Genomic DNA, 71,159 nt, shown 5'->3' with positions numbered 1-71,159 from the left:
CTATCTGCTGCAAGGACGTGGCGATGGGACGAACCCAAGTGCTGAACACGGGCGCGGAGGCCGGGCTGGGAGGCGTTACGGTTGTAGCGAGCGTGGAATTGGTGCCAAGGGAGTCTTTACGCAGAGTCCTGGTTTTAGTCGAGAATTCAGGAATGATGCTAGACTTCAAACTGATAGTCCTAAGAACCATGGAACCAGGTTACTCATACACGAGTCGACCAACGAACTGGCAGCTCCTTGTTGTGGTCACGGAGTTTTTATGCTGCATTTGCTGATGGAAAGCAGGTGTTTGTAGTTAGTGGAACCTGGGAATGATTGGAAACTAAACGAGGGGATTGAGGCCCAATTCCTGAGGTAAATAGCCAGGTGGGCGATTGCCAGAAGGGACCGTGTCACTATCCCACTAAAGGTCACGGTCTAAGTTACATTTCTGTGTGTATGAATGAGAAACTTATTTGCAGCAGTGCCACAGGTGCAGGGCATCAGATAAGCAACATTCACAAGATGGACAAGAATTAAACATAAATATACATGACTTTTACAAGACAACACAATTAGAACAAAAAAAAGAGGCCCCTTTAATGCAAAGTGGTCACAGTATTGTTGAACTGTAGTGATTAGAGCTTTGCTGTTCGGTTCAAGAACCGATTGGTTCTCCCAGTCTGTGGATTCCTGCATTATTACAGTGAGACCGGAGGGAGGCTGAGGGACTTCACCTCACTTTCAGTCAGAGAACGTGGCGGAATTCTGGACTCTGCACTGAGTCCACAACATCAGCTTAATTGATTTCTCAGTCCGTATTAGACACCTGCCTGTGACTTTGGATCACCTCGTTGCACACGTGGTCAATCTGGGTACACCCTATCTGAGACACCTCCCTGCCCCACCTTCCCTGCGGCTTAATGAATTTATTTTTGCCTCCTTCCCACTTCTGGCAAAGGGTCACGGAAGCACAAAATGGCACAGCATAGAAACAGGTCCTTGCTTCTCCTCACCCATGCCAGCCGCGATATTGACCAATGTAAAGTGAGCATGGCGTTCAGAGGTGAAGTTCACGAGAGTGAATCAGCAGTCACTGCAGCCGATTCATTGTCCAGTTCAGTGCAGGAACACTGGCCGCTGGCCCCGGCACCCTGGCCCAGCGCTCACATCGTCCAAACCTCGGCTCAGTCGGACCGGGACTCGGGCTCTGCTGCTCCACTACACTGTCAGGCCTGAGCCGCGCCACCTCGAGTCGGCCTGCGTCCTGACGAAGGGTCTCGGCCCGAAACGTCGACTGCTCGTTTCATGGGATGCTGCCCGACCTGCTGAGTTCCTCCAGCGTGTTGTACGTGTTGATTTGACCACAGCATCTGCAGCGTACTTTGTGTTCCCCATCTTTTCAATTCGGCTCGATGCTTGAATTGATCAAACCCCTGGTCTTCCCTCGCGTTCGGGTCCGGACTCCGCCTGGGCGCTGCCTCTTCAAATTGCCTCCAAGTCCGCTCCAGTAATACCCAGACATCGGCTTGTTCCCTGCTCTCCTGTCCGGACCCCGCCGCCTTCGAGACTCCCGCTCACACCGCAAAAGTACCGGGCCGTACACGCGGTTCAAAAGCTTGACTGCCACAGGGAAGTTACAGTCTGCGCTGTTTGCAGTGATCGTTTAGCAGAGAGAGTGTGATTAATAAAGTATTCAGTTTGCTCTGATTTATTGGCTACCAGCAAGTAGTTGGTGAGCTTCACAAGTGCCATGGTAAACCAGAAGATGAAATTTGCTGCTGACACAACAGTCACTTCAGGAACGATACGTGTTTCCAGAGGGCGGGGAACATCATAAAGGACTCCTCCCATCCTGCGCACGGACTGTTTGATCTGCTTCCGTCTGGTAGGCGCTTCAGATCCCTCCAGACTAAGACTAATAGGCACTGGAGAAGTTTTTTCCCTACTGCGGTCACTTTGCTGAACAGTTAACTGCCGGTTAACTGTCGGCTAACTATTACTTGGATTGCACTACCTGTATGTATAATCTATATTTTCATTTATATTTATCATTATTATTGTTATGAGCAGAGAGACAACATCTGCCGGAAGTAAATTCCTTGTATGTGCATAGGTACTTGGCGATTAAAGTCTGATTCTGATTCTGAGAGGAGGTGGAGAGGGTTGCCAAGTGGTGCTGGAACGACAACCTGGGCAAGACAAAAGAGATGATTGTGGACGCAAACACGAGGAAATCTGCAGATTCTGGAAATTCAAGCAAGACACACAAAATGCTGGTGGAACACAGCAGGCCAGGCAGCATCTATAGGGAGAAGCGCTGTCGACGTTTCGGGCTGAGACCCTTCGTCAGGACTGAGTGCACCGTGGAGAGAGTGAACAGCACCAAGTCCCTTAGTGTGCACATAACTGGACCCGCGTCACCTCCCCATTAGTCTGGAAGGCGCAGTGATGTCTACACTTTCTGAGGAGACTGAGATGAGCAACGTTCCCCGCCCCCTCCGTCAGGAGTGTCCTGTCTGGCTGCATCAGTAAGGAAGCTGCAAGGTATCAGTCTACAACCGTTCAGTGGATCGCCAGCGTCTCCACCCACCGCCGTATGCGATATTTACCGGGAGCATCGTATGAGGATCCCTACCACCCACCCCACAGTCTCTTCGACCCACTACCGTCAGGAAGGAGGTACGGGGCATCAGGACCAGGACTGCCAGACCGGAGAACATCTTCTTCCCTCAGCTGTGAGACGAATGACCACCGATGTCTCGTCACAAGGATAGAGAGCTGCCTGCGCTGCGCGTTGCTCACATTTTGAACGATATATTTTATTAATTTATTGATGGTAATATTTTGTTCTGTGTTTTGTGCGTGATATATGTTTAGTGGGTGCACCGTGCTCTGGAGGAACATTCGTTTTGTTTGGTTCTATTGATGACAATAACCTAGAACTTGCACCTTACCGCAGGTGCACCCTGACCCACTGTGTATTTCCAGTGTTTTTATTTCTCTTTCTTTGGTTTTATTTTGAAAATCCAGCGTCTGCAGTTTTCACATCATAAACCAGATCCAGCTTGTAGTGTGGGTGTTTACTGTAACCTCTCAGCCTTGTGATAGCATTTCAACAAGGAATGAGGAAGCTCGCTTTTGTCAGGAATGGAACAATACAAACCACAAAGTCAACAAGACAAAGGAAACACAATGGTTACAACCGTGCCGAGTGAGCCAGGCTCCACCCTGTGGCCATGTTGTGATTCTTCATGTTTGAAGAGATCTGGGGTTAACTGCCTCTTCCTCTCACCGCCCTGTAGTGTCAGAGAATTATACAGCAGGGGAACAGGCTCATTTTATCCATGCTGAGCAAGGTGCGTCCCTAAGCTAATCCCGTTGACTTTCATTTGGCCCATTTTCCCTTGTGCTGATGCGCTGAAATGATCTGTGAAGGCGATTTACGAAACAGAGATATATGCTGTACTTTAGTACCTGTGACAGTCATAAACTAATAAACAGAACACTGTAATTCTATTCAGCACTACCATTTCCTCTGGATGCTGGTTCGTAGCTGCCAACGCCCTCTGTGTCAAGTACTTACATACACCTTCATTCAGACTTGAAGATGAATCCCTGGATATTGTCCACAGCAGTCCTGTTAGCGCTCCTCTATCTCCCTTGACCATACCTTCTTGGTCCTTCCGGTAAGACATCGTGCTACTGATGTACTAGACGTGAGTGACACCCCCCCCCCCCACCCCTCCCCGGAATATTGCGTGTAGTTCTGGTCGGTGTGATGTGGGAGGGATGCGATGCAGTCGGTGAAGGCACAGGTACGGTTCACAAGGATGCTGCTGGGGCAGCAGGGTTTGAGTTATAAAATCTCCAAAGCCATTGATAAAGTTGATTGTCAGATAGAATGATTGTCAGTCTTTTTACAATGATAGGGCAGCCAAGTTAGAACCAGCTGTATCACATAGAAACATAGAAAATAGGTGCAGGAGTAGGCCATTCGGCCCTTCGAGCCTGCACCGCCATTCAGTATGATCATGGCTGATCATCCAACTCAGAACCCTGTACCTGCTTTCTCTCCATACCCCCTGATCCCTCTAGCCACAAGGGCCATATCTAACTTCCTCTTAAATATAGCCAATGAACCGGCCTCAACTGTTTCCTGTGGCAGAGAATTCCACAGATTCACCACTCTCTGTGTAAAGAAGTTTTTCCTCATTTCAGTCCTAAAAGGCTTCCCCTTTATCCTTAAACTGTGACCCCTCGTTCTGGACTTCCCCAACATCGGAAACAATCTTCCTGCATCTAGCCTGTCCAATCCCTTTAGAATTTTATACGTTTCAATAAGATCCCCCCTCAATCTTCTAAATTCCAGTGAGTATAAGCCTAGTCGATCCACTCTTTCTTCATATGAAAGTCCTGCCATCCCAGGAATCAATCTGGTGAACCTTCTCTGTACTCCCTCTATGGCAAGAATGTCTTTCCTCGGATTAGGGGACCAAAACTGCACACGATATTCTAGGTGCGGTCTCACCAAGGCCTTGTACAACTGCAGTAGAACCTCCCTGCTCCTGTACTCAAATCCTTTTGCTATGAATGCCAACATAGCATTTGCCTTTTTCACCTCCTGCTGTACCTGCATCACAAAACTTCCAAACAGGTCCACAGCAGATGCTATCTCATTGGCTCTTCAACCCTGGATCATCCAGACACCAAAGATGCAAACGTCAGGATGCTCTTTATCGATTACAGCTCGGCATTTAACACCATAATCCTCTCAAAATTAATCAGTAAACTCCAAGACCTGGGCCTCAATATCCCCTTGTGCATTTGGATCCTGGATTTCCTCCTATCACTGTTCAGAGATGGGCAAAAATATCTCCTCCACGATCTCCATCAGCACAGGAGCACCGTAGGGATGTGTGCTTAGCCCCCTGCTCCACATGCTTGACACTTATGACTGTGAGGCTAAGTACATCTCATAAACACTTGCTAATGATACCACTGTTGTGGGCTGCATCAAAGGGGGTGATGAATCAGCATACAGGAGGGAGATTGAAAACTCGGCTGTGTGGTGTAATAACAACAATCTCCCACTCAATGTCAGTTAGACCAAGGAACTGATTGTAGACTTCAGGAGAGGGAAACCAGAGGTCCATGAGCCAGTCCTCATCGGAGGATCAGAGGTGGAGAGGATCAATAACTTTAAATTCCTGGGTGTCACTATCACAGAGGACCTGTCCTGGACCCATCATATAAATATTATTGTGAAGGAAGCACCTCTACTTCCTCAGGAGTCTGCGGAGATTTGGCATGTCATCAAAAAACTGTGGCAAACTTCTATAGGTGTGTGGTGGGAAATGTGCTGACTGGGTGCATTATGGCCTGGTATGGGAACAGCACTGCCTTCGAGCAGAAAAACCTACAAAAGATGGTGGATTCAACCCAGTACCTCATGGGTAAAACCTTCCAACCATTGAGCACATCTACATGAAATGTTGCTGTAGAGAAGCAGCATTCATCACCAAAGATCTTCACCACCCAGACCGTGCTCTTTTCTCACTGTAGAGCCTCAGGGCTCGCACCACCAGGTTCAAGAAGAGTTACTACCCCTCAACCATCAGGCTCTTGAACAAAAGGGGATAGCTACACTCATTTAAGGACTCTGTAATATTACAATTTCATGCTCATTATTTATTGCTATTTATTTATATCAGCATTTACACAGTTTGTTTACAGTTTCTGATGTTTTCTGTTTACAGATCCTGTTTACGTGTAAACAGTGTGCCCGCGGGAAAAGAATCTCAGGGCTGTATGTGGTGACGTGTATATACTCTGATAATAAATTTTGCTTTGAACTTTGAACTTCAAATTGGTTAAATCAGCTTTTGAAGCAGATTGCATAAATTCATTACAAAGCCACTTTCTACAATAAAACTATCCAGTGACTTCTTTATCTTATGTATTTCATGATACTGGAACACCATGAAAAATCAAGACATTTATTTGAACATACAACTCAAGCTTGAGAAGTTAGAGCCAAGGTTATCACACAAAGTGGGATATTTTGCTGAGTACAGAGCGACGGTGGGAAACTTTGTCACATGGTGCGAGCAGAATCATCTGCAGCTTAATGTGAAAAAGACTAAGGAGCTGGTGGTGGACCTGAGGAGGGCTAAGGCACCGGTGACTCCTGTTTCCATCCAAGGGGTCAGTGTGGACAAGGTGGAGGATTACAAATACCTGGGGATACGAATTGACAATAAACTGGACTGGTCAAAGAACACTGAGGCTGTCTACAAGAAGGGTCAGAGCCATCTCTATTTCCTGAGGAGACTGAGGTCCTTTAACATCTGCCGGACGATGCTGAGGATGTTCTACGAGGCTGTGGTGGCCAGTGCTATCATGTTTGCTGTTGTGTGCTGGGGCAGCAGGCTGAGGGTAACAGACACCAACAGAATCAACAAACTCATTTGTAAGGCCAGTGATATTGTGGGGTTGGAACTGGACTCTCTGACGGTGGTGTCTGAAAAGAGGATGCTGTCCAAGTTGCATGCCATCTTGGACAATGACTCCCATCCTCTCCATAACGTACTGGTTAGGCACAGGAGTATATTCAGCCAGAGACTCATTCCATTGAGAAGTAACACTGAGCGTCATAGGAAGTCATTCCTACCTGTGGCCATCAAACTTTACAACTCCTCCCTAGGAGTGTCAGACACCCTGAGCCAATAGGCTGGTCCTGGCCTTATTTCCACTGGGCACGATTGACTTATTATTATTTAATTATTTATGGTTTTATATTTCTATATTTCTTCACTATTCTTGGTACGGCTCTAACGAAACCCAATTTCCCTTGGGATCAATAAAGTATGTCTGTCTGTCTGTTAAAAAGTGGTGCCTATTGGGACTTTCTCTTCAGTTCTCAGGTAGCAGGAGCCTGAAAGAGGCACCACCATGATTTGTTCACTGTGAATTGTTTGGATAATTTGGCAATTTGAAGTGCAAATAAAAATAAGTTGCTTTGAAGTGGATTGGCCTGAGAGGGAGCAGCCATAATTGGATTGGGCAGGGTTAGAGTAGGGATCCGAGGCTTTGGCAAGAAGAGGACAAAGCTAAGGTAACTTACCGGTTAAATTCTCCCTCTCTTAGAGCAGAGGGAATTGCAGTCAGGGCAGTCCTGTGCTCTTCTTACAGTCAGAGAAGACAGGGTGACCTCCAGTGTCCCTGATGACTACACCTATGCGAAGTGCATCTGGCTTCTTACAAACTACGTTAAGGAACTCGAGTGGGAGCTGGTCATTTGGGAGATGGAGGGTTTTACTGACAGGAGATGCGGGAAGGTTATTATTTTTAATGTTCAGGACGTAGGTTACTGGGTGAACATCAGGAGAGGGAAAGAGGATTGGTAGCCAGTGCGGGGTACCCCTCTATGATGTTCCCCTCAATAATGTGCATCATTCTGGGGGTTGGGGGATGACCTAGCAGAGAACGCCACAGCAGTCAGACCTCTGGCACTGAGTCTGGTTCTGTGGTTCAGAAGGGAAGTGGGGGAGAAGAGCAGAGCAGTAGTGATAGGGGATTCAATGGTAGCAATAGGGGGATGGAGAGGAGATTCTGTGGACGAGAACAAGACTCCCGGATGGCATGTTGCCTCGCAGGTCCCGGGGTCAGAGTCGTCTCTGATTGAGTCAATAGCATTCTTCAGGGTGGAAGGTGAATAGCCAGAGATCCTGGTCCACAGTGGTACCGATGACAGAGGCAGGGGGGCAGGCAAAATCCTGCAGAATGAGTTTGGGGAGGTAGGTGCAAAGTTAAAGGAGAGGACCTCCAACGTGATGAGCTACCGATATCTCAGATTAGTGAGGCCAGAAATCGAAAGATGATGGAATTTAACATGTGGCTAAGGAGATGGTGCGGGCGGGACTGCTTCAGACGTTTCCACCATTGGGCTCTCATCGAGAGAAGGCAGGAACTGTACAAACAGTTCAGGTTTGCACTTGAACTGGAAGAGGATCGACATCCTTGCAGGAAGATTTGCTAGTGCTGCTTGGGGTGTTTGAACTAGAGTGGCTGGTAGATGGGAACCAGGGTGGCAGGACTGCTTGTGGAGAAGGTAGACGTTAAGACTCTTGTAAAAGACCAGAATCAAAAGGTTGAGCATGGTGAGACTGATGACCCGAGTTGTACCTAATCCAATGATAAGTCAGGCAGATGAACTTAGAGCATGAACTTGTAGCCATTAGTGATATTTAGTTATGTGAGGGGCAGAACTGGCAGCTCAGTGTTTGAGGGTACTGTGTTATAGACATGATCTGGGGGTGACGTTTTAAAGGAGGAGGGGTGGCATTACTCATCATGGACATTGTCACTGCAGTGCTCAGAGAGGACACACTGGAGGGCTTGAGGAAGGAAGTGAGGAACAAGGAGAGGATGACTAGTTCATAAGTGAGTATCATAGACCTTCCAAAAGACAGCGGGATTTAGAGGAGCAGGTTATTGAGAGACAGCAGACAGTTGTAAAGGAAGTAAGGTTGTGATAATAGGTGATTTTAACTTTCCACATATTGACTAAAACTTCAGTATTGTAAAAGGCTGGATGGGACAGAGATTGCCAACTGTGTTCAGAAAAGTTTCCTCATAGAAATCCAAACCAGCAAGGGACTGTACCAGATCTCCTATAAGGGAAGGAGACAGGGCAGGTGACAGTGTGTGTGTGTAAGGGAGCACTTCGTATCTAGTGATCATAGTTCAGCGGAGTTTCAAAATCAGGAGAAGAATAGGACTGGTCCTTGGTTTGAGATTTTAAATTAGATATTTAAAATCTCTTATTAGATTCTTGATTAATCAGGGCATGAAGGGATACAGGGAGAAGGCCCGGAGATTGGGACTGAGAGGGAAAATGGATCAGTCATGATGAAATTGCGCAGCAGACTCGATGGGCCAAATGGCCTAATTCTTCTCCTATATCTTATGGTCTCATAATTTCTAATTTAATGGCACCAGGAGACTTCTGACAAGTGTAGACTGGGATAGGTTGTTTCCTGGCAAGTGGGAGGCCTTCAGAAGTGAAATATTGAGAACACAGAATTTGTAGTTGCTTTGAGAATAAAAGGCAAGGCCAACCGGTTTAGGGAAGATTGGTTTACGAGGGGTATTGAGGCCCTAACAGAAGAAGCAGGTGCATGGCAGGTTCAAGCGAGGTGCTTGAGAAGCAGAAGGAAAGCAAGAGAACGATTAAAAGAGAAATCAGGAGGGCTGAAAATGGACGTGAGGTTGCTCTGGCAAACAAGGTGAAAGAAAATCCAAAGGGCTTCTCAGATATATTAAGAGCACAAGATAACAAGAGACAGAATTAGTCGGTTTGAAGATCAGCGTGGACTACAGATGCATACTTAGTGGTCAGTACAGACATGGTGGGCTTGTCTCTGTGCTGTATGAAGATCTCTGGTGATCTGCGTAAGTATTCAAGGTGAGTGCGTCTGTGCTATAGGTGCGGGTGGGGGGGAAGAGGGCGCAAAACGCAAAACTAGTGCATGGAGTGGCAGAGTGCAGTGTAGGGAGAGGCCCTTTGGCCCATGATGTCTGTACTCTCCCATCTGTCTGCACAAAGTCAGAGTCAAACAACACAGACGCTCTTCCCACCTACCTGTGTTTGGCCTCTAAACCTCTCCTAACCAGGAATGTATCTGGATTTTAAACGTTGCTAATGTGTCCTGCTCAACCCCTATTTCTGGCAGATCATTCCACATACTCACCACCTTTTGCATGAAGAAACTGCCCAAAGTCCCTTTTAACTCTATGTCCTCTGATCTTAAACCTGCACCCTCTTGTTTTCAGTAACTCTCCCTGAGGAAAAGATGATGTGCTTTCACCTTATCTGTGCCCCTCATGATGTTATGCCAAAGTTTAAAGTAAATTTATTATCAAAGTAATGAGCATCACCATATTCAACCCTGAGATTCATTTCCTTGTGGGCATTCACAATAAGTACAAAAATCACAATAGAATCAATGAAATACTCAGCAGGACAAACGAACGACAGGAGTTAGCAAGATAAAAGTCCATGGTATTACAGGAAAGGTACTAGCATGGATAGAAGATTGACTGACCAGCAGGAGGCAAGGAGTGGGAATAAAGGGGGCCTTTTCTGGTTGGCTGCCAGACACTAATGGTGTGCCACAGGAGTCAATGTTAGGACTGCTGCCTATCGGGTTGTATGTCAGTGATTTGGATGAAGGAATTGATGGCTTTGTGGCCAAGTTTGCAGACGATATGGATAGGTGGAGGGGCAGGTAGTGTTGAGGAAGCAGGGAGTCTGCAGAAGGACTTAGATTGAGGGATTGGGCAAAGAAGTGGCATATGGAATATAATGTAGGGGAGTGCATGCACTTTGGCAGAAGGAATAAAGGCATAGACTACATTCTAAATGGAGCGAAAATTCAAAAATCGGAGATGGGAGGGGACTTGGGAGTCCTTGTGCAGGATCTCTTAAAGGTTAACTTGCAGGTTGAGCCTGTTCTCACTGGATTTTGGAAGAATTAGGGGAATCTCATTGCAACCTATCAAATATTGAAGGGTCTGGATAAAATGGATGTCAGATTATATTTCCTATAGTGAGGTCAGCAAAAACCAGAGGGCACAGCCTCAGAATAGAAGAACATTCATGCAGAGCAGAGATGGAGAAAAACGTCTTTAGCCAGAGGGTGGTGAATCTCTGGAATTCATTGCCACAGACGGCAGTGCAGACCAAGTCATTCTTTATGTTCAAGGTGGAGGTTGAAAGGTTCTTGATTAATCAGGGTGTCAAAGGTTGCAGGAAGAAGGCAGGAGAATGGGGTTGAGAGGGATAATGGATCAGCCAAGATGGAATGGTGGAGCAGACTTGACAGGCCGAATGGCCTAATTCTACTCCTATGTCTTATGATCTTTTTTGTAAGGTACACGACTGGAAGAAAATGTCTGTCTGGTTTGTGCTGACCAAGTCTTCTGTCTAATCCCACCTATCAGCACCTGGACCATAGCAGGACAAGTTATCCCATTAATTACCTTTTGTCTCACTGGATCCTCTCAGCTCCAGAGCTGAGCACAGCCTCAGTTGGAACATGGACTCAAGGGCTGAGGTGACAGTGACTGCCCTTGACATCAAGGATGGCATTAGGGAGTCCTGGTAAACCTGATGTCCGCGGGCATTGGGGGAGAGCCCTCCAGTTGATGGGAGTCACACTTCAGATATTGGGAGGTGGTCAGTCATCCAGTCCCAGGACATTACTGCAGGATGTCCTCAGGCCAGAGCCCTGGGCCCAACCACCTTTAGCCGCTTCATCAGTGACCCTCCTTTCACAGAATTTAGGGTTTCCACTAATGAACACACACTTCCTTGATGGTAGAAGCAGCCCATGTCTGTGCACAGCGAGACCCAGAACAACACTCAGACATGGGCTAGAAAGTGCAGACTGACTCTCAGGCACACAGGGCGGAGTCCAACCACCTGCACCATGTTCAAAAATTGGAAAAAAAAGACAGTAAAACAGAACTGAAAAAAAACAAGAGATTCTGGAAGCGATCGACGGTGTCCACAGAGAGAGAGAGAAGCAGGGTCAATGCCTGTGGTTGAAACCCTGTGGGAAGTGAATATAAATGTTAGTTTGAAGCTGCAGAGGAGGAGCGGAGGGATGGTGTGAACAGCAGGATTTCTCAGACTGGGTAATGCCAGGCTGCTGTGGCGGTACAAGGAAATCAGAACCTACAGATCTAGTTCCCCCCTCACAGATGCTGCCTGACCTGCTCTTTGTACTTACCTTTGACATTCAATGGCATTGTCATCATCTTGACCCTTGCCATCACCACTAAGCAGAAGCTCGTGGACCACCCTCATGGCTGCAAGGAAAGATGTTATTAAACTGCAGAGAGTGCAGAAAGGATTACCAGGAAGTTGCCTGGATGTGGGGACTGAGTTACGAGCCGAGGTCATTATTGCCTGTTATTTAGGAGAGTGAGAGATGACCTGAAAGTGGGAATAGAAAGAGTAAAAGTACACGATCTTTTCCCTTGGAATGGGGTGGGTGAAAGAAACAAGAGGGTACAGGCTTAAGATCAGAGGCAAGAGATTTACAATCAACATCAGGAGCATCATCTTCACACAAAGGGTAGCGTGTATTTGCAATGAGCTGCCAGAAATAGTGGCTGAGGGAGGCACATTAGTAACATTTAAAAGTCATCTAGGTACAGTGCCCATAAAAAGTATTCACCAACCCTTGGAAGTTTTCATGTTTTAATTTTTACAACATTGAATCACAGTGGATTTAATTTGGCACTGAAAATGTTCCCCTTTGTTCTTTACAAAACTGCTCAACCTCTGTCAGATTGCATGGGGATCATGAGTGAACAGCCCTTTTCAAGTCCAGCCACAAATTGTCAGTTGAATTGAGGTCTGGATTCTGACTTGGCCACTCCAGGACATCAGCTTTGTTGTTTTTAAGCCATTCCTGTGTAGTTTTAGCTTTATGTTTGGGGTCATTGTCTTGCTAGAAAACAAATCTCCCAAATTGCAGTTCTCTTGCAGACTGCATCAAAATTTCCATGTATTTTTGCTACATTCATTTTACCCTCTGCATTCACAAGCCTTCCAGGGCTGGCTACGGTGAAACATTCCCACAGCATGATGCAGCCACCACCGACCATGCTTCATGGTAGGAATAGTGTGTTTTTGATGACGAGTGGTGTTCGGCTTATGCCAAACAGCGTTCAGTTTGATGGCCCAAAAGCTCAATTTTGGTTTCATCAGACCCATAGAACCTTCTTCCAGCTGACTTCAGAGTCTCCCACATACCTGCTGACAAACTCCAGCCAAGATTCCATGGGAGTGTCTATCAACAGTGGCTTTTTCTCCTATAAAGTTGCAACTGTTGAAACACCCAGGCACAGTTGTTGTATATACAGTCTCTCCCAACTCAGCCACTGGAGCTTGTAACTCCTCCAGAGTTGTCATAGGTCTCTTGGTGTCCTCCCTCCATAGTCCCCTTCTTGTACGGTCATCCAGTTTTTTAGGACTGCCTGCTCTAGGGAGATTTACTACTGTGCCTTATTCTTTCTATTTCTTGATGATTGACTTAACTGTTCTCCGAGGGATATTCAGTGACTTGGACACTTCCTTACATCCATCTCCTGACTTGTACTTTTCAATAGTTTTTTTGCGGAGTCACTTGGAGTGCTATTTTGTCTTCATGGTGTAGTTCTTACCAGGATACTGACTCACCAGCAGTCAAACCTTCCAGATACAGGTGTATTTTTACTACAATCAACTGAAACACCAAGACTGCATACAGATCTCCATAAACAGATCTTTATTTAACTAATTATGTGACTTTTAAAACTAATTGGCTACACCAGTGATGATTTTATGTGTCATATGGGGTGAATACTTACGCAATCAATTATTTCATGTTTTATATTTGTAGTTAATTTAGATCACTTTGTAGAGATGTTTTCACTTTGACACAAAAGAGTCTTTTTCTGTTGATCAGTGTCAAAAAGAGCCAAATTAAATTCACTGTGATTCAATGCTGTAAAACAATAAAACATTAAAACTCCCGAGGGAGTGAATACGTTTAATAGGCACGATAAGTCCATGGGTGGGAGAGGTTTAGAAGGCTGTGGGCCAAGCATTGAGGAGATGGGAATAGCTTGCTGGGAAACACAATCTACACTTGCATGTTGGGCTGATGGACCTACTTCTTTGCTGTACGACAATGACTTAAAGTTCTGGGGATCCTGTGGTTGGTGACCCAACTCTTGACTCACCAAGGCCTTCCCATCCTCAGAAAGACGCCAGTCAAAGGTAATCTCTGCTTGCTTGGATGAATGTAGCTCCAACAGCTCTCTGAAACTTGGCATCATCCAGGACAAAGCAGCCCACCAGATAAATACCTCACCACCGACCTAAATTCCCATTCCCCTCACCCACTGGCGTACGTTGGCAAACTGTTAGATTGCCTGGCAGTTACTCGGCAAGAACACACCGTACAAACCACTGCCTCTACCACTGAGGAGAATAGAGGCAGCAGAGAACCACCATCCCCTGCAGCTTCCTCTCCAAGGACCATGACATCCTGACATCCATGGTCCTTCACAGTCACTGGTTCTTCACCGTCAAATCCCCAGCTCAACGGCGCTGTGCACAACAGGCACAGTTGGGATTCAGGGAGGAGGGCAGAGAGGGAACACAGAGACAAGGACAGCAGAGACATTTCAGTAATAAGACACTGTTAGCTTTTATTTTCTCCAGATCAACTGAGATGCAGTATCATCGCTTTTGCTTGTACACTGTCCAGTGAGACTCGAGCGATACCGGGGGCCCTCTGTCAATGCCAACTACTCACTGTCCAGCTTGCAAGGGGTGCATCATGGAGAAGGGTCACTTTCAGACAACAGGGAATTAAGTCAGACATCGGCTGGTCACGAGTTCAACGGAAGGGCCATGACATGGGTGGACCTTGCCAATCTAAACCCACTCCCAACAACACAGGATGGGGGGGAAAGCAGTCCAGGAATCCACAGAACAGCATAGGGAGCAGCAGTCAGAGCATGCCTGAGAGTGAGGCCGTATCTCCTGTGGAAACATTTGGCTGAGCCGTGGCCAGTGAGTCAGCCTCAGGGATTGTAGGAGGCACAAGGTATGGTGTGGAACCACAAGAGGGAGGGAGGAGCACAGGTCTAATAGAGGCCAGAGGACTCAAGATCAGGCACACAGCCCCTGGATCAGTCCCCACTGCCACCTACGATCATTATACAGAACAAAGGACCCTCCTACACCCGGGGTCAGTGTAGTGAGTACAGGGACCCTGGGGTCAAATCCACATGTATATCCAGGATCAGTAAATAAGGTCTCTGGCATTTTGGTCTCCAGCCACCACTCTCCTCTACACAGCCTTGCTCTGTAACTCCTTCCTGTGCACACCCTTCCTCTCCAATCCGCTGTGTTCCCTCCCCCTCCACCTCCCTCCTTTACACAGCCCTGCTCCTCTACACTCCCCTCTGACCCCTTCCATTGCTTTGCACCCCATGACTCCACTCCACCTTCCCCACACAGTGCTGTGCTCCCTCCCTTCCCGGCACACTGGCCCAAGCATGGCAGTGACATCTCAGCTGAACTCTGTCCCACCCAAGGGTGTCGGATTCTGCTGGCAAGATGCTTGGCGGCTCCCATACAGTGGTCTGGCTTCCAGCAGAGGTGCTGACCATCTCCTAACCTCTGGGACCTCGTACTGCCCCACGCCTGGGATTCTGCCGCACTGCCGCCAGTTGTCCATCCCATCCTCACTGCAGTGCAGTCTTGGCAAGCCTGTACAGCCCCCTGCCCTGCCCCACACATGCCCGCTACTCATTGCTGGCTCAGTAGAGTTTCATCCTGGGGTAGAGCCAGGGCTCTGGACTGCTGCTGCCCCAGTCATTCTTTGGGAGGACAGCGGGCAGTGGCAAATCACTCCATTCCAGGCAGTCAGACGGTGGGTAACACAAGGAGAGGGGCAGGGGCTCCACTCTGCACCTGAGTCCTTCTCCTGGAACCAGCTGGCATGCCTGTGCCCCATTCCAGTTCAGGTAAGCCCTGCCATGCGAGTCCATCGGTGGACCCTTGCTGGAGCCTTTCCCATCCCAGGAGCCAGTTCTGGGCGAGCCGTGGATTAGCCCGTAGCGGGTCTGAGCACTGTTCCCTGAGGCTGACGACTCCCAGACGCGGTGTGGACTTGCTTTGGCCGCTGCCCTGCCACACAGGAGTGAGGGTGGTGGCTCCAACACAGAGGCATGGAGCACTCCCTCTGGGCTTGGCTCTTGTGTGGTTTGCCAGGGGGGGACGCCAAGCCACTGGGGAGAGGAGGGCCGGTCTGCTCCAGCTTGAGGCCAAGCCCGACCCTTTGCCAGCGAGTGAGGCTGCAGTGGGAGGGGCGGCATCTCTCTTGTGCGCCTGCACTCTGGCAGAGGTCCTTTGTTTCTCACTGGGTGCCTCCCACCCGTGCTTCTGAAGATGGGGTCTTCATCCGCCTCCTTCCAGCTTCTGCCATGGCCAGTGGTCCCTAGCCCACACTCCAAGTGCCCCCAACTTCCCTGAGCCCTGGCCTTCTTCCCTGGATTTGGGCTCAGTGGGCTCCACCGACCCCTGCCTGGGGTATCCTGGTAAGCCTCCAGAATCCGTGCCAGCGAGCTGTTGGCTTTTGGCATCCGCTGGCGAGGGCTGCGGCTGGAGGATGGCAGTGCCCGTTTCTGAGCAGCCGATGTCTGGCCCAGGTCTGTTGTTTCCGGGCTGAGCTCCCATCTGGTGAAGGGGAAGTCCCTCCTCACAACAGGACTTCGGGGAATTCCTGGGGCAGCCTTGCTTCTCTGTAAACTGCCGGCGTTTCTCCATGGCCACAGCTGTTGGCGAGCAGAGGTGTTGAGGGCACGCTCCTCGTCTGCCTGGTTCCCTGCAAAGCTACCCACCTGCGGTCCAAGAAGAGAGGCAGTGGTGCAGATGACCTTCCGTGGGCTGAAGCCTGACTGCCCTGGAGTACCACTCAAAGATATCCCGAAGATCTTCCCTCCAGTAAAACAACTGCTGTCCAGCTTCGGGGACCAAAGGGGGCTCACCTGGTCAAAAACAACACTGCTCAGGCTGTGTACAGTTCAGAAAGGTGTGGTTAAGCTAATTTTAAACAGTAGAACCAGTCAGATCATTTGTCACTTTTGTGATTGGCAGGATGGCAAAGGATTGTTGAGTCATAGAGCTGTGGGGCATAGAGACAGGCCCTTTGGCCCACCACGTGTATGCCGACCATCATGCCTGCCTATACTAATCCCACTTGCCCACATTAACTCCACATCAATGTATACCCGGCTCATTCAGGTACCCGTCCAGCTGCCAATGAAATGCTGTCTGCACCACCTCCTTTGGAAGCCCATTCCAGATGCCAACCACTCTGTGAAAAATGTACCCAACAGATCCTTTAACACCAACTACAGTATTGTGACCGGAACTGCATATAATACTTCAGGAGAACTCTCACTGAAGCATTGTACAGCTGTAACAAGACTCCCAACTCTTGTCCTCATGGCCCTGCCCTATGTGCCAAATGTACTACCCTGTCTGCCTCTGTTACCACTTCAGGGAACTACATACTTGTACCTTGAGATCTCTTTATTCTAGAACACTCCCCACTGCCCTCTATTTACCATGCAAGTCCTGTCCTGGTTTATCTTTCCAACTGCATCACTTCACAAGTGACCAATTTAAATTTCACCAACTATTCCTTGACTCTTTTTCTCAGTTTAATCAAATCCTTTTATAGGCTTAGACAGCTTCTTCACTGCTCACCACACCACAAAATCTGGTGTCATCTATAGAATCATGTCACCCACATTCTCATCCAAATCACTAATATATACGACAAACAGTGGACCCAGTACAATCCCCTGTGGCACGTTACTGGTCACAGGCCTGTAGTCTGAAAATCAAGGCACTATCACCACAGACCTCCATCTCCTTTCACCAAGCCAATTAAGTATTCAACTGGATTCTACGTGATGTCACCTTTGAACCAGGCTACTATATGGGACTTTGTCAAAGGCCTTGTTAAAGTCTGTATAGGCGACAGCTACCATCCTTCCCTCTTCAATCCTCATCATCACCTTCAAAAAACCCAATCAGATCTGTGAGACTCAATTTCCCATGCACAAAGCCACGCTGACCGTCTCTAATGAGTCCTTGCTTTTACAAATGTTGGTAGATCTTGTCCCTCAGAACTCCCTCCTGAAACTTTCCCACCACTGATGTCTGGCTCACTGGCCCACAGTTCCCTGGCTTATCCTTGCAGCCTTTTTTCAATAAAGGCACAGTACCTCACCCATAGCTGAAAAAGATACATTTCTTCCAGGACCCCAGCAATTTCTTCCCTTTGTTCCCTCAACATCCATGGATACACTTGATCAGGCCCCAGGAATTTATCCACAAATATTTCAGGATATCACTGTTCTCTTTCCTGAATTCCCCAGCTCGCATGACCTTCTCCACAGTAAATAGAAACGTGAAGCATTCATCTCAAATCTTGCCCGTCTCCAATGGCTCCACACATAGACAATCACACTGATCCTTAATGGACAATAGACAATAGGTGCAGAAATAGACCATTCGGCCCTTCGAGCCTGCAACGCCATTCTGAGATCATGGCTGATCATCTACTATCAATACTTGGTTCCTGCCTTGTCCCCATATCCCTTGATTCCCCTATCCATAAGATACCTATCTAGCTCCTTCTTGAAAGCATCCAGAGAATTGGCCTCCACTACCTTCCGAGGCAGTGCATTCCACACCCCCACAACTCTCTGGGAGAAGAAGTTTTTCCTTAACTCTGTCCTAAATGACCTACCCCTTATTCTCAAACCACGCCCTCTGGTACTGGACTCTCCCAGCATCTGGAACATATTTCCTGCCTCTATCTTGTCCAATCCCTTAATAATCTTATATGTTGCAATCAGATCCCCTCTCAATCTCCTTAATTCCAGCGTGCACAAGCCCAGTCTCTTTAACCTCTCTGCGTAAGACAGTCCGGACATCCCAGGAATTAACCTCGTGAATCTATGTTGCACTTCCTCTATAGCCAGGATGTCCTTCCTTAACCCTGGAGACCAAATCTGTACACAATACTCCAGGTGTGGTTTCAGCAAGGCCCTGTACAAATGCAAAAGGATTTCCTTGCTCTTGTAATCAATTCCCTTTGTAATAAAGGCCAACATTCCATTAGCCTTCTTCACTGCCTGCTGCACTTGCTCATTCACCTTCAGTAACTGATGAACAAGGACTCCTAGATCTCTTTGTATTTCTCCCTTACCTAACTCTACACTGTTCAGATAATAATCTGCCTTCCTGTTCTTACTCCCAAAGTGGATAACCTCACACTTATTCACATTAAACGTCATCTGCCAATGGGACCCATTGTCTCCTTAGATACCCTTTAAAAAAAATATTTATTGACATACAGCATGGAATAGGCCTTTCTGGCCCTTTGAACCATGCTGCCCAATAACCCTCCTATTTTAAACCTAGTCTAATCCAGGACAATTTACAAGAACCAATTAACTGACCAACCAGTACGCCTTTAGACTGTGGGAGGAAAATGGAGCACCCAGAGGAAACCCACACGATCACAGAGAGAATGTACAAACTCCTTATAGGCAGCTATGGGAACTGAACCTGGGTTGCTGGAATGTAAAGCTTTGCACTCACCACTACCGTATGTAGTGGTTATATGTCACAGGATTCTCCTTTATCTGCGAAGGATACCTCATTTTCCCTTTTTGCCCTCCTTAATTTCCTTAAGTGTGCTCTTACATCCCTTAAACTCAAGGGACTTGCTTGATCCCAGCTACTGATAACTCCCATAAGCCTCCTTCTGATTTCCTGTCCAAAGCCTCAATATCCCTCAGCCAGGGTTCCTAATCCACCAGCCTTGCTCTTCACTCTAACAGGAACATGTTGGCTCTGAACTCTTCCTATCTTACTTGTAACATCCTCCAATAGTCAAGCAACCCTTTACCTGCTAATAGAGATTAGCATGCAGGTACAGTGAATAATCAGGAAGGGTTATGGCTTTTATTTTGTTTAGAGAGGCAGTGTGGAACAGGCCAATGAGCCACACCACCCAACAACCCACTATTAACCCTAGCCTCATCACAGGATAATTTATAATGACCAAACAACGTACTAACCAGGATGTCTTTGGAATGTGAGAGGAAACCAGAGCACCTGGAGGAAATCCACACACTCATGGGGACGACATACAAACTCTCATGGACAGTGGCGGAATTGAACTCTGAGCTCCGACACCGCGAGCTGTAATGGTGGCACGCTAACCACTGCATTACTGCAGTGCCCCATTATTGTAAGAGTTTTGGAGCATGGAACTTTGGATCAGCTTTTCAGGCATACAGTGTTGTTCTCTGTTTAAGGAGAAATATATTGGCATTGGAGGCAGTGCAGAGAAGTTTCACTGGGTCAATTCCTGGGTTGGAGGGGTTGACATACTAAGAAAGGTTGAGTGGCTTGGGACTATTATCAATGGAGTTTAGAAAGAGGAGGTGAACTGTGTACACTTTTAGTCACCCTGTTAGAGAAAAGACTTCATTGAGCTTGGAAGAATGCAAAGAAGGTTTACGAGAATGTTGCCAAGATTCGAGGGCCAGAGTTACAGGGAGAGCTTGGTCAGCTGAGGACTTTATTCCTTGGAATGCACAAGATAGAGGGGTGAGTTTACAGAGTTGTGTAAAATCATGAAGGTCAGAGATAGGGTAAATGCACACAGTTTTTTTCCCCCAAGGGGAATGAAGTCAATAACCAGAGGGTTCAGGTTTAAGGTGAGAGGGGAAAGATTTAACCTGGATCCGAGGAGCTACTTTTCATGAATTGGGTGGCAGGTGCCCTAGGAAATGGTTGAAGTGGGTAAAATAATAATATTTACAGGATATTTGAACAGGAACATGGAGAGGAATGATTCAGAGGCATATGGGCCAAATGTGGGCAAGTGTGATGAGTTTAGATGGGCATCTTGGTCGGTTGGATGAGTTAGGCCAAAGGGCTTGATTCTGCATTGTGCTACTCTATAACTATGGCCAATTTAAACTACGCTCCGGGGGGGGGGGGGGGGGCGTCAAGGGAGTGAAAGGGTTGTTGAGGCCATGGATGATGGAACAGACTCGAGGGGCTGTGGTTTCTTATGTTCTAATGTCTACTTGCTCTACAAGGAAGGATTAGTTTACCACAGTTGAATGTGTGCTGGAAAGAGGTCCACAAACCGAACCATCATTCTGAATCAAGAATGAATCTTCAATCCGTTGATCTTTTGGGGATAAGGATTTGTTCACAATGGTGCTTTCATCAAGTGGGCTGCAGCTGGATCTGGGTGGTCTGCTCGTCCCTGCATAAATTCAGAAGCTGTAGTCAGTCACCTAGCGACATTAAGAGCACAGCCTCAAGGGCACAAACCCTCAGGATGTCCTACAGTACAGATGAAAATCGTGTGGTGTTTGGCTCTTTGGCCAATTAGCTCTCCCCTCTTCCACCTACCTCACTGCTCGCATTTGCTTCAATTTAATAACTCATTAAGCACTCCTTTAGAAAGTTGTGGTTGCACTGACCTGAGGGGTAACATTTTCATGCAGAGGGCATGAATGAGGAAGTAGATAAGGCAGGTACATTTGCATTATTTAAGAAGCACCTGAATGGGCAGGGCTTGGAAGGATATCAGCCAAAACCTGGAAATTGGGTCTAGCTGGGTGGGCGTTGTGGTTAGCATGGACTGGTTGGGCTGAAGGACCTGTATTGCTTTATGACTCATTTCCATTAATCATTCTTTTCCAGATCATAACTAAAATATATTTTCAGTCAGAGTCATATGAGGCCAAGTCATTGGGTGTACTTAAGGTAGAGATAGATAGGTTCTTGATTAGCCGGGCCATCAAAGGGTATGGGGAGAAGGCAGGGGAGTTGGGATGAGTGGAAGAATTGGATCAGCTCATGATTGAATGGCAGAGCAGACTCAATGGGCTGAATGGCCTACTTCTGTTCCTATATCTTATGGTCTTTTATAACATGGAAACAGGCTCTTCAGCCCAATTTATCCATGCGCTCACTGGAAAGAGTCACATTTCCAGTACTTCATGTTCCAAATTTCCAGCATCTGCAATTATTTTGATCTTCAAGTTGTTGGAGAGCTTGGATGAAGTGAGAGGGCAATGGAAATAATACATTTGAAATATCAGGTATGTTTTGATTTTCAAACTAAATTTGTGCTCGATCTGCAATGTAATGTACTTCAGGCTAAGAGCACTATCATTAAGAGCTGAGGTAGACAGAAACCTCTTTATAAAAAGAGCTGCAGTTCCTCTCCCTCCATTCTCTGCACACTAATATACCTTTCTAAGAGCCTCCAAAATCCCTCTGTCATATCTGCCTCCACTACCACCCCTTGTAGTACATTCCAGGCACCCACTATTTTCTGTGTAAAAAAGACTTGCTCTGTACATCTCACCATCTTACCTTCAATATATACTCTAGTGTCAGACATTTTGACCCTGGGATAGAAAGATACCAACTGTCCACTCCAACTATGCCTGTCATAATCAGATCTCTCCCCTCAACTCCTGCCGTTCCAGAGAAAACAGCTCTTTAATCCAGGCAGCATCCTGGTAAACTGCTTCTGTACCCTCTCCAATGCCTCAACATCCTCTCATAAGCGAGTGACCAGGACTGAATGCAAAACTCCAGAGGGGGCTGAACCAGAGTTTTATAAAGCCTCAACATAACTTTCTGGTTCTTGAACTCAATGCCTTAGCTAATAAAGATAAGCATGTATACCGTCTTATCAGCCACTTTCAGGGAGCTGTGGACATGGGTCCCAAGATCCCTCTGTACACCAAAATTGTTTAGGCCTTGCCGTTAACAATGTACTGTTGATCTCCCACATTGCAATACCACACATTTGGCAGGTTAAACAACTTCTATTTTTTCTGCCCATATCTACTGTGTTCTATATCCCACTGTATCATTTAGCAATTTTATACATTATCCACAATGTCAGCAATCTTTGTATCATTTCCCCCATCCACACCATTTATATAAGTTGCAAAACAACAAGAGTCCCAATACGGCTCCCTATGTAACACCATTTGTCACAGAACTCCAGCCAGAATAAGTCCCATTGTCTTCTCTGGCAAGCCAATTCAGAATCCAAATTGCCATGTCACTCTGATTCACTTCAGTCTTAATCTCCTGGATTAAGGACTTTGTCAAATGCCTTACCAATTTCCATGCAGATAACATTCACATTCTACCCTCAACAATGACCTTTGTCACCTCACAATCAGCAACAGGTTTATTATATTTTGTAAAGTTTGTTGTTTTGTGGCAAGGCGTAACAATTACAAACTAATACACAGTGCAAAAGGGGAATAACGAGGTAGTATTCATGGGTTCATGGATCATTCAGCAATCTGTTCCTAAAACATTCAGTGTGGGACTTCAGGCTTCTGTATCTCCCCCCGATGGTAGTGATGAGAAGAGGGCATGTCTCAGATGGTGAAGGTCCTTAATGATGGACAATGGGGAGGGAGGGTTGTACCCACGATGGAGCTGGCTGAGCAATCTACTGTACAATCCTCTGCAGACTCGTGCGATCGTGGGCATCAGAATCCGGCAGTGATGCAACTAGTCAGTATATTCTCCACCACACATCTGTGCAAATTTGCTGGAGTCTTTGGTGACAAATCTCCCCAAACTCCTAATGAAGTGGAATTGAATCAATGTGCTGGGCTCAAGCTAGACCTGAGATGTCACCACCCAGGAATCTGAAGCTGTTTGCCCATTCCACTGCTGACCCTCAATGAGGACTTGTGTGTGTTCTCCTGACTTCCCCTTCTTGAAGTCCGTAATTAATTCCTTGCTCTTGTTGACAATGAGTGAAGGAATATGGACATTGTGTAGGCAGGAGAGATTAATTTAATTAGTTTGACACAACACTGTGGTCTGAAGGTCTTGTTCCTATGCTGTACGTTTCCATGTTCTTTCTGTTCTACCAGTTATACCCTCAAAAAAAAAACTGCTTTTACATCCTTCATCATGAAGCCTAGCATTTTCGTGGCTGTCCATGCCCTGAACTCAGTGGGACTGGGATATTTTTGTCGTAATAGGAACATGGCCAAAGGAGGGGAAGGACTGAATGCTAGAGAGTACAGGTACTATACACAGGACAGAGGGGAAGGAAAGAGGAGGGTGAGGTGCATTTTAGATTAAGGGGAACATCAGGATAGGAGTGAGAGATGAAATCACTGGAGGATAATCCAATGAGGCTTTATGGTTGAAGCTGAGAAATAAGGAGGGAATCATTGGGGTTATACTTTTGGCCTCCAAGTAGTCAACAGGAATTAGAGGAACACGTGTGCAGGGAGATTGTGATTTGTAAGAATAAGATGATTTTCATAATAAGGAAGTTTAACTTTCCTAACATAGCCCAGAACTGCCATATTGTTAGGGGCTTAGATGGGATGGAATTTGTCAAATGCATTCAGGACAGTTTCCTCAGGCAATACATAGAGCATACAGCACTTTTCAGGCCCTGACATTGTGCCAGCATTTTAATCTAACCATTCCTTTGGACACAGGCCTCTATTCCTCTTTCATCCATGTGCCTATCCAATGACCCTAATGTATCTGCCTTGACCACTACCTCTGGCACCACATTTTACACACCTCCACTCCCAAAAAAAATCTACTTCTGACTTCCCACCTATACTTTCCTCCAAACACCTTAAAATTATGCCCCCTTGTATTAGCAAATTCTGTGCTAGGAAAAGTCTCTATCTATGCCTCTTATCATCTTGTACACTTCTATCAAGGCACCTTTCATCCTCCTTCTCTCCAAATAGAAAAGTGAAAAGCCCCAGCTTGCTCAACCTATCCTCATAAGACATCCTGGTAAATCTCCTCTGCACCCTCTCGAAAGCTTCCACATCCATATTTTACTTCTGGGGCACCAATTAAGGTGACTTGAAGTGGCAGCTTGTTGGAATATCACATATTCCCCTTTCAGCCTGCTAAGGCTGAGAACCACAACTGCATCTGAGGTCTGTATAGTTGGTAATGATGCTTTAATGTGATTAAACAATTGATCGCTGTTTAAGACCAACTGAAAGAGATCTGACTGTGGTCAGTGAACTGATCCCTTAAAACGTTGGCGGAAATTAGGTCATTGCAGTGGGCTAATTGTTCATTTAAAAAACAAGATTTTTGACTCCCAATACGGACTAGCTTGCCAGCAAATGTAGAGTGTCTAGTAGATAAAACTGAAGATCTCAGAGCTAGGAAACTGTATCAGATGGAACTGAATCACTTGGACAATACAAATACCTATGTCAGGATGCTATTAATTGACTATAGCTCCGTGTTTAACACCATCATTCCCACAGTTCTGATAATAAAGATACAGAACCCGGGCCTCTATACCTTCCTCTGTAACTGGATCCATGACTTCTTAACCAGAAGACCACAGTCCGTACTGATTAGTAATAACATCTCCACCTCACTGACAGTTAACACTGGCACACCTCAAGGATGGAGGTCTCACTAAGAGGATGGTGATGAAACACATCAATTCCTGCCAGAGAAGTGATTTGGATTCCAATTTGCCTCCCATCACAACAGGTCAAAAGCAGATGCAGTTTCACTCAATCCTGGAACATCTGGAGAGCAAAGGTGCATACATCAGGATGCTCTTCATTGACTACAGCTCGGCATAATATTATCACTCCCCCGAAACTAATTAAAAGATTTAAGTCCTAGGCCTCAATACCTTCCTGTACAACTGGATCCTCGATTTCCTCACTTGCAGATCCTACAAAGTCCATCAGCACAGTGCACCACAAGGCTGTGTGCATGGCCCCCTGCCCTACATGACTGTGAGACTTAAGCACAGCTTCAATGCCATATTACTGATGACACCACTGTCATAGGTCAAATCAAAAGTGGTGACGAATTAGCATGTAGAAAGGGAGATTGAAATCTGGCAGAGTGTTACCACAACAACAACCTCTCACTCAATGTCAGCAAGACAAAGGAGCTGATTACTGACTTCAGGAGGAGGCAACTGGAGGATCATGAGCCAGTCTTCATCGGGGTATCAGAGGTGGAGCCGGTCAGCAACTTTAAATTCCTCGGTGTTATTATTTCAGAGGATCTGCCCTGAGTCCAGTACATAAGTGCAATTACGAAGAAAGCACTACAGCACCTCCTCTTTCTTAGAAGTTTGCAAAGATTCAGCATAACATCTAAAACCTTGACAAACTTCTATAGGTGTGTGGCGGAGAGTTGCATCATGGCCTGGTATGGGAACACCAATGCCCTTGAATGAGAAAGTCTACAAAAAGTAGTGGATACAGCCCAGTTCATCACAGGTAAAACCCTCCCCATCATTGAGCCCATCTACATGGAGCAAAGTTGCAGGAAAGCATCATCCATCATCAAGGTCTCTCACCATCCAGGCCATGCTCTTTTCTTACTGTTGCCATCAGCAATATGGTACAGGAGCCCCAGGACTCACACCACTAGGTTCAGGAACAGTTATTACCCCTCAACCATCAGGCTCTTGAACCAAAGAGGCAACTTCAGTCAGCTTCACCTGCCCCATCATTAAAATGTTCCCACACCTATAGACTCACATTTGAGGCCTCTTCATCTCATGTTCTCAATATTCATTGCTTATTTTTATTATTATTATTATTATTATCTTTTTTCTTTCTTTTGTATTTGCTCAGTCTGTTGTCTTTTGCACGTTCGTTGTTTGTCCTGTTGTGTGTTGTCTTTCATTGATTCTATTGCGTTTTTTGTACCTACTGTGAATGCCCACAAGAAAATGAATCTCCATGTTGTATAAGATGACACGTATATACTTAGATAATAAATCTCTGCCTGAAGTGTCCACTGTTGATTCACTTCCATTTCGATAGATGCTGCCTGACCTGCTGAGATTCTCCAGCATTTTGTATGTGTTGCTATTATGACTTTGAAGTAATTATCCCCAAATTACTTCACACTGTCTGTCAAATGCATTAAGTCCCATGCCAGGACATCAGGTCCATCAGTTCCCTCCCTGGTTAGAAGAACATTCTTTGCTCCCACATCCAAGTGGGACTGAAAAGACGTTGCTAGAACATGTGGACGCTCCAGGAACCTAGGATACATCCCATTCCCCCCCCTTGACCAATAGCAACTTATGCAATCATCCATACCATTACTTCCCCTCCTCCATGACATTAACTTACTCCTCTGCATTTACAAGACATCTACCACTAGACTCCTGGAGATTTTCTTATTCATCCCTCATTCCCATTCTTCCAGTTCCTGAGCCACATTTATGGGTCTGCCCCAGGTGTTCTCACTTTGGAAAGCCTCCACTGCTCTTTACTGTTTTCCCAGATACTTACTTATCCTCATTCTGTGCTTGGGAACTGCCACCAGGAAGACCGACTGAGGGACTGGGTAGTAAATGGAGTCACACATTTCCTTCTGCCATTTATCCATTTACCTTCCCCTCATCCACTCCTCTGCAGATTCTCTCACCTGTCGCAGGAGCAGCAGCTGATTCTTGCTTTGTCAAGAGCGCTGGGAGCCAGGGACCTATCTTCTTTCCATGCCGTTCTATCAGAATGTTCACGAGCTCTTGTTGCGTGCTGCGCACCAGGTTTTGTCCTGGAAACACCTGGTGGGTGTTTAAGGTTTTGATGAGTTTGTTAGCTAGTTCAGTGGTGGGGACTACCCACTCTTTGAGGCCACGGTGACATTGGGATTTGCTCTCCGTGGCCTGGGTGGGAGAAGCTAAAATGGTGTGAGCATCCTCCACGACAGGCTGTAGTTTGGGTGTTAAGGAGTGTGCCTGCTGGACAGGAACTACTGCCTCTTTTGGAGCTGGGGTACAGCTCGTGACCTCCATTGCCTCCTCTGCCAATTTAGTAGTGGTGGACTCCTTGGCGATGGCTGGACTACAGTCTTTTGTCTGCTCCCTGTCCAAAAGCCTCTCAATATTGATAGATTTGACCTCCTTATTGAATATCCCCAGGTGATGGGTGAGTCTGCTTTGTGTAATAATCCAGCTGGGGTTTGGAGATGGTTTAGGAATGGAGGTCTCAGCTGCCCAAGAGCTGATGACACATTGACAGTGACACTTCTCGGCTGGAGGCATGTCCTGAAATGGGCGGCTTGCTTTGCATTTAAACAGCTTTTCAACAACCGCTTTGCCGAATTTTGCACGATTCAGCTCCCTCCTGGTCTTTCTGCGCTTAATTTTAATAACTGTCTTATGAGCTTCAGCTGTCTTCAGGGTGTCCTTTGTGACTTGTGAGTTCATGGCTGTGGGGAGGGGACAATTCCTTTCCTTTGGTCCACCCTGTACAGTCTGGAAGTAGCTGAGAATCCTCGTTCTGCTCCTCTTCAACTTACACTGGTGACTCATGATCACCATCGCTGTCTCATCACCTGAAATAACATATTTATAGTAAGTAGCAGAGTATAATGACTTATAGGAACAGGCTATCAGACCCACCCTGACAACTTCATGAAGCTGTTCAGCTCATTAGAAGCACAGGAGTAGACCCTTCAGCCTACAATGTCTGTTAGACATCACAGTCAAGTTTATTGTCACGCACAAGGACAGGTGATGACAGTGCAATGAAAAACTTACCTGTTGCAGCATCGCAGACACATGGCACCCCAACATTCACACGGTGTCCAAACAGTCACGCGGTGTCCAAACAGTCATGCGGCGTCCAAACATTCACGCGGTGTCCAAACAGTCACGCGGCGTCCAAACAGTCACGCGGCGTCCAAACAGTCACGCGGCGTCCAAACAGTCACGCGGCGTCCATTCACGCGGTGTCCAAACAGTCACGCGGTGTCCAAACATTCACGCGGTGTCCAAACAGTCATGCGGCGTCCAAACATTCACACGGTGTCCAAACAGTCACGCGGTGTCCAAACAGTCATGCGGCGTCCAAACAGTCACGCGGTGTCCAAACAGTCACGCGGCATCCAAACATTCACGCGGTGTCCAAACAGTCACGCGGTGTCCAAACATTCACACGGTGTCCAAACAGTCATGCGGCGTCCAAACATTCACACGGTGTCCAAACAGTCACGCGGCGTCCAAACATTCACGCGGTGTCCAAACAGTCATGCGGCGTCCAAACATTCACACGGTGTCCAAACATTAACAAGAGAAACAAAGAAGTTAAATTTAAATCTTAACACAATTTTTTCAAGACAGAACATACTTTGTAATTAGCACAAAAAAGAGTTATTTTAGTGCAAGGTGATCAGTGTTGCTGAACTCTAGTGATTAGGGTTTTGCTGGTTGGTTCAAATACTGTACAGAACACAGAACAATACAGTACAGTACAGTACAGCACAGGAACAGCCACAATGTTCTGCCAAACCCAATAAATTAGTGATCAATGGCCAACTAAACTAATCCCTTGCACCTATGCATGTCCATCTCCATCCATTTTCCACACACGTATAGTTAAAGGTAGGTAGCTATTCCGCAACCTGATGGTGGGGACTTCAGTACATCCTGCCCGATGGGAGCTGAGGAAAGATGGTGGGAATCTTTGATAACGGAAATTGCCTTCTTGAGGTGGTGCAACCTGTAGATACTGCGGATGGTGGGGAGAGATGTGCCTGTCATGTGTAGTGCAGAGTCAAAAACTCTCTGCAGTTTCTGCTTGCACATTTGAATTGCCACTGCACGATGCACCCAGATATAACACTCGCAACAATACATCTGTGGAAGTTTGTCAGTGTTTGGTGACAAGTCAAACATTCTTAACCTGCAGAAAAAGTAAAGACACTGGTAAGCCTCCTTGTGGTTGCAGCTACAGTGCCTATAAAAAGTATTCACCCCTTTGAAGCTTTCATGTTTATAACATTGAATCACAGTGGATTTAATTTGGCTCTTTTGACACTGTTCAACAGAAAAAGACTCTCCATGTCAAAGTGAAAACAAATTTCTACAAATTGGTCAAAATTTATTACAATTATTAAACAGAAAATGATTGATTGCACAATCACTCACCCCCTTCAAGTCAGTATTTAGTAGATGCACCTTTGGCAGCAATTACAGTCTTGAGTCTGGGTAGATAGGTCTCTATCAGCTTTGCACATCTGGACACTGCAATTTTTCCCCATTCTTCTTTACAAAACCGCTCAAGCTCTGTCAGATTGACATAGGGATTGTGAGTGAACAGCCATTTTCAAATCCAGCCACAGATTGGATTGAAGTCTGGACTCTGACTTGGCCACTCCCAGACATTAACTTAGTTGCTTTTAAACCATTCCTGCCTAGCTTTGTCTTTATGCCTGCGGTCATTGACTTGCTGGAAAACAAGAATGGCTTGTTTTTCAAAACTGCAGTTCTCTTGCAGACTGCATCAGGATTCCCCAGTATTTTGCTACATTCATTTTACCCTCTACCTTCACAAGCCTTCCAGGGCCTGCTGCAATGAATCATCCCCACAGCATGATGCAGCCGCCACAATGGTAGGGATGGTGTGTTTTTCATGATGTGTTTGGCTTAGACCAAACATAGCGTTTAGTCTGATGGCCAAAAAGCTCAATTTTAGTTTCATATGACCGTAGAACCTTCTTCCAGCTGACTTCAGAGTCTCCCACATGCCTCTGGCAAACTCTAGTTGAGATTTCTGAGTGTTTTTCAAGTGGCTTTCTCTTTGCCACTCTCCCATAAAGCTGCGACTAGTGAAGCACCCGAGCAACAGTTGTATGCACAGTCTGTCCCATCTCAACCACTGAAGCTTGCAACTCCTCCAGAGATGTCATGGGTCTCTTGTGGCCTCCCTCACTAGTCCCCTTCTTGCACAGTCACTCAGTTTTTGAGGATGGCCTGCTCTAGGTAGATTTACAGCTGTGCCATATTCTTTCCATTTCTTGATGACTGATTTAACTGTACTCTAAGGGAATTTGGTGACTTGAAATATTTTTTCTTGTATCTATCTCGGGACTTGTGCTTTTCAACAAATTTTTTTTGCAGAGTTGCTTGGAGTGTTCTTTTGTCTTCATGGTGTAGTTTTTGCCAGGATACTGACTCACCAGTAGTTGGACCTTCCAGATACAGGTCTATTTTTACTACAACCCTAACTACACACTGGTGATCTCCATTTAACTAATTATGTGACTTCTAAAACCAATTGGCTGCACCAGTGATGATTTGGTGCGTCATATTAAAGGGGGTGAATACTTATGCAGTTAATGATTTTGTATTTTATTTTTGTAATTAATTTAGATCACTTTGCAGAGATGTTTTCACTTTGATAGAAATCAGTCTTTTTCTGTTGAGCAGTGTCAAAAAAGCCAAATTAAATCCAATGCGCTTCAATGTTGTAAAATAATAAAACCTGAAATCTTCCAAAGGGGGTGAATACTTTTTATAAGCACTGTATGTGTTGGGCCCAGGACAGGTTGTGTGATATGTTAGCACCCAGGAATTTAAAGCTGCTGACTTTCTAATATCATGTCATATTAAACAAAATATTCTCTGTCTCTACATGATCCATATCTAGCCATTCCCTGAACATACATGTGTCTATCTGAAAGCCTTTTGAAGTGTCTCTATTGTATCTGCTTCCACCATCACCTCTTTTGGCAGCTCATTCCAGGCACCCATCTCTCTGTGTAAAAAAAACCTGTTGCACACATCCCCTTTAAACCATAAACCATAGAACATTACAGCACAGAAACAGGCCTTTTGGCCCTTCTTGGCTGTGCCAAACCATTTTTCTGCCTAGTCCCGCTGACCTGCACCTGGGCCATATCCCTCCATACACCTCTCATCCATGTACCTGTCCAAGCTTTTCTTAAATGTCAAAAGTAAGCCCGCATTCACCACTTCATCTGGCAGCTCATTTCACACTCCCACCACTCTCTGTGTGAAGAAGCCCCCCCCCTAATGTTCCCTTTAAACTTTTCTCCCTTCACCCTTAACCCATGATCTCTGGTTTTTTTCTCCCCTGGCCTCAGTGGAAAAAGCCTGCTTGCATTCACTCTATCTATACCCATCATAATTTTATACACCTCTATCAAATCACCCCTCATTCTTTTACGCTCCAGGGAATAAAGTCCTAACCTATTCAACCTTTCTCTGTAACTCATTTTCTCAAGTTCCGGCAACATCCTTGTAAACCTTCTCTGCACTCTTTCAACCTTATTAATATTCTTCCTATAATTAGGTGACCAAAATTGCACACAATACTCCAAATTCGGTCCTACCAATGTCTTATACAACCTCACCATTACATTCCAACTCTTATACTCAATACTTTGATTTATAAAGGCCAATGTACCAAAAGCTCTCTTTACAACCCTATCTACTTGTGACGCCACTTTTAGGGGAATTATGTATCTGCATTCCTCGGTGTCCTACCATTTACCTTGTATGTTCTACCTTGGTTTGACTTTCCGTAGTGCAATACATCACACTTGTCTGCATTAAACTCCATCTGCCATTTTTCTGCTCATTCCTCCAACTGGTCCAAATCCCTCTGCAAGCTTTGAAAACCTTCCTCACTGTCCACTACACCTCCAATCTTTCTATCATCAGCAAATTTGCCACATTATCATCCAGATCATTGATATAGATGACAAATAACAATGGACCCAGCTCTGATCCCTGTGGCACACCACTAGTCACAGGCCTCCACTCAGAGTAGCAATCCTCCACTCCCACTCTCTGGCTTCTTCCATTGAGCCAATGCCTAATCCAATTTACTACCTCTCCTTGTGTACCTAGCGACTGAATCTTCCTAACTAACATCCCCAGCAGGACCTTGTCAAAGGCCTTACTGAAGTCTATGTATACAACATCCACTGCCTTCCCTTCATCCACTTTCCTGTTAACTTGCTCGAAAAACTCTAATAGATTGGTTAAACCTTCATCTTGAATGCACATTGTCTAGTATTTGAGATTTCAACCCTGGGGGAAAAAAACTCTGACCATGTACCCTATCTATGCCTCTCATAATTTTACATACATCTATTGGTTCTTCCCCCAGCCTCCACTGCTTGGGAGAAAACAACCCAAGTTTGTCTAACCTTGTAGCTCAAACTCTCTAATCCAGTGACATCCTGCTGGTGAACCTCCATTGTACCTTCTCTGAAGCCTCCATATCCTTCCTGTAAAGGGCTAACCTGAATTACCCACAGCTCTCGGGGGGGGGGGGGGGGGGCTCCTTAATTAACCTTAATTTATCAATGCAAGTCAGGCAGATTAAAGAACCAAGCTCCCTAGAGCATTTGGGGCAGAGGGGAGATCTGATGGGAGTTTTTTTTTAAATTACAGCGAAACATAGATAGGGTAGAAAGACAGACTCTTTTCCTCAGAGAAGAAATGTCAAACACTAGAGGACATGCTTTTAAGGTTAGAGGGGCAAACTTTTTAATGTAATGAGTGGTAGGTACTTGGAAAGGACTTTCAGGGGTAATAGTAAAGGCAGGCAGTTCCGTGGAGTTTAATAGAGATACTGTACAAGAGATTACATTTCAAAACCTCAGACTTTACTAGCCCTGATGAAGGGTCTCAGCCCAAAACATCAACTGTTTATTTGCCTCTACAGATACTGCTTGACTGGCTGAGCTCCTCCAGTAATTTGTGTGTGTTCTCAAGACATCAGGACTAGTAGAGTTTGGGGTTCTTCTTCTTCTTCTATTTCCGGCAGTTTAGACGCATCTAGGCACTAGTACTGCCCTCCAACTCAAATTCTCAAATATAAGCTAGTCGCATGTAGAAACAGAATAATAAACTTTTCAATCAGATAGTGGTTCTCATGGTGGCCAAACAAAGATTTAATAGAAAAACAAAATACATTTAAGTCAGACAGCCTCTTGAACAATATTCTTCTTTCAATTTTATATTGATTACAACTCAGCAAAACATGCTGAACTGTCTCTGGACTACCACAGTCACATAATCCAGTTGGGTGTTTTCCTATTATCTTTAAGTAATAGTTTAGCCCACAATGCCCCAACCTAAGTCTTGTTAATTTAACTGTATCTCTATGATTTAAAGAGTAACAGTCTGAGACCTTTTTAACTAGAGGGTGACTAGAAAAGAACTGCCCTCCCTTTTTCCAATCCTATTGCCAATTCTTCTCTATGCCATTTAAAAAAAATTCTCAATTCTGCTCTGCCTAGGGGTACTTTAATTCCTACTTGCCCACTCTGTACGAAAGACTTTGCAATGCCATTCACAATTTCATTTCCCTCCACCCCAGCATGCCCAGCTATCCATGTAAATCTGACTTCACAACCCATCTTTCCTACTCTAAACAAAACAAAGAGAATCTCAATAACTATGTCAGGATAAGCTTTTGATTTATTCCCTTTTATAGTCTCTACGGCAGCAGCAGAATCCGGACAGATGATAACCCTGCATGGTCAAGCGTCTTCTATCCACCATAAGGCCCAGAGGATTGCTAATAATTCTGCTGCAAAGACAGAAACACCATCTGAAACCCAGTGACCAATCTCAGCTCCAAGTTGAGACACATACACCCCAAATCCTGCCTTACTGCTGTCTGGGTCTACTGAGCGATCAGTAAAAATCTTCAGATAAGATCTCCATTTATTATTTAAATATTCATTTACAATCAATGCCGTTGAAATTACTCTGCTTCCTTGAAGTTAGAAAAGGAGAAATAGGTCTTCTTCTGGTTCTGGCAAAAGCCAAAAAGGAACAGGTGGCAAGCAAATTTGGTCAGCTATGTCTTCCTCAATCAGTTTCAATTTCACAGCCCAGATATTAACCAAATCTAAAAATGAATACCTTTTAATTTTACTTTGGCGCTCAGACATCTCCTGCAAAAGACATTTTGATGGACAGCTGTGATTGAAGCCATTTAGTTTTGCTCAAAACTGCAGCCCAACTCAACTCGTCTTAAATGTAGAGGCGTTGCTCCCATCTCTACACATAATGCAGGGACTGATGTTGTTCTGAAAGCTCCACAACAGAGTCTAAATGCTTTGGACTGCACAGTGTCTAATTTTTCAAGCACTGCCGTAGCAGCGGAACCATAAGCGGTACAACCATAATCAATTACTGATCTAATCATAGCTAGATATATTAAGTACATAGTTTCCCGTCCTGCTCCCCAGTCACATCCAGCAATACTTCTCATAACATTTAAAACTTTCTCACACTTTCCAATTGTTTTATCTATATGAACCCTCCAAGTAAATCTTTCATCAAACCAGACACCTAAAAACTTGAATACCTTGACTCTTTCTAATGGAGAATCATATAGACACAATTCACAATCAGAAATCCTTCTTCTAAAGCCAAAAATCATATATTTGGACTTAGAAGCAGAAATCCTGAAACCCCATTTGTTTGCCCAGTTTTCAACTGATCTTAAAGTCTTTTGTACCTGCTTTAATATATAGTTGATGTTTCTTCCTCTTTTCTAGATTGCACAATCATCTGCAAACAACGATTTGCCAAATCCTGTTCCTACCTGCTCAAAGATATCATTCATCATGACATTAAAAAGAACTGAACTAATGACGCTTCCTTGAGGGGTACTGATAAAGTTTTGAGGGAATTGGGGAGTCCCAGATTCCTGTAAATAATGGTTAAGGTTGAGCCTGTGTATTCTGGTTTGAGAATGGCTGCAGTTTGAGCAGCTGTTGTCTCCTGACTTTTCACACCTTTTGATTTTGTGTTTAGATTTCAACTTTGGGTTAAGTACCGACTATGTCTGTAACCGCAGTATGTTTGAATAATGTCTCACAACTGCTTCTTTGAGTGAAAATAAGGATTATAAATTTACAAAACCCACAAGAAGATGTCTCCTAACTTTTCATACCTTTTGGTTTCACAAAAAGTGGAGATAAGGCAGGACATTCTTTACATTCCTTTCTTAATTTTGGTGAAGTCTCTTATCTAAGGCTATGTCCACACCACACTGGATAAATCCGTAACTGAAGCTTTTTCTCTTCGTTTTTACCCTCCGTCCACACTAAAATGGCATTTTTGTCCCCCGAAACCAGAGATTTTCAGAAATGCTCTCCAGGGTGTGTAATTTTGAAAACACCGGATTGGCCAGAGCAGCGTGGACAGGGTAATCAGAGAAATCTGAAAACACTGTCATGACGTGCCGGAACAGATGGTGATGGCAACATACCATTTCATTGTTTTCTTGAATGCAGCCCAACAATTTCAGAACAGATGGCAATGAGACTGAAGTCAGAAGAGTTAGAAATGTACTCACCAAATACTTTGACCCATAACTTTTACAAAGCACTGTTGTTAAAGCTAATAGGCCGAAATGAACTAGGACCAGACACATCTTTGCCTGGCTTTAAACGGAACTACCACTGCATGCTTCCATTCTACTGGTAATTTCCCTTCTTTCCACACTGATTTAAATAAAGCTAGCATTTCTATTAATACAGAGTCATCTAAATGCTTAAGCAATTCATAACATAGTCCATCCCTACCAGGAGAAGTGTTTGAACCTGACTTGGCAGCTTCCTGCAATTCCTGAAGGGAGAAAAACAAATTCATGGAGCTGTTATCATCCAAGCTCTCGTCCAATTCCCAACTTTCCTTTAACATAATTTCCTTTCTCAAATCACCTGACTCTCCAGAACTGTGTAACACTTGGAACACCTCTACAACCATATCAGCCTTCTCCTTGTTGGTTACAGCTTCAATATCTCCTTCCAGCAAAGCTGGGATAGATGGTTTTCTATATATCCCTGACATTCTGTGAATGATCATCTGCTTTATAGATGTCTCAGGGCCCAGGGTTTCACAAAACTTCTCCAACTATCCCTCTTTGCATTTTTAATTACTCTCCTTGCTACTTCTCTTTCCTTTTTATACTCCACAGCATTATCTAACACTGGGTACTTTCTTTTTTTTTTGTAATTTATTTTTTTATTGAAGTTCATCAAACAAACATTTCCATAAGATGTATTTCAGACATTGTACATATATATCATATAATCATATATATCACAAATCTCCACAAAGTATTTATCTGGGGTATACACTTATAGAAAAGAGTGGAAAGAAAAAACAAGCAAAAGGAAAGAACTATGTACAAGTAGGGAGTGATTTTTTTTTAACAACATCTTCTTTGATTTGTGAGAATAAAATCAGGCCCATGAGGCATTATGTAGTTAAACCATTTTTTCCAGTATGAATCAAATTGTTCCAGCTTATGATTAACAGATGCTGTTATCTTCTCCATTTTGTAAATGTCCATTGTAATTTCCATCCATGTATTTAAGGTTGGGCTCTCCTGTGATAACCATTTCCTAGTAAGAGTCTTTTTACCAGCTACCAACAGGATATTCATTAAATATTTATCTCTTTTCAACCATTCTTGAGGTATATATCCAAAATATATGGTCTTATTCTCCAAGGGTATTTCACATTTAAAGATGTCTTGTAGGGCATTGCGTATCCCCCTCCAACAGTTTTTGATAACAGGGCAGTCCCAAAAAATATGATAATGATTTGCATTTTGATTTTCACAATTTCTCCAGCAAACAGGGAGGTTACTATCATGATGGGATTTCTGAGAGGGTGTAATAAAATATCTCATCAAGTTTTTCCATCCAAACTCCCTCCATTTCTGTGAACTGGTACACTTCCCTTGATACCTCCATATTGTTGTCCATTCTTCCTCAGATATAATTATCCCTCCTTCCTTCTCCCATTTTGTTTTAATGTATGAAGTCGAATGTGTTTTAAGATTTGACAGCCCCTTATACATGCTTGAAATGATTCTACTACCATTACCATTACATGCTTTTCTAAATAGCTCTATCAAGCATGAAAACTTGCCTTGGTTACATTCTTAAGCGTCTTAATAACATATTGTCGCATCTGTAAATACCGATAAAAATCTTGTTTTTCTAATAAGTGTTTCTCTTTAAGCATTTCAAAACTGAACAGTGTTCCTTCTTTCGTTATGTTGCAAAGAACTGTTATTCCTTTAGCTGTCCAGTCCTTAAATCTAGCATCCAATTTATTTGGTGTAAAATCCGTGTCATATGCACACTATTTAAGAATTGCAATATCTTCCTCTAGATTATATTCTTTTATAGTAGTTTTCCATATTTTAAGAGTCAATTTCACCCATGGGTTATCAGTAGTATTTATGTACCTTTGCAGGTTGTTATCAGCCAAGATTGCTTGTATGGGGATGGGAAGTACCCGCTCCTCAATGTTTTTCCATTGAGTGTCATATGATGGGTTGCACCAACATATCACAGCTTTCAACTGTGCTGCAAAATAATAATCTCTAAGAGAAGGCAAGCCCCATCCCCCCCTTTTCCTTTGCTAATTGTAAAGTTTTGAGACGAACTCTAGGCCTTTTACCCTGCCAACTATACCTTGATAGCATCTTGTTACATTCATTGAATTGATTTTGATTAATCTCTATTGGTAGGGTTTGAAAGAGATATAACAGTTTGGGCAGTATATTCATTTTAATAGACTCAATCCTTGAACTGAGACTGAAAAAAGGAAACAGGTTCCATCTTGCCACATCTTCCTTAATTTTTTTATATAAAAGATGATAATTACATTGTGATAATTTTGCCAAATTTTTTGGCATAATGATGCCCAAATATTTGAAAGACTCTGTGTGCCATGCCCAGGGGTATCGACTTTCAATTTCTCTTGGTGGGCTATAGTAATATGAAAGTAATTGGGTTTTATCTATGTTGATCTTGTATCCTGATAATTGACCATATTGTTCAAAGGATTTAGGCATCAATTTGGGCAAAGAGTATGTTGGTAGCCCTAGATAGATCAAAATGTCATCCACATAACAAGCCAATTTATGCTCTGTCCCTTTAATAGTGATTCCCCTGATATCTTCATTTTGTCTGATGTATTGAGCTAATGGTTCCAGATTTAATGCGAAGAGTAGTGGTGACCATGCACAACCCTGTCTCGTGCCCCTTTCTAGGGTAAGACTATTTGATAAATATCCATTGATTTTAATCCTAGCAGTAGGATTGTCTTATAGTGTCTGTATAGTTTTAATAATTGTGTCTTGGAAACCAAATCTATGTAAAACTTTGTAAAGAAAATTCCAATTAACCGAATCAAATGCTTTTTCAGCATCCACGCTTATCACTATTGCTTCGATTTTATTTTTTTGTATATGATCCATAATGTGAAGTGTCCTTCATATATTGTCTTGTGTCTGGCGTTGTCGTATAAACCCTGTCTGATCATTACGTATCAGTATGGGTAGAAACTCCTCTAATCGTTTGGCCATGATGGAGGTAAATAACCTATAATCTACATTAAGAACGGATATTGGTCTAAATGACCCGCATTCCATTTTACCCTTGCCTTTTTTTTGGTATAGCTGAGATTATTGCTTCCTTCCAACTGGGTGGCATTTGTGCCTTTTTTAGAGCCCAGTTTAGTGTTGGGGAGTAAAACAGGAATTAACTCACTTTTAAATTCTTTGTACCACTCTACCGTATACCCATCTGATCCTGGTGACTTGCTTAATTTAAGCCTACTAATTGCAGCTTTTAATTCAACTTCAGTTATGTCAGCAGTCATCGTTCTATTTTGTTCTTCGCTTAAAGTGGGTTACTCTAGAGAATTCAAGAAGGTGTCAATTTGGGTTATGCTCCCCCCTGGAACTTTGGAATATAGAGTTCTGTAAAACACTTCAAAAGCTTCTTGAATTTCACTTAGCTTATTATTTATGATTTTCATTCTTGGGTCCCTAATTCTATGAATTGTATTTTCTGCTATCTTTTTTTTCAGTTTCCACACCAGTATTTTCATTGATTTCGATCCACTTTCATCATGTCTCTGTTTCAGAAACATTAAGTTTTTCCTGATTTCTTGCGTAGCCAAATTATTTATTTCATTCCCAATTCTTTTAATTTCCCCTAATGTATCCTGTGCCAAATTCAATTGTGTTTTTTCTCTAGTTCCTTCAGCCTATTTTGTAATTCCTCTAATGTTTTATTCCTTACTTTTTTCTTATATGAAGATATCACTATAATTTTCCCTCTTAAGACTGCCTTCAGAGTATCCCATAAAATGGGAAGTGAAACCTCTCCATTATCATTAAATTCTAAGTAGAGACCAATTTCTTTTTTAATTTGTTCCTTAAAGTACAGATCATTGAGTAGACTTGAATTTAGTTTCCAAATAGTATTCTTTGGTTGTAGGTTAAAATCAACAGATAAATATATAGGTGCATGGTCACTTACATCTGTTGTCCCAATTCCACAGGTGTTTATTTTGTCTTTGTCTTTTCCAAATGTTATGAAATAGTCTATTCTTGTATATACAGAATGGGGAGCAGAATAATGAGTGTAATCCCTTCTGTCAGGGAAAAGGTCCCTCCATATATCAATTAAACCAACATCCTCAAAAAGTGTATTAACTTTCTTATGTAAAGATTTTGTTTCATAGGTTTTTCTATTGGAAGAGTCTAAGTTTGGTTGTAATTGTAAATTTAAGTCTCCCCCACATATCAGGAGACCTTCTGTTTCCGTTACCATAATATCAGTAATTTTCTGAAAGAAACCAATATCACTTCCCAGGGGTGCGTATATATTCAATAGAGTAACTGAATTGCCATCTATATTCCCCCTTACCAGAATATATCTGCCCTCTTTATCTCCCATTTTGAATACTTTTTCAAAATTTAGCTTACTTGAGATAAGAATAGCAATTCCTCTAGTTGGAAGAACATCACCTGCAAAAACCAGGACAGGAGAATCCCAATCACCTCCTTTTCTCAATTTCAATCACTTAGCTTCAATCACTCGACCACCTTTAATATTATCCAAAATTTCCTTTTCAGTTATGCCAGACCAAATACCATACACTACCCCCCTAACTCCCTTCCTTTCTTTCGGAGTAATACACTCCACTTTCACAACCAATTCTCTCACCGTTTTAGCACTGTTATGTTGATCAACATCTTTGCAACAAATTTTCAGCAATCCATTATACAAAATCTTGGCCCGGAATCCTTTACCTATTTGGTTCTCTAATGCTGCTGCCACTTTCAAAGGATTAAGGGCTCTAAATCCTCCTTCCCCTTCCTTCTGACCTTTAATTTTATACACAACTACAAATTCCTCCAAGACACCCATTTTCCTCAATTTGTTGTCCCCTTTTGCATCACGATGCACCTCTTTTTTGGCTACCCTTACTTCTAGAGTATTCTGCAGTCTCCCACCCTCCTCCTTCAATCTCAACCCTCCCTCCCCCCTTTGCAGCCATAGGCTACAAGCTAACCCTTTCAAACTACTAGGCTGAATAAAGGGGAAGAAAACAAATTAATAGATTACGTAAAATTAAACAAACTGGCCAACCAAAAGTAAGGGAAACCACCACTGATCAAACATAAAAAACCCCAGCCCTGAACCTCTCTCTCCTAAGTGGAGGTCTGTCGGAGACGGCTCCCTCAGTTTGGGGTTTTTAAATAGACACCTGCATATGAAGGGAATGGTGGGATATTGGTGATACACAGAAGGAGGCTATTTAGTATAATTGTCATTAAGATTGGTACAACATCAAGGACTGAATGGTCTCTCTAGTGCTGTACTGTTCTATGCATCTTGTTAGCTGTTTACTCACTCTGTCTCACTCATACCCCTTGGCTTCAGTGTTCCTGAGTATTTGTATTAGGAAGTCTGTCATTCAATGTGACTGTCATTCAATGAGAATCCTAGCAGCGGGAGACTGGAAAGAGTGAAAATCAAGAATGATTCTGGGAAAACCCAGAGAGCCAACATGAGTTGCCCAGGTGAAAAAAGGGAGGTGGGAACTTCATCTTTGCTTGAATAAGAAAGCTCGCAGAGTCGTAGAGTAAACAGGCCATTTGGCCCAATTCATCATGCCAACCCAAGGATCCACCTAAGCTAGTCCCACTTGGCCTCATTTGGCCTACATCTTTCTGAACCTTTCTTATTCAGGTACTTATCCCAATGTCCTAAATGTTGTAATGAAGTCAGAGGTGTTTATGGTGCTGGTCTGCACCTTAGGAACAAGCTTGTTGTCATCTACCAGAGTTTCCTATGGGAATCAGTACAGTGCAAAACAGAAGCAGGCAATCTAGCCTTTTGGTTCCACGTTTGTTCCCAGGGGAGCAACTTCATCAGTCCCATCACACTCTCCTATTATTCTGTAGCTCTACAACTTCATTCTCTCTCACAGCTCTACCTGGGACAAAAAAGTGGAGCATGTTCTCTCCATAAACTCTATCTGCACTTCTTGCTGCCTCAGTAAAGCAGCCAGCATAATCAAAGACCTCACCCACCCTGGACATTCTCTCTTCTCCTCTCTTTCATCTGGCAGGAGATTCCAAAACCTGAAAGAACATACCACCAGGCACAAAGGCAGATTCTATTCAACAGCTCCTGAGTATGATAAGACAGACTCTTGACCTCATGGTCTACTTTGTCATGGCAACACAGAAGCAGAATTAGGCCATTCAGCCCATCAAGTCTGCTCTGCCATTCCATCACGGCTGATCCTGGATTCCACTCAACCCCATACACCTGTCCTCTTGCCATATAATTTGATGCCCTGACCGATCAGGAAATGATCAAGTTCCACCTTATATATACCCACGGACTTGGCAGGGCATTCCACAGATTCAACTCTCTCTATCCAAAAAAAATTCGTCCTTACCTCTGTTCTAAAAGGTCGCCCCTCAATTTTGAGGCTGTGCCCTCGAGTGCTAGATCTTATTGTCCGCCCGTGCTGCACTTTCTCTGTAACTGTAACACTTTATTCTGCATCTGTTATTATTTTCTCTTGTACTTGCTTAATGCACTGACGTGCATTGCATGCAAAACAAAGTTTGTTCACTGGTAATGTTACAATGAAAAATCAATTTTCTATTGACGGTAGTTAGCCCTCCTTAGAGTAATTTGCCATTAGCCAACACCAGGTGGCAATCTAGAGCGGGTAAAACAACCTACCGGCACATTTCCAGGATCCGAGGAAGATCTCGAAGAATGTTCAAGCTTTGCACTGGCTTAGATCAGGTTTGAACAGAGTGATACGGATGGGGTAGATCAGGAGGAGAGAGAAAAAGGACCTAAAAATGTGCAGTTTAGCAGACGTTGGAGAAGTCCTTGTGTACGGCATTGGGTTGAACACTTTCTGGGTGAATGTGAGGTGCTATGGTATGTTATTTTCACAAAATGAACTCTTCCCTCACCGTTCCACACTCTCTCTAGTCTTTATTTCTACATGCTCTCCACCTCGCTCCATTTCTAACCGTCCCTTCGCATGTTCGTCACTCATTTCACTTATAACCCCTCTCACTCATCTGCAGAGAACTTTTAAAAATTATATTAATGCAGGAGTAGTGTAAGCGAGTGAAGGCGAAAAACTACTGGAGGAACTCGGCGAGTTGATAGAATCTGCGGGAGGAAGGGAATTGTCGACGTCTCAGATCTAAGCTCTGCATTGGCACTGGGGGTGGAAAGGTGAGCTGGCCAGCACAGAGAGGAGGAGGATGGATGTGGCAAGAAAGGATTCCGAGGTGATTGCTGGACCGAGGAGGGGGTGTAACGTGACAAGCAGGCAGTGCCAGGTAGGGGTAAGTGAGTCGCAGTAGAATTGAGAGAGTGGCAGATGGAGGCGGGCAAAAACCGAGGGGGGGGGGAATGATGGAGCAGGATGGGAGGAAGAGAGAGTAAAGACGAAACACGTTGGTTTCCACCCAAAACATCAAAAAATTATTTCCTTCCACAGATACTGCTCAATTTATGAGTTCCTCCAACAGGTTGGGTGTTGCTTCAGATTCCGGCTCCGTAGTCTCTCGTGTCTCGCTCCATGGTAAATGGGAGTTCGAAGGTTACCATGGACTCAATGGGCAGAAGGGCCTGTTCGTGTGCACCGTTACTCCACACCCCTTCATGACACTAGGACCAAACAGCATCCCTCTCTCTCCATCCCATTCCGTTCCAACTCTCCCACCTTTCATCCCTCCCTACCCTCACTCACTCTATTCCAACACTCTCTCTATCCTTCTAACCGTTGTCACTCACCACGCTAACGACGTCTCACCGGTAACCGTCGCGACTCGACCCCCAATTAACCCCCGCCCCCACCGCGACACTAGCCCCGCCCCTCACTACGGTCCCGCCCCTCTCTCCTGCTCCATTGGCCGAGCCGCCTGTCCACCAGGCAGCCTCCTTTGCCCCAAGCCACGCCCCCGCTGTCTGATCAACAGCGCACAGTTAGCCCCGCCCCCTCCCCGCGCTCTCTTCGGCTTCCTCTCCGTGATTGACAGCGGCGGTTTTTCTCTTCAGTTTACGCTCGCGATGTGCGCATGACCGGAAGTTCGTGGACGGTCCTGTTGAGAGGCTAGAGGAGGGACAGAGTGTAAGAGGGGAAGGGATGGAGGTGGGGAGAGGGAGATGGCTGGGGGGAGAGGGAAGGCGGTGGAGGGTGAGAGGAGAGGGATGAAGGTGTCGAGGGGAGAGAGACAGAGGGTGGCTCTGTGGGAGGCGTAGGTGCAACAGGTTGCTTGGCAACGGAAATAATTTCTGACCCCCCTCCCTGACCGTTCCATCTCTCTCTTTCCCCATATCCCCTCCTCTTAACCGCCTCTCCCTCTAAAACTCTTTCTCAAGCCTCCTCTCGCTCTAACCCTCTGTTCCTTTCTCCATTCCCCCTATCCCGCCCTCCATGCCTCCCACTCCGCCCATCCGACCCCGACTCTCCCCTTCCCACCGTCTCCCTGCTCTCTGACCCCCGTCCACACCTCTCCTCCCCTCCCTCTCATCTCCAACCCTTCCCGCTGGCTTCCTCCATTCCACTTAGCTTCCCTCTGTGCGGTCTCCTGAATATTTTCCATCTTGCATCCCTTTGACCATCAGTGGACGTGGTGTGACTCCAAGGATGTTTACAGTCTCCCCTTCCCCCTGCTCTGAATCAGGTCTGTGTTCTGCTGTAGCCGGATCTCCAGAGCTCAACTCCCATGAACGGAATGAGCGAGCGAGGCGATAACCCAGCTGCCATTCCTATTGTTCCCCAGGATGTCCAGGGCGACGGCCGATGGTTGTCACAGGTGAGAGAGGTTCCTTGCTCCAATCTCGTTCGATCACCACTGTTCTCAATGGTATTGAGAAGCTATCTCAGGAGTGCTATAAAATAGAACTGCCTCACCAATAACCTGTGACTGGTGTTCAGCCAGGGTCTTACTGGAACAACTCTGCCAACCAATTAAAAACTGCTGTAGTTAAACGACAAATTAAAGAAATTTGCAAAACTAATGGTGATAGGACAACTGATCACTCTGAAATAAATGATGCCTTTAGAGAATTCTATTCTTAACTTTATAGTTCTGATTCCCCTAAAGATAATACTGTAATGAATGATTTTCTAGATCAATTAAATATTCCTGAACTTTCTGCAGATAATTGTAGGCAGATGGATCAACCATTTCTTATAAGGACTTTTCCGAGGCTACGTTCAATACACAGGGAAGGCTCCGGGGTCTAGATGGATTTTCTGGAGAATTTTATAAGGCTTTTTCTTCATTAATTATACCGCAGTTACACTTAATCTTTTTGGATTCTTTCAAATTGGATAGCTTGCCTCAATCTTTCTATGAAGCCTCTATTTCACTCATCCTAAAGAAGAATGAGGACCCAACTGAATGCTCTTCATATAGGCCAATTTCATTACTCGATGTTGATACAGTCGACCCTCCTTATCCGCGAGTTCTGCTTCTGCGAATTCAACCAACTGTGAATCAAGAAAACCCGGAAGTGCTCTTCCAGCACTTGTTGTTCTAGCATGTACAGACTTTTTTTCCTTGTCATTATTCCCTAAACAATGCAATTATTCCCTAAACAACTATTTTACATAGCATTTACATTGTATTAGGTATTATAAGTAATCTAGAGATGATTTAAAGTATACGGGAGGATGTGCGTGGGTTATCGTGGATCAAGATAGAAAAAAATTCAGAAGTTCTCTTATTAAGTAAGTCAGAACAGGTACATACGGAATTATTTAGTGTCAGTCAAACGTTTGTCTTAGTAAATAGTATATATTTTACCTTTCTATGGCTATAAAACACTTAAGAATGTATGTTTCAGCGCCGAGCTCAGGAACGAAAGTGCGTTCCAGTGACAGACCGCTTTCGAGTGCGCTCTCCATCCGTGCCAGGTTGATGTGGAGGAGCAAAAACTCAAAACCCCAAAACTCAATAATTAAACCACTGCGTTGCTTAGTAATAATTGTAGCTTTCATCAGTGCAGGGCCTTTCTCACTTTATCCTTTAAAATTGTTCCGATCGTTGGCTGATGTAGCATCATTGATGCTTTTCCAATGACCGATGGCATTTCACCTCTTTACGATCGCTTTATTATTTCCACTTTATTTTCAATCGTGATCGTGATTATTTTCGTGAACAGAAACACTGCGGATTCAGAGTACCGCCGCCGGGTCCTAATGTCCACCGCACTGAGACAGATTAAATAAGGTTTGAGGTTCCGCTGGGTCCTAGGATCCACAGCATTGAGACCAGGTTGAATAAGGGACTTGAGCATCCGCATTTTTTGGTATCTGTGAGGGGTCTCGGAACCAATCCCTCGCAGATAAGGAGGGCCGACTGTACTAAAATCTTTTCTAAAGTTCTGGCTCATAGGATTGAAAATATTCTACCTTGTATTATTTCTGATGATCAGACTGGATTTATTAAAAACCGACATTCCCATTTTAATATATGCCGTGTATTAAATGTTATTTACTCTCCCTTTCAGGAGATATTGAAATGTGTGATATCCTTAGATGCTGAGAAGGCCTTTGATCGGCTTGAATGGAATTATTTATTTAAAACCTTAGAAAAAATTAATTTTGGACCAGATTCTTTTCAATGGATGAAATTACTTTATCTATCTTCTTCTGCCCAGGTTGTTACTAATTTTCAAAATTCCAAACCATTTTAAAAAATTATTACATTTTTAGAGAATTACATAGAAAATGAAATATTAGAATAATGAAAAAAATTAATATTGACCCTCCCCCCTAAACCCTTATCTAAAGAGAGAAAAAAAAAGAAAGAAAAGAGAAAGATTGCCTGAATATCGGAGGATCCCCACATGCTCCATGGATTTCAAAATAATTTTAATTTTTCCCAATTACTTTGTAATTTTATCTTCAAAGGACCTATATATTTAGTCCTATCTTTTGTAGATATGGGTGCCAGATTTTCAAAAATATATCATATTCATTTCTTAGATTATAAGTAATTTTTTCAAGTGGAATACAGCTATATATTTCATTATTCCAACGATCCATAGTTAAATATAAGTCAGATTTCCAAGTAACTGCGATAACTTTTTTGGCTACTGTCAATGCAATTTTTATAAATTTTTTCTGATACTTATTCAATTTAAGTTTCAGTATTGTCCCTTCAATGTCTCCTAATAAAAATAATATTGGGCTATGTGGGAGTTGTACTCCAATAATTTGTTCCAATAAAAGTCTTAGATTTATCCAAAATGGTTGAATTTTAAAACAAGACCAAGTAGAATGTAAAAAAGCACCAATTTCTTGATTACAACGAAAACATTGGTCAGACATGTTTGAATTTAATCTATTTATTTTCTGTGGTGTTATATATAATTGATGCAAAAAATTATATTGTACTACCGTAATCTAAGTCAGACATTTATTGTATTTCTCATACTATCAAAACATAATCTTGACCAGTTTTTTCCATCAATTTTAATATTCAAATCAGATTCCCATTTTTGTCTTGATTTATGAATTCCTGATTTAATTGTCTGTTTTTGAATCAAGTTGTACATACAAGATGTAAATTTTTTAATTTTTCCTTTTTGAATTAATATTTCTATTTCATTAGGTTTTGGCATTAACATTGTTTGACCCAGCTTATCTTGTAAATAGGCCTTTAATTGAAAATAACAGAAAAGGGTGTTATTTGATATTTTATATTTGTTTTTTAATTGATCAAACGACATCAATATACCTCCTTCAAAACAATCACCTATGTATTTAATCCCCTTTTGAAACCAATTATGTAAAAGTTTATTATCCATTGTAAAAGGAATAAGGCTATTTTGAATTAAAGTTCTTCTTGCTAATAAAGATTTCTTTATCTCATCGTCCATATTTACCTTTTTCCATAAATCAATCAAATGTCTTAATATAAGAGATTCTTTTTTTCCACGTATCCATTTGGATTCCCATTTATATATAAAATCTTCTGGTATGTTTTCTCCTGTCTTATCTAATTCTATTCTAATCCATGCCGGTTTTTCTTCATCAAAAAAAGATGCAATAAATCTAATTTGATTTGCTTTATAATAATTCTTAAAATTTGGAAGTTGTAACCCTCCTAAATCAAATTTACATGTCAATTTTTCCAATGATATTCTTGACATCTTTCCTTTCCAAAGAAATTTCCTCACATATTTATTCAATTCTTGAAAGAACTTCTGAGGCAATTGTATTGGTAAAGTTTGGAATAAATATTGCAATCTAGGAAATATATTCATTTTTACAGCATTAACTCTACCTATTAATGTTATTGGTAACATCATCCATTTATCAAGATCTTTTTTTTAATAATGGCAAATAGTTTTGTTTATATAAATGTTTTACATCATTATTGACTCTTGTACCTAAATATTTTATCCCATTTATTGGCCATCGAAATTGAGTTACTAATCGACATTGATTATAATCCCCTTTGGTAAGGGGTAAAATTTCATTTTTATCCCAATTTACTTTATACCCTGATATTTTCCCATATTCTTCCAATCTGAAAGATAATTTTTGCAGCAATTGCAATGGGTTTATTAAATAAATCAAAACATCATCAGCAAATAAATTAATATTATATTCTTCTTGGTTAACTCTAAAGCCCACAATATCTGAATCTGTTCTAATTATTTCAGCTAATGGTTCTGTCGCCAATACAAATAAAGCAGGTGATAATGGGCAGCCTTGTCTAGTTGACCTTGTTAAGCGAAATGGTGTTGAAATCTGACCATTTGTAACTACTTTAGCTTGAGGATTAATATTTAAGGTTTTAATCCATTTTATAAAAGAATTCCAAACCATTTAAACTTCATTGTGGAACTAGACAAGGCTGTTCGTTGAGCCCTTTGCTCTTTGAAAGGCAAACATGAGGAAATCTGCAGATGCTGGAAATTCAAGCAACACACACAAAATGCTGGTGGAACGCAGCAGGCCAGGCAGCATCTATAGGGAGAAGCGCTGTCGACGTTTCGGGCTGAGACCCTTCGTCAGGAAACTGAAACGTCGACAGCGCTTCTCCCTATAGATGCTGCCTGGCCTGCTGCATTCCACCAGCATTTTGTGTATGTTCCTTTGCTCTTTGATCTAGTTTTAGAACCCCTTGCCATTGCTTTTTGAGAATCTAATGATATCTGTGGTATTTTAAGGAGAGGTATTGCCCTGGGAAATCTGAAGTCCGTGGGCATCAAGGGGGAGCTCTCTGTGGTTTGGTTGTGTTTACACCCCACATAAATGGAGGTGGTTAGTCATTCCCAGTCCTGGGACATCACTGGGATGTGCTCAGAGCAGTGTCCTGGGTACAAGCATCTTCAGCCACTTCATCAGTGAAGGCAGGATTCCTAGTGTGGAAAAACGGGGATCTTGGCATCGAAATCCATAGGTCCCTCAAAGTTGCTGCATGAGATGACAGGGTGTGTTTGTTTTAATTACTCCAGGAATTGAGTTCAAGGACCACGAGGTAATGTTACAACTCTATAAACCTCACTTGGAGTTCTAGCCTCATTATAGGAAGGGCACGGAAGCTTTAGAGAGGGTGCAGAGGAGATTTACCAGGATGCTGCCTGGATATCATATGAGGAAAAGTTGAGAGAGCTAGAGGTTTTCTTTGGAGCGAATGAGGATGAGATGTGACTTGTTAGAGGTGTACAAGATCAGGAGAGACATGGATAAAATGGGCAGCTGGAGATTTATTCTCGTTGGGGATGGATACTACCAAAGGATATCCTTTTAAGGTGATTGGAGGAAAATTTAGGGAGGGTGGTGATGGCTGATACATTAGGGACTAAGAGATTTTTAAGTACATGACTAAAAGAAAGTGGAGAGTTTTGAGCTATGTAGGAGGGAAGGATTAGATGGATTGTGGAGTAGGTTGGCACAACTTCGGGGTCCAAAGGGATCACGGGCCAAACTCCAGGGATGAGGTGAGAGTCACTACCCTCAATAATGAGGGTGGCGTCAGAGAGCCCTGGGAAATCTGAAATCTGTGGGCATCAAGGGGAGAGCTCTCTCTGGCTGGGGTTGTATTCACACTCCACACAAAGGGAGGTGGTTTGTCATTCACATACGCAGCTGTTCTATCAGTGACCTTCTTTTCATCATAAGGTCAGAAGAGTAGGTGTTAACAGATACGCACACTGTCCAATTCCGTTCAAAGCTCCTCGACAAGCACTACAGCCCTCGTCCGTGCACAGGAAAACTGAGAAACCTTCTGAATTTGTGCAGCCTAGCCAAGATTGTTGAGAGAGGGAGGCAAGAGATGAGATTGTTGGAGCCTTAACCAAGTTCTTTGTGTCCTCTCTAACTGGGCGAGGTTCCTGGAGGACTGGCAGACAGCTAATGTTGTTCTATTATTCAAGGAAGGAAATGAGGATGATTCTGGAAACTGTAGGCCACTGAGTCTCACGTCAGTGGCAGGGAAGTTACTGGAGAGGATTCTTAAGGATAGCATTTATGAGCATTTAGAAAACTGTGGCCTAATTAGGGAGAGTCAGCATGGCGTTGTCAGATTCAGGTCTATTGTCTCTGATTTGTATGTAGACAGAAAAGTTACAAACTAGTGCAGGCAAAAAGATAAAGTAATATTCATTGATTCATGGACTATTCAGAAATCTGATACGTGGGGCAAGCCGCGTCTTTTTCGAGGAGCTGACTGAGGTGATTGATGAAGGTGGAGCTGTGGATATTGTCTGCATGATGTGTGACAAGGTCCCTCATGGGCGGCTCATTCAGAAGATTGATGTGCATGGGATCTGCAGTGACTTGGCCATTTGGTTTCAGAATTGGCCTGCAGATAGCAGGGACTTGTTCTGGCCAGAGGTCCGTGACTAGTGGTGCTTGGCGAGGATATGTTTGTAATAGAATTAAGTGGGTAGGTTCAGAATCAGTTTTAATATCATCAGCATGTTGTGAAAATTGTTAACTTTGTGGCCGTAGTACAATGCAATACATGATAAATACAGAGAAAAAGAATTACAGTAAATAGTATTTGTGACTGTATATGTGTATATATGTGTGTCTATATGTATATGCATGTATGTGTGTATGTATTAAATATTAAAATAAGCAGTACAAAAATAAATTTTAAAAAGGTAGTAATGTGCTAATGGGTTCAATCTCTATTTGAGAATCGGATGGCAGAGGGGAAGAAGCTGTTCCTGAATCGTTGAGTGTGTGAGTGGTTAGTTAAGTTTGTAAACGATACAAAGGTTGGTGGTGTTGTGAATGGTGTAGAAGACTAGCAAAGGATACAGTGGGATGTAGATCAGTTGCAGATATGGGTGGAGAAATGGAAAGTGAAGCTTAATCTGGCCAAGTGTGAGGTATTACTCTTTGGGAGATCAAATGTAAAGAGTCATCAGGATCCTTAAATGTTGATGTGCAAAGAGGTGGGGTCCGAGTCTGTAGCTCTCTGAGAATGGCTACATACGACCTCATCAGAGTTGGGTTTATTATCACTGACATAGGTTGTGAAATCTCTTTTGTGTCAGCTATACAGCGCAAGGCATAAAACATTAATAGTGCAAAAGACGAGCAACAGTGCAGAGTGTTCGTGGGTCCGTGGGCCATTCAGAGATCTAATGTCAGGGCAAGAAACTGTTTCTAAAACACTGAGTGTGGGTCTCCAAGCTCCTGTACTTCCTCCGCAATGGCAATAATGCCAAGTGGCCATGTCCCGTGTGATGAGGGTCTTTAATGATGAATGTCATTGTCTTGAGGATGTCCACGATGGTGAGGAGGGTTGTGCCCGTGGTGGAGCTGGACTAAACCCCTTTGTGGCCTCTTTCAATCCTGCACATTGGAGCATTCGCTCCAGGCAGTGATGCAATCAATCAGAATCAGGTTTATTATCACCAGCACGTACCATGAAATTTGTTAACTTAGCAGCAGCAGTACAATGCAATACATAATATAGAAGAATGATAAATAAGTAAATCAATTACAGTATATGTGTATTGAATAGGTTAAAAATGGTGCAAAAACAGAAATAATATATATTAAAAAAGTGAGGTAGTGTTCATGGGTTCAATGTGCATTTAGAAATCAGATGGCAGAGGGGAAGAAGCTGTTCCTGAATCGCTGAGTGTGTACCTTCAGGCTTCTGTACCTCCGTCCTGATGTTAACAGTGAGGAAAAGAGCATGCTGCTCCTGTTTGAGTTTCTTGGAGAGCTGCTGCTGAGGTTCTGACTGCACTTTACCCCTGCGCTCCTCGTATATGGGTACCCAGTTTGGGAGGGTGGGCCATGAGGAGTGTCTCCCAGTGGGCTTCCTCCTGGGTCTGGCCAAGATGGCCATTCATGGGTCTAGGGGGCGGAAAGTGGAGGGCACTGCCCGGGCCGACTGCCTGCCCCTTTTCTGAGGATACGTCTCCTATCCTTGGAGAGGGAGCATGCGGTCGCGGTGGTCACATTGGGGGATTACCGTGAGCGGTGGTCCCCCTGCGGTATAGACTGTTTTATAGACGGTAGTAACCGTATTGTAATTTGAGTATATCTACTGTCTTGTAAATATTGACAGCCTGTACGTTTTGTGTATATGTGTTGTAAATAAACATTTTATAGTTTTGATATAAAGAAAAGGGCATGCCCTGGGTGCTGGAGGTCCTTAATAATGGATGCTGCCTTTCTGAGACACAACTCTTTGAAGATATCCCAGGTATTTTGTAGGCTAGTACCCAAGATGGAGCTAACTAAATTTACTAAATCTGTAGCTTCTTTCGGTCCTGTGCAGTAGGCCTCCCCCCCACCCCACCCCCATAACGGACACTGATGCAGCCTGTCAGAATGCTCTCCACGGTACATCTATAGAAGTTTTTGAGTGTTTTTGTTGACATACCAAATCTCTTCAAACTCCTAACGAATTACAGCTGCTGGTGTGCTTTCTTCATGATTGCATCAATGTATTTGGCCCAGAATAGATCCTTTGAGGTGTTGATGTTCATGAACATGAAGCTACTCACCCTTTCTACCACTATCAGAGTGTGTGTGTGCGTGTGCGTGCGTGTGCGTGTGCGTGCGTGTGCAAAATGAGTCCCACAGTAATGATATCCACCTTTCCCTCCGCACAACTTATTGGTGTGTGGGAAGGGTGCATGTAGTGACCAGTCCAGCAGTAACAATCTCCTCTGCTGGTTCACTGCACAACCAGTTTGGTTTGTGTGTTTGGGGGGTGTATATGGAAGGGAATGTGTGTAGGGTGGGGAGGGGGTCATGACTAATCCTGTGGTAAAGATCACCCTCACCCACATGAATTTGTGCGTGTGTGAGAGGAGGGTATGTGGTAGGGGTGTGTGTTGAGGATTGTGGAAAGGGGTGTGTATGTGAGAGGGATTGTATGGGAGGAAGTATGTGCATGTGGGAAGGCGTATGTGTGTTGGGAATTGTGGAAGGAGTGGGGTGTGTTGGGGGGGTGTGTGAGAGAGAGAGAGGGATTGTGCTGAAGGGATGTGTGTGATGTGGAGGTGACCAGACCTGCAGTAATAATCTCCCCCTCCCCGATGGCACAACGTGTGTGGGGTGGGGGGGAAGGGGTTGTGCATGAGGTATTTTGAGTGTGTGGGGTAAGTCCCACAGTAACAATCTTCTCCTCTCCCCAATAGCACAACCGGTTTGTCGCTGACACCAAGGACAAAGAGCCTGATGTGCTGTTTGTGGGGGACTCCCTGATCCAGTTAATGCATCAGTTTGAGGTGAGATTGGAGGGAATAGGTCTTAAACACCCTTAGGGAGGTGTGGGGGTAGTTTACCAACCCCAGGGAAGTGTGTGTGAGCTATCCCATCCCCCACCTCTGTTTACCTCAACTGCCCTCTGTTCTATCCACTCACCACCCTTTTCACCCTACTCCTTACCTTACCCCTCAGTCTTCCCTCCTACACTCCCCGTACCCCTTCTCCTCCCTCACTGAGCACCTTCCACCACCGACTCTGGCTCTCAGCTGTCCTCCATGTCTGTTCTCCCTTGTCCCTACTCTTCCCCTTGGGTTTTGTCCCTCAGCCTCCCACTCTACCCTGCCTCGTGTAACTGTTCTCACTCCAGATCTCAGCCCCTCAGCATCTCTCCACACCAGCCATGTTCTCTGCCCTTCTGACATCCCCGGTCTCACCATGTCTTCAACACTGCCCGCACCTCTCTCTTGTGTCTTGTCCAGATCTGGCGGGAGTTATTTTCCCCTTTGCACGCCTTGAACTTTGGAATTGGAGGAGACGCCACTCAGCATGTTTTGTGGAGGCTGCAAAATGGAGAGCTGGAAAACATTCGGCCAAAGGTACTGGGCTCGAGGGCCCGAACTTTCGGGGAAGTTGTGCAGTCTAGGACCTTATTCCATCCAGCCTAGGAGATTGAGAAGTGGAGGGTTTTAAATCACGAGGGGTGATGCACTCAGTCTTTTTCCCAAGGAAAGAGAATCAAAAAATTGAGGGCACAGCTTTAAGGTGAGAGGGGAGAGATTTAATAGGGTCCTGCAGGGCAGGGTTTTTCATGGAGTCCTGGCTATATGGAATGAGCTGCCAGATGAGGTAGTTGGGGTGGGGAAGATAAGGACAATGTTTGGAATTGGTTTATTATTGCCACACGTACCGAGATACAGAGAAAGCCTTGTCTTGCACGTTGTTCATACAGATCAGATCGTGACACAGTGCATTGAGGTAGAACAAGGTAAAACAGAACCAATACAGAATAAAGTGTGACAGTCAGGAAATGTGGTGTGGGCAAGTGATAAAATGCAAGATCATATCAAGATAGATTGTGAGGTGAAGAGTCCATCTTATTGTACAAGAGATCAGGCTCAAGTGTCTGATAACAGTGGGACAGGATCTGTCCTTGAGCATGGTGGTACGTGCTTTCAAACTCTTTTGCCTGATGGGAGAGGGGAGAAGAGAGAGTGTCCAGAGTGAGCAGAGTCTTTGATCATGCTGGCTGCCTTATTGGTGCAGTGGGGTATAGACGGAGTTCATGGAGGGGAGGCTGGTTTCTGCAATGTGCTGAGACCACATTGTTTTGTCTGTGCACAACTGCATTTCAGTTAAATGAAAGCACACGTGTGGGAGATGGCTTTAACTGGTGTATTCACATCAGAGCAAGAGAGAAAGAACAATGCATAGACAACAGATCAATGCGTAGTGCTGGGGGAGGGTTCATTGCTGTAAAAGAAATAGATCCGTACATTACACTTTATCCTTTAGATTAATGCAGCATAAATCTATCTTGATAAGACATGGCATCAAAGGGTATGGGGAGAAGGCAGGGGAGTGGGGATGACTGGAAGGATTGAATCAGCCCATGATTGAATGGTGGAGCAGACTCGATGGGCAAACTTGTTCAAAACATTCGATTTACCTTTCATAAACCCCTCTTCCAAATAAACATGCTTTCACAATAACAGTCCATAACAAACTTCACAGTTCTAATGGTTCAGTCTTTTGGGGGCACTGTTTCTTTCAGGATAGCGCCTCTGGACCTGTGGAGTGGCATCAGGTTTGGTAGGTGTCTTGTCTAAGACAACGTTCTCAGTTTCCGGCATCACATTGCTGTCAGTGAGAGGTAAGTCTGGTGACTGTAATGTGTCCGTCTTGTTGGATGCAGTCGACTCGGGTGTGTTTTTCGGTTGAGCATCCAGTATCTGGTCCACATGACGTCTCCGTGTCTGATCTCCAACATCCACTGTGTACATCAGTGGTACGCATCCTACTGGGTTTCCACTTGTCTTCTCGGTAATAACGCACTAGGACTTCCTGTCCAATCTCGAAGCACCTTGCTGCTTCACTTGCGCTTAAATCTGCACTTTCTTCTGTAGATCTGGTTTTAGGAGGTCTATGTCAGATCTCAGATTCCTGTTCATGAACAACGTTGCAGATATTTGATTTGTCGTTGCATGAACAGAGTTCCAATACACTAGAAGGAAATTATCCACCTTGTGCTGTGGAGAAATGTCCTCCTTGTCCATTGCTGTACTGGACTTCTTGAAGGTTTGGATAAACCTTTCAGCTAACCCATTCATTGATGGGTTGTGAGGAGCTGACTTGAAAGTCTGACGCTATTTTTTTTCCATGAACAGTCGAAATCCTGTTGATGTGTGTTGTCCATTGTCACTCAGTTTGTTCTGGTAGGCTGTTTCTGGTGAAGATAGTCCTCGGGGCAGAGGCGGTCTTTGCTGAGTTGGTTCACTTTGAATGAGCATCCACAGCAATCAGAAACATGGAGTCCATGAATGGCCCAGCAAAGTCATTTTGTACTCTTTGCCGCGGTGACGATGGCCACTCTCATGGGTGTAACAGTGCCTGTGGGGGTGCACTTTGAAATTTTTGGCAGCCTGAACAGCTTTTGGCCAAGTCTTCAATCTGTCTATCTTCCCGGCCACCACATGTAGCTCTGGGCGAGCCTTTTCACCCAGGTGTTCTTCATGCAGATTCTCTAACACTCTGGTTCACAGTTTAGAGGGAACCACAACACGAGATCCACACATCAGCGTTCTTTGACTTACAGACAGTTGGTATCGTCTCACTGAGAACTCTGGAAACATAGGGTTACTATGAGTTGGCCATCCTTGCATGGTGATTTCATAGATTTTTGACAACGTCAGATCATTCCTTGTTTCCCTTTGTATTTCAGAATTTGTTACCGGCAACTGGTCCACCAATACGGTGTGGAACACTTCTGCAGGGTCACAGTTTGAAGACTTTTTTCTTCAGTGGCCAACTGTGGAAGACATGACAAGCCATTGGCATTGCTGTGCTGTTTGGTACCCTTGAACTCTGTCATAAGACTGGGCTCCTCGGAACAGAGCCCAATGTTGTAACCCGGGTAGCAGTTATCACTGGAATTCCCTTTTCGGTGTTGAAAATGGACACGGGGCTGATGATCTGTCACCAGTGTAAATTTTTGTCTGTAGAGGTAGTGGTGGAACTTCTTCATTTCCCAAACTAGACTAAGGGCCTCTCAGTCAATCTGTGTGTAGTTATGTCCTGCACTCTTCAGTGATCTTGAAGCAAATGCAATCGGGCATTCAGATCCATTTTGGGATGTGTGTGATAAAATGACTCCAATGCCATAAGGGGACACATCGCATGCCAGGTTGATGGGCAGAGATGGGTCATAATGGGTGAGCAGTTCATTGGATGTTATTCGTCTCTTTGTTTCCTTGAATGCTCTTTTACATCTTTCTGACCAATCCCACTTTGCTCCTGTCTGCAACAGTGCGTTCAATGAATGCAGCACTGTAGCAATGTTTGGGAGAAACCTGTGATAATTGTTTACAAGACCCAAAATATGACCTGAGTTGATACACTTTCTGATTTGAAAACCTGTAGCACTACTTCAATCTTCCCTTGTGATTTATGTAAGCCATGTCAATGACATGTCCACAATATGAAATTTCATTCTTGAAAAACTCACATTTCTCTCTCTTAGCGTGCAGACCATACTCACTCAGCCTGGTAAGCAGTTTGCCGAGGTTCTGGAGGTGCTCTTCATCATTTTTGCCAGTCACAATGATGTCATCAAGGTAACATTGTGTTCCTGGCACTTTGTCCTTTGCTCTTTACCAAATTGCTGGAGCTGATGCGACGCCAAAGATGAGACGATTATACTGGAACTGCTTGATTCTTCAATCTCCGTTTGCAAGTCAATCCTCGAAAACCTCTCCCTGCTACCAAAGTTCAAAAATATCTTCTATTCGTGGCAGAGTGTACAACACAGTACGCAGCACTGTTTGATGCTCACCTTGAAATCCCCACACATGCAAAAGGCTCCTGCCTTCCCACTCTTGATCACTGGGACAATGGGCATGGTCCAATTGCTCCACTCAATATTGGAGAGAATTTCAGACTCCTCAAAGTTCTGCCGTTTAGCATTCACTTCAGAATGTAGTATGTAATGCACCGGGTGTACTTTATGGAGTCTTGGTGTTGCTGTGTGATCCGGTTCAATTCTAGCCTTCATGCCTTTGAGTTTACCAATGCCTTTCTCAAAGTCCACCTCATGAGCATTAAGCAGCTGTGCTTGTCTCTGGTTAGCGCTACCATTTGAGCTGTTGATGCTACACTGAGAGCTTTGATTGAGTTCCAGTCTAGTTGGATTTTTTTTTTCAACCATTCACATCTGGAAAGTGCTGGCCCTCCACTTTTTATTACATTAAGCTTAACTACTGTGTTTGGCCTCCATATGTCACATTTACTCTTTTTGCCTTTGGGAGACACTTTATTGCCTGTGTAAGTCTTCAGTGTCACTGAGGTATTCTCTGATGGTATCTTAGAAAACAATCTGTTGTGGTCAGCCTCTGGAATTAATGGACAAAGCTGACCCTGTATCCAGCTGCATTTTCAGTTTTACACTGGACACATCTATTGTGATCCAGGCGATTTTGTGATCTGCAGTTCTAGGCGTTTAGATTTTGTGATCTGCAGTTCACTTTTGTCAGACTCTGTCTGGTTCTGCTCTAATTTCGGTAACTCACTTAGTTTATTGTTTGAGACTTTTCACTCAGTTGTGCTTTTTGTCTGCCTTGCACACTCTCTATGTGACACTTTCTGCAGACTTTGTCTTTGAACCAACAGTCATTTGCCTCATGGGAGGATTTGCCACATCAATAACGTCTTTGGCTTTTTGTGCCTTTCAGGGACATTTTGTGCACTTTACATTCTAACCTCATTTTTTGCAGTTCTGCCTCATCCTTTGCTGCTGTCTCTAATGATATTGCAATGATCAATGCCCTTTTTAAGGTTAGTTCTCTTTCAGATAGTAGCCTCCTTTGAGTGCTTTGACTATGCATGCCACATGCAAGCCTGTCCCTGAACGCACCAGAAAGTCCATCTCTAAAGTCACAGAAAGTTTGCATAGTTCTGCAGTGTATTCAGAAAGGCTTTCATCTTTTGACTGGTTCCTTTTGTAAAATCTAAATCTCTCAGTTATTACCAACAGTTTAGGGCTCAAGTGATTTCATCGAACATCTTGCTTTGCAGGGGTTACTAAGCTGTATAAGATCTTAGGCCCATTAAGCTAAGAAGTGTAGGGGCTTTCTTTTGCTCCTTCACGTTTGCATTGCAGTACAGTTCAACCATCTCAATATACAACTCCCAGCCTTCATTAGTGCTATCAAATTTGTCAATTTTCCCAACTGAAACCATCACCATGATATTTTGACTTTAAATTCAGCGTGTCTTTCACTGTTACTCGTGTGTTCCCTTGTTGCCGTCTGTGACGGCCTCCTCGTGCTGTTTAACTCTCGCTGTTTTGTCCCATAACTGTTGGTGCAGTTTGTGCTATTTTCTGACATTCAGGTCTGTATTCGTTGCCAATTTGTTTGTGTCTGTGCACAACTACATATCAATTAAATAAAGTCATGTGTGTTTGATACGGCTTTAGCTGGTGTATTCACATGGCAGCGAGAGAGGGAGAGAGAACAGTGCGTAGGTGTGGACAATAGTGCATGCGCAGACAACACGCATCTTTGCAGTTTCTTGAAGTCACATGCAGAGCAGTTGCCATGCCAAGCCGTGATGCATCCAGACAGGTTGGTCTTTGTGGTGCATCGATTAAAAATTGGTAAGGGTTGATGCGGACATACCAAATTTCTTTAGCCTTCTCAAGAAGTGAGAGACATTTGGAGAGGTACAGAGATGGGAAATGTTTAGAAGGGTGTGAGCCAAACACGAATGGATGGGAGGAGGGGATGAGGTAGAGCTGGAGTGACTGACAGTGTGTGTTGTACCTGCAGGTGATCGTGCTGTGGGTGGGCACGAATAACCACGGCCACACGGCAGAGCAGGTGGCCGATGGTATCGAGGCCATCGTCCGACTCCTTAACCAGCGGCAGCCCCAGGCACATGTCGTCGTGCTGGTGAGAGGGTGGGCTTGGAGGGGAGGGTAAGGCAGAGGGTCTGCTGTTGAGGGAGGGCTGGGTGGGAGTGTCAGGGAGGGCAAGAGGAGTGGGTGTGCAGAGGGACGGATGGAAATGTACACCAATGCACACTTACATGGTAGTTTTGCATCTTTGGACTGCACTGTTGCTGCAAAGCAGCATATTTTATGTTACACAACCCAGTGCCGATAAGCCTGATAGTGATGGACAGGGGAAGCTGGGCCAAACAGGGGCAGATAGCACAGGCTGTCAGCATGGCCGAGTGGGACTGAAGGGCCGTGTATCCCTCTGACACAATCTCTGCTCCGTCCTACAGGGCCTGCTGCCAAGGGGGAAGGAGCCAAACCCCCTGAGGGTGAAGAACACCCGGGTGAATGAGCTGATGCAGGCCAGGGTGTCTACCCTGGGCCGCACCTGCTTCCTGGATGCGGACCCCGGCTTCATTGGGCCAGATGGCACGCTCAGCCATCAAGACCTCTACGACTACTTGCACCTGAGCCGCCAGGCTTACGGACGGGTCTGCAAGCTGATTCACACCCGCGTCGTGCAGCTGCTGGGGGAGGCTGCTCGCAACCCCTGACCGGGAGCGGGGATGACGGTGGGGGGGGGAGTGGTTGGGGAGTCGGTCATATTCAAATAATGAAACCGCACTGGGTCACTGTAAACTCCCCACCCACAGTGCGGAAGGAGGGGGTATGTCTAGGGCAAGGGAGCTGGTATCTGTGGTGGTGAGAGGGGCAAGGGTTTGGGGGAAGTCTGGCATATGTGGGTGAGTGAGGGAGGGGAGAAAAGACGATGCCGCTGGGACTTGAGGACTTAAGTTGAATTGGTTCAGTTCACTGAGAGGGTAGAATGAGCTGTCAGTGTAAGTGGTGAATGCAGGCTCAATTAGTCAAGAGGAGTTTGAATAAGTACATGGATGGGAGTGGTATGGAGGTATGAGGTGTGGGACCATGGATGGGGCTAGGTCAGCATGGACTAGATGGGCTGAGGGACATGCAGTACTCTGACTCCAAGAAATTAGTCAGCTTGTGATCATAGCGGCAACACAGGAGACTATAGGCACTGGAGTCTGGAACAGCACACAAAGGTGCTGGCGGAACTAAGTGGGTCAGGCAGCATCTGTGGAGGGAGGTGGGCAGTCAATGATTAGGGTTCATCCTTCATCTGGGTTGCTTTGGGTGGAGACCCTTAAGGTGACTCGATGAACAGACCAGACGAAGGGTTTCGGCTTGAAAGGACAGCTGTCCATTCCCCCTTCCTTCCAAGATGCTAAGTCCCTCCAGCATTTAGTGTGCTGTTTAGTTACCAGTGTTGATCACTTGTCCAGAACTCTGTCCAGTCTTCTCCCGTGGGATCGTCAACTCCTTCCCCCCACCCCCATAGAAACCTCCCCTATCCACAGAATCACTCACTTCTCTGGACACCCGGTGCTTCCTCTGGCCCTCAATCTTTGTCTATGGGTGAAGTCGGTTTGGGGCTTTCTGGTTTCGCCAAGGGACACAGTCTTCCAACATTCCCATGGGTCCTGAGACCTCCATGTCTGCAGTTTGGACGTCCTGCTCCCTGTAGTTCTTCCACCTTGTTCACGCTTTGGCTCTGAACCCCTGCGCCTCAAGCTGCTGAGAACGCTGAGTGACCAGGTCTCTCAGGAAAACCCAGCTACCGCTTATGCAAGCACCACACCATCTGGGGGAGGTGCATGTGATGTTCGGTTCCCTGGAGTTGACAGGAGGTGACTCAGTTACTCAATAAATTACATGTTCTGCGTTAAATAAAGTTGGTTTCCACAGAATGTGGTTTGGAGTCCAGATTACTCTGCACAACTTATCATCTACCACGGGGCATCCACCATTACCTACGTGTAATCCCTCCAATTTCCCAGCCCCATCCCGCCATTCACGACATCAGTCTACCCACCCCCTTCGATCTGTGGTTTCCAGTCTCCTTTGTTATCCCAGAGTTCTGTCCAGCTGTACCCTAAGCTGACCATTCTTGTCTCTATCCCCTACTCCTAGCAGTCTCAGTCCCTCCCCCTACACCCATCATTCTCTCCCGTTGCTTTCCTTACCTCTGCAAGTCCCTTGCCTTTTGGAGTGTCTCCTGAAACCTTCCCCATTCACCAAATCTCCATTAACCCCAGCATTCCCAACTGAATCCTAAACAAAGGGGTTGTTTTCCACCTCTCCCACACCCATTCACCACTACTCCTCACCCTCACTGACTTCGCTGTCCTCCTCCCTCTATTTCTCCACTCTGTATTGTTTCCTGATCTCCTACTTGTGCCCTTGAGCCAAGCTGAGATGGCCAGGCTTGGTCAGTTCTATTGATGTTTCTGAAGGGGAGGCAAGGGATTTCAGCACCCGTGGATCGGTGAGAATCGAGAACACCTATGGAGCCGACCTTTATTTCTGCTTTGACTGATATATTCTTGGTTTCCTCTCTTGTCAGTTGCTGGAGTCCAGCAACTCACAACAGACACTGTTGCTAGAGTTTCTGATGCCATCCTGGGGAGGTCACCTGCATTTTAATGATAAAATCTGTAAATGTCATAAACACTAACTGGGCCAGGCATTATCTGAGAGGAGAGATGCACCAGAAGAAAGAAGATACTTCAGCTCAGTGGCTTTCCTGAGCTGTCGATTGCTGTGAATGGGTTCAAGGTGGTCAATTTGAGCTTAATATATTTGATTACTTTTAACACATGTACATGGAAACACAGTGAAATACTTCCTTTGCATTAACAACCAATACAACCTGAGGAAAACTCTGCCAAGCCTGGGGTGAAAGGAGGAAAGTTTGGCACTGGGCTTGCAACCCCATCCTGTTAAAATAAAAACCCAGTGCTACAGAAGCTCCAAAGGATACATCCCTTGGAAAGGAAAGGCCGTAGAAGATGGGTTACATTTGTGGGCGATTTAGAAGACTGGCCCTACGCAGAGGTCTGTAAGCAGCTACAGGCGGCCTATGCCCAGCAGCAGTGAAGGGCTTAGGAAGAAGACGACTTAAGAATGTGGCAGGTGCAGCCCACAAGTGTCACCACGCCTTTTGATGCTTACATAGGTAGCATGCCTACATGGTTCAGCAGAACTATACACAGTCATCATAGAACAAACAAGAGCAACAAAGTGACAGCATAACAAGTCACTTCCTCATTCTCCCACCCACACAACAGTCAGCCCTCCAACCGAAGGACAGCCCACTTCCAGGCCCCAGACTTGCAGACAAAGAGCCTCCAACCTCCAGACTTGCAGACCTAGAGACCAGCCCTACCTGTGCACTACCTACATTACTGTCAGTGTGTAGGGGATCCAAATTTGCAACTACTTGCGTATTCACAAGTATGTGTATGAAAAGCATACCTGCAGCATTATCACAGGCAAGAAGCACCAGAGAAGTAGCTAAATAATGCACAGTTTCTACATTAAACAATGAGGAAAAGAGACGGAGAGGAGAGGGAGTGAGGGAAAGAGGGTCAGCTAGCGGAAAGGGAGATTAAAGCGGGAGAGGATGGAAAGAGTCAAGCATTGTAGAAATGGGAAGGTTATGGTGCAAAAGGAGGAGTTCGGGCAGGGGCGGGGGGGTTGGTGTTGGAGAGGATGGAGTAGGAAAGGGATAGTGAATGAATTGTCTGTTTCATTCCTAACTTTCCCAAGTTCTGGTGAAAGGTCATTGACTCCAAACACCCTTTTCCACTGATGCTCCCTGTGCAGCAGAGTAGTTCTGCCAGCTTCCACTGAGTTAAGCCTTGGGATGAGTGTTTAGGAGAGGCAGGTTTGAATTGTCTTGGTCTGAATTTCAGGCACAGAGTTCCACGGTGGGAGAGAGATCATCACACAGGAATACGCCAAGGTCTGGTCAGAGCGCTTCTCCGGACAGGAAAGGGGATCCAGCCTATGGGATCCCAGATCATCAGGACATGGCGGTCAGGGAGTGGATTCATGATCCCTGTATCTTCAGGTCATGGAAGACGATCCAGGCTGTGGTATCCCTGAATCTCTAGGACGTGGGAGAGGGTCCAGTCAGGAATTGTTGGGTGTCCAGGACACGGGAGGGGATCGGGTCTGCGGGATCCATGATGACATGGGAAAGTTAGATACTTTATTGATCCCAAAGGAAATTACAGTGTCACAGTAGCGTTACAAGTGCACAGATATACAAGAATTAGAAAATAAATTAGAAAGAATTTAAAAAATTTAAAAGGTTCCAATCTGCAGATTTGCAGGACAACCTCACACGCTCTACAAGATGCGCTGAGCTGATTGGTTGTGTTCTACACTACTATTGGCCGAAGCTCTTGTTATTCTTTGACGTATTGTGGATACGCCCTCTGGCCAATGATTGGCTGATTGATTCGACTCTGCGAATGGTCTTCTGCAAATGGTGGACTCGTCCTCGCCTCCTGGATCAACCATTGGCCAAACTGCTGAGGGTGGGAGGTGTTTTGCGATCCGATTGGTGAACGTCGCCCCGCACCGTAAAACGTGACCTCGAAGAATGTCGCGAGATCCGTCGGGAAATTAGAAGAGGCCTGAAGAGAGAAAAGGTAGGAATGAGGGAGGTGGAAAGAGAAGGAATGAAGAAGTGTGTGGGGGCAGGGGAGAAGAGAATGGGGAGGAAAGTGGAGAGACGGAGAAACGGAGTGGGATGGAGAGGGGGTTTGGGGGAAGGCGGACAGGGGTCGTGTCGTGAGTGAAGGGAGAGGAGTCGGGGTGAAGGGGAGGGGATGGGGAGAGGGGTCAGGGATGGAGGGGATGGGGAGAGGGGTCGGGGGTGAAGAGGGAGGGGATGGGGAGAGGGTCAGAGGTGAAGGGGAGGGGATGGGGAGAGGGGTTGGGATGAAAGGGAGGGGATGGGGAGAGGGGTCGGGGGTGAGGAGGGAGGGGATGGGGAGAGGGGTCAGGTGAAGGGGAGGGGATGGGGAGAGGGGTCGGGGGTGAAGAGGGAGGGGATGGGGAGAGGGGTCAGGTGAAGGGGAGGAGATGGGGAGAGGGGTCAGGGTGACGAGGGAGGGATTGGGGAGAGGGATCAGAGGTGGAGGAGATGGGGAGAGGGTCGGAAGGGATGGGGAAGAGGGGTCGGGGTGAAGGGGATGGGGAGAGGGATCGGGGGTGAAGACGGAGGAGATGGGTTGAAGGGGAGGGGAGGAAATGGGGAGAGGGGTAGGGGTGAAGAGGGAGGAGATGGGGAGAGGGGTCGGGGTGAAGAGGGAGGGGTTGGGGAGAGGGGTCAGAGGTGGAGGAGAGGGGTCGGGGTGAAGAGGGAGGAGTTGGGGAGAGGGGTCGGGGTGGAGGGAGGAGATGGGGAGAGGGGTCGGGGTGAAGAGGGAGGGGTTGGGGAGAGGGGTCAGAGGTGGAGGAGATGGGGAGAGGGTCGGAAGGGATGGGGAGAGGGGTCAGGGTGAAGGGGAGGGGATGGGGAGAGGGAGGGGTTGGGGAGAGGGATCAGAGGTGGAAGAGATGGAGAGAGGGTCAGAAGGGATGGGGAGAGGGGTCGGGGTGAAGAGGGAGGGGTTGGGGAGGGGGTCAGAGGTTGGGGAGAGGGGTCAGGGTGAAGGGGATGGGGAGAGGGGTCAGAGGGAATGGGGAGAAGGGTTGTGAAGAGGGAGGGGATGGGGAGAAGGGTTGTGAAGAGGGAGGGGATGGGGAGAGGGGTCAGAGGGGGAGGGGATGGGGAGAGGGTCAGAGGTGAAGGGGAGGGGATGGGGAGAGGGAGGGGTTGGGGAGAGGGATCAGAGGTGGAGGAGATGGAGAGAGGGTCAGAAGGGATGGGGAGAGGGGTCGGGGTGAAGAGGGAGGGGTTGGGGAGGGGGTCAGAGGTTGGGGAGAGGGGTCAGGGTGAAGGGGATGGGGAGAGGGGTCAGAGGGGGAGGGGATGGGGAGAGGGTCAGAGGTGAAGGGGAGGGGATGGGGAGAGTGGTTGGGATGAAAGGGAGGGGATGGGGAGAGGGGTCGGGGTGAAGAGGGAGGGGGTCAGAGGTTGGGGAGAGGGGTCAGAGGGGATGGGGAGAAGGGTTGTGAAGAGGAGGGGATGGGGAGAGGGGTCAGAGGGGGAGGGGAGGGGATGGGGAGAGGAGGGGGAGGGGAGGGGATGGGGAGAGGGGTCGGGGTGAAGAGGTTGGGGAGAGGGTCAGAGGTGAAGGGGAGGGGATGGGGAGAGGGTCAGAGGTGAAGGGGAGGGGATGGGGAGAGGGTCAGAGGTGAAGGGGAGGGTGTGGGGAGAGTGGTCGGGGTGAAGAGGTTGGGGAGAGGGTCAGAGGTGAAGGGGAGGGGATGGGGAGAGGGTCAGAGGTGAAGGGGAGGGTGTGGGGAGAGTGGTTGGGATGAAAGGGAGGGGATGGGGAGAGGGGTCGGGGTGAAGGGGCAGGGATGGGGAGAGGGGTCGGGGTGAAGAGGTTGGGGAGAGGGTCAGAGGTGAAGGGGAGGGGATGGGGAGAGGGTCAGAGGTGAAGGGGAGGGTGTGGGGAGAGTGGTTGGGATGAAAGGGAGGGGATGGGGAGAGGGGTCGGGGTGAAGGGGCAGGGATGGGGAGAGGGGTCGGGGTGAAGAGGTTGGGGAGAGGGTCAGAGGTGAAGGGGAAGGGATGGGGAGAGGGGTCGGGGTGAAGAGGTTGGGGAGAGGGTCAGATGTGAAGGGGAGGGGAGAGGGTCAGAGGTGAAGGGGAGGGGATGGGGAGAGGGATCGGGGTGAAGGGGAGGGGATGGGGAGAGGGATCGGGGTGAAGGGGAGGGGATGGGGAGAGGGTCAGAGGTGAAGGGGAGGGTATGGGGAGAGTGGTTGGGATGAAAGGGAGGGGATGGGGAGAGGGGTCGGGATGAAGAGGGAGGGGATGGGGAGAGGGGTCGGGGTGAAGGGAAGGGGTTGGGGAGAGGGATCGGGGTGAAGGGGAGGGGATGGGGAGAGGGTCAGAGGTGAAGGGGAGGGTATGGGGAGAGTGGTTGGGATGAAAGGGAGGGGATGGGGAGAGGGGTCGGGATGAAGAGGGAGGGGATGGGGAGAGGGGTCGGGGTGAAGGGGTTGGGGAGAGGGATCGGGGTGAAGGGGAGGGGATGGGGAGAGGGATCAGGGTGAAGAGGGAGGGGATGGGCAGAGTGGTTGGGATGAAAGGGAGGGGATGGGGCGAGGGGTCAGAGGTGAAGGGGAGGGGATGGGGAGAGGGGTCGGGTTGAAGAGGGAGGGGATGGGGTGAGGGGTCGGGGGAGGGGATGGGGAGAGGGGTCAGGTTGAAGAGGGAGGGGATGGGGAGAGGGGTCGGGGGAGGGGATGGGGAGAGGGGTCGGGTTGAAGAGGGAGGGGATGGGGAGAGGGGTCAGAGGTGAAGGGGAGGGGATGGGGACAGGGGTTGGGATGAAAAGGAGGGGATAGGGAGAGGGGTCAGGGTGAAGGGGGAGAGGATGGGGAGAGGGGTCAGGGTGAAGGGGGAGAGGGGTCAAAGGTGAAAGGGAGGCGACGGGGATGTGAGTGAAGGGAGAGGGGTCAGGGGCAGGGGAGGAGATGGGTACGGGGGGTCGGGTGTGAAGGGGAGGGGAAATAGGTGGGGGGAGAGGAGAGAGGGTGGGGAAGGAGGGGAAGTGGAAATGAAGTTGTGGCAGGATATTAGTGATGGCTTGGGGTACAAGATGGTGGCAGGTCACCACCAGGTCTGACTGCCCTTTGGTGCCCCCAGGGCAGACTGGCGGTGGGGTCCGATCCTGGCAGCTGGTGACTGGGCCTGCGGGGCCAGGCTGGAGCCTGGGACCGGCCGGGCCCTGCGGGAAAGCGGAGGATGTGCCCTGCGGCTGGGAGGCTGAGAACGGCGCTGCTGGTCATGGTGTCGGTGCTGCAGTATGGGCAGGGCAAGGCCGGGGAGTGCAAGGGCCACCGGCAACTCTTACAGCAGCCGGGCCTGGTGTCTGACGGCAGCGGCAACTACTCTGTCAATGGCAACTGCGAGTGGCTGATCCTGGGTGAGCTCTCGGCGCGGGGGGGAGGGGGACTGGGTGATGGTGTGAGTGGGCAGGAGTCACCAAAGAGAGAGAGAGTGGGGGAGGGAGGAGACCCCAGGAGTGGGAAGTGGGGGGGACGGGGGTGATGCTGAAACTCCAGGGAAAGGAGTAGAACAGTGGCATGTGGAGACCTCAAGTGAGGGAGTGGTTGGGTTTGGATGGGGGAAGTAGACACCATTGAATGAGTGGGTGAGAGTGAGGAGGGGAATCCAGGTAGTGAGTGGATTGGAGGAAAGCAGACCCTGGGGTGGTGAGGGGTTTACGAGAATCGGGGACTGTGAGGTGGGCTGCGGGGGAGAGGACAGTGACTCTAGGACTGCGTACTCTATGCCGGTGTAACCCTGTGTTGCAGCCCCCGACAGTAGGTTCCACATCGTGCTGACCTTCACGTCTCTGGCCACCGAGTGCACCTACGACTACCTCTTTGTCTACGATGGCGAGTCCTACGGCAGCCCCCTCCTGGCCAGCCTCAGTGGGAACACGCTCCCTGAGCCCATCGAAGCTCGTTCGGGGAAGGTCAGTGTCTGCGGTGGGGGCGGCGGGGATCGCGTCTGACCGCGCGGCGGCTGTGGCAGTTGGCGTCTGCGTGTGCCGCAGTGACTGGCGTTGTGAGGGGGATTGGGCTGCAAGCGTACTGGCGCAGTGGGTTGTGTGGCGGGATCAGAGTGCGCAAGGTTAGGAGGTGTTGGCCAGAATGGTGGCAACATGTGTTTGATCGTGGTGTAGAGACACTGGGAATATGAGGGCGGTAACTGCGAGTTGGAGTGATTTATCAAACTCTTCCTGGTCTTAAACAGGAACTCTGTGGAAAATGTCTTGCGTTGTTGGAATCTTTGACTGTTGTCACAATTTGTTCTGCTTCTGTCTTTGGCTCCTGGCACTCAGCTTGTTTCAGTTCCTGTGTTTCCCCTTTAGTTATGTTGGTTTCCAGATGTTCCTCAATGTTACTTGAACTTTGCTTCCTTTCCGCCTCAGCTACATTCGTCATAGTGTTGGCAGTCACTGATCTTTAACCTTTTCTTTAGTCCCTATGTGTGCTCATGACGTTGATGTGAGGAACATTAGTTTTGCCACTGTTTCTGAAGCCTTTCTAGAATCTTGTGTGGTACATTTGGCCCTCCTTATCTGCGAAGGTCCACTGCATTGAGACAGGTTGAATAAGGGACTTGAACATCCGTGTTTTTTGGTATCCGCGAGGGGTCCCGGAACCAATCCCTCGCGGATAAGGAGGGCCGACTCTACACTCGACAGTATTCAGCCGTTCTTCGGTTGCTGCTTCCTGAAAATGCTCACATTTGTTTCCGCCAAATTGCTGACATCTGATCCTCTTCAGAGTCCTGGGTGGGTCTCTTCTGTTGTGGATTTTGTATGCCGCAGTGCACGTCCCCTACATACTCCTGACCTCTGCACATGAACAAATTTTCAGAACATTAAATTCAAAGGTCCAATGTACATTTCTACACAGTTGTGTTCTGACAAATGGCAAATCTAGATTTGACTGACCCTCTGCTTGTTTCCCCTGCCCCCACCCACCGTTACTAATTGTTCTTCCAAGTCAGTCTAGGATGCTTTTGGAGCTGGTTATTGTGAAGGTATGAATACAACGGTATTGATTTTTGTATGTATTCAACTTAATGGGCAAAATTGATTTAGCGTCATTTGTGAGGTTGCTGCTGGGGTTTGGAAGTATTTCTCAGACCTGACTGTATGCCTCAGAATTCAAGCAGAGCGAGGAGGGGTGGATCGTTTTGTCTCCTCAACCCTCCTCAGTAGTCACGTTGGGCCAAAGGTTCATTTTATTATCAAAGTCTGTAAGCAGAATGCATCTCTGAGATTTTGTCTTCTCCAGAGAGCCATGTGTAAGACATGGAAAGAAGACATTACCCCCCCCCCCCCCCCCCACCCCGGCATGCAAAAAAACCTCCCCAACCCCTCCCTTGCACAAAAACTAACACATCGCTCACCTGGACATGGCAGCTAAAACATCAAATCCCTGAGCTCCAAACAAAAAAGCACCAATAACGTCAAACCCCCAATCCCTTGTACACAAAAATCTAACAGCCAGAGCCACTCTTTTACCTCGGTGCCACTTTACAGCACTAATTCCCTTTAGACCTCCGATAGTCGGAGTCATAAAGACAGACAAAATGGAAACAGGCCCTTCGGCCCAACATGTTGCCCAACTTGCAGGCTCCCTCCGCCCGTGTCTGCCTCCAAACCTCCCCATCACTATATTGGATGGCTTTTAAATGTTGTTAATGTTCAGTCACTGTTTCTGAATCGGGTTCATTGTCACGGACGTTAAATTTGTGGCTTTGTGGCAGCAGTACAGAGCAAAGGCGTAAAATGACCATAATCTAAATAAATGCAAAACAAGTGGGTTCATGGATGAATCAGAAATCTGTTAGTGGAGGGGGAAAGAAATGTTCCTAAGTCATCGTGGCTTTTCAGTCTCCTGTACCACCTTCTGATCTGGCCACATATTCCAAATATCCACCACCCTTTGTGTGAAGAAGCCAAAATTATACTGGGAATCCAGGTCCAAAATTTCCTGAAAGTGGCATCACAGGTATGTAGATACGGTGCTGTAAAAAACATTCACTCCCCTTGGAAGTTTTCATGTTCTATTGTTTTACAACAATCACAGTGGATTTAATTTGAAGAAGCACTGTCGACGTTTCGGGCCGAGATCCTTCGTCAGGACTAACTGAAAGAACAGATAGTAAGAGATTTGAAAGTAGGGGGGATGGAGGAAATCCGAAATGATAGGAGAAGACCAGAGGGGGTGGGGTGAAGCTAAGAGCTGGAAAGGTGATCAGCAAAAGGGATACAGAGCCGGAGAAGGGTAAGGATCATCGGATGGGAGGCCTAGGGAGAAAGCAAGGGGGAGGGGAGCACCAGAGTGGAATGGAGAACAGGCAAAGAGTGATGGGCAGAGACAGAAAAAAGGGGGAGTGGGGGGAAAATAAATAAATCAGGGACGACTTATCTACTGATATCTACTATAAGCCTACTGACTCTCACAGCTACCTGGACTATTCCTCTTCCCACCCTGTCTCTTGCAAAAAGGCTATCCCCTTCTCACAATTCCTCCATCTCCGCCGCATCTGCTCTTAGGATGAGGCTTTTCATTCCAGGACGAAGGAGATGTCTTCCTTTTTTAAACAAAGGGGTTTCCCTTCCTCCACCATCAACTCTGCTCTCAAATGCATCTTTCCCATTTCCTGCACATCTGCCCTCACCCCATCTGCCCGCCACCCCCACTCGGGATAGGGTTCCCCTTGTCCTCACCTACTATCCCACCAGCCTCCGGGTCCAACATATAATTCTCCGTAACTTCCAACGGGATCCCACTATCAAGCACATCTTTCCCTCCCCCCCCCCCCCCCCCCCCCCCCCCCACTCTTTCTGCTTTCCACAGGGATTGCTCTCTACATGACTCCCTTGTCC

At 45.8% G+C, this 71,159-nt stretch overlaps 4 protein-coding genes across 7 annotated transcripts in view; 2 read left to right on the top strand and 2 right to left on the bottom strand.

Annotated features, from left to right (window-relative positions):
- Window positions 1–14,224: 14,224 nt before the first annotated feature.
- On the bottom strand, window positions 14,225–20,834 carry LOC140738392 (uncharacterized). The gene is made up of 2 exons (XM_073065674.1): window positions 20,761–20,834; window positions 14,225–16,599 (listed from the first exon to the last, which is right to left on the bottom strand). The coding sequence occupies exon 2, from the start codon at window positions 16,192–16,194 to the stop codon at window positions 15,370–15,372; it is 825 nt and encodes a 274-aa protein (XP_072921775.1). The 5' UTR covers window positions 16,195–16,599; window positions 20,761–20,834; the 3' UTR covers window positions 14,225–15,369.
- Window positions 20,730–43,679, bottom strand: LOC140738178 (uncharacterized). 4 transcript variants are annotated; one of them, XM_073065478.1, is made up of 3 exons: window positions 43,622–43,679; window positions 27,113–28,024; window positions 20,730–20,918 (listed from the first exon to the last, which is right to left on the bottom strand). In XM_073065478.1, the coding sequence occupies exons 2-3, from the start codon at window positions 28,008–28,010 to the stop codon at window positions 20,752–20,754; spliced, it is 1,065 nt and encodes a 354-aa protein (XP_072921579.1). In that variant the 5' UTR covers window positions 28,011–28,024; window positions 43,622–43,679; the 3' UTR covers window positions 20,730–20,751. The 4 variants fall into 4 exon arrangements, with proteins under 4 accessions (XP_072921579.1, XP_072921659.1, XP_072921417.1 ...); XM_073065558.1 differs by having other exon boundaries at window positions 27,113–28,012; window positions 43,622–43,656; XM_073065316.1 differs by lacking the exon at window positions 43,622–43,679 and adding an exon at window positions 42,545–42,792.
- A 174-nt stretch (window positions 43,680–43,853) lies between these two features.
- LOC140733255 (platelet-activating factor acetylhydrolase IB subunit alpha1-like) lies at window positions 43,854–61,520 on the top strand. Its single transcript, XM_073056358.1, has 6 exons — window positions 43,854–43,958; window positions 44,515–44,646; window positions 53,471–53,560; window positions 54,020–54,136; window positions 59,582–59,704; window positions 60,042–61,520. Exons 2-6 carry the CDS (start codon window positions 44,557–44,559, stop codon window positions 60,303–60,305), a joined length of 684 nt encoding a protein of 227 aa, XP_072912459.1. The 5' UTR covers window positions 43,854–43,958; window positions 44,515–44,556; the 3' UTR covers window positions 60,306–61,520.
- Window positions 61,521–64,175: 2,655 nt separating this feature from the next.
- megf8 (multiple EGF-like-domains 8) overlaps window positions 64,176–71,159 on the top strand; it is a 179,892-nt gene continuing 172,908 nt past the window's right edge. The window contains 3 exon segments of the mRNA XM_073046496.1: window positions 64,176–64,271; window positions 67,391–67,670; window positions 68,062–68,225. Coding sequence (XP_072902597.1) covers window positions 67,490–67,670; window positions 68,062–68,225 — 345 coding nt within the window. The 5' untranslated portion in view covers window positions 64,176–64,271; window positions 67,391–67,489.

Source organism: Hemitrygon akajei, chromosome 1, assembly GCF_048418815.1.
Source record: "Hemitrygon akajei chromosome 1, sHemAka1.3, whole genome shotgun sequence".
Taxonomy (NCBI): Eukaryota; Metazoa; Chordata; class Chondrichthyes; order Myliobatiformes; family Dasyatidae; genus Hemitrygon; species Hemitrygon akajei.
This window is presented reverse-complemented; position numbering and strand designations above follow the sequence as displayed.

Coding starts and splice junctions, on each gene's coding strand:
- LOC140738392 (XM_073065674.1), bottom strand. CDS start 16,194: ATGCCAAAAGCCAACAGCTCGCTGGCACGGATTCTGGAGGCTTACCAG.
- LOC140733255 (XM_073056358.1), top strand. CDS start 44,557: ATGAACGGAATGAGCGAGCGAGGCGATAACCCAGCTGCCATTCCTATT. Junction 53,561..54,019: donor AGTTAATGCATCAGTTTGAG/GTGAGATTGGAG, acceptor TGTCTTGTCCAG/ATCTGGCGGGAGTTATTTTC. Junction 54,137..59,581: donor TGGAAAACATTCGGCCAAAG/GTACTGGGCTCG, acceptor TTGTACCTGCAG/GTGATCGTGCTGTGGGTGGG.
- LOC140738178 (XM_073065478.1), bottom strand. CDS start 28,010: ATGGTGATCATGAGTCACCAGTGTAAGTTGAAGAGGAGCAGAACGAGG. Junction 20,919..27,112: donor AGCTGCTGCTCCTGCGACAG/GTGAGAGAATCT, acceptor GAATTTATGCAG/GGACGAGCAGACCACCCAGA.